Below are 72,089 nucleotides of genomic sequence, written 5' to 3' on the forward strand. Positions count from 1 at the left end.
TGGATTCATCTGTGATCTACGCACAAAGGAGTTCAATACTCAGTCGGGAATATCCAAAAGAAGAATGTCTTCAAATTTTTGGTTTAGGTCGTGATAGAATAATTCGTTATTGACATATTAAACAGTAGGGGGGAGAGAGAGTTTATTATTATTCAAATTATCTGACCGGCTAAACTGGCTTTAAGCGAAGAAATTATTTAATTATTTGGACTCCCAACGGTCATGTCGCTGACCCCCGGCTGTCCGCGGACCACAATTTGAGAACCACTGATTTCTAAGAATTTTTAAAATTTTCTTTTCTATAAATTATCCGGTGAAAGTTTTGTCTCTTCAGCTTCCGGCTTTGTAACCCCAGCTTCATGAGAACTGTTCTAGAAACTAGCTGCATGAGGCAATGGCCAGTCAAAGTAGGAATTCATTCGTTCATAATTACTTTGTAGGCAGTAAGAACCGACGGTATTAGACCTAGAATTAGATTTATCTAATCTTATAGCTTTTTTTCTTATTCCATATGCTTGGACAAATGTGTACAAATGTTACTTGTTCCCTAGGCTAGTGGGCCATAGCCATTAGACATTTACATTAGAGCAGGGAATGGGTTGTCTGAATCAGCTAGGACAACTTAGCAGAGCCTAAGTCTCTAATTAACATGCATGACACAAATACGCGTAATTATTTTATCTTTTGAAACAAAATCTGTTATTTATAAGATAAAATAAATACTAGAATCTCCATAGGCCAATGAAATGCATTTATTTATAGCCATATAATAAATAGTATAAGTGTTTACAAGAAACTCTCAGCCATTCCAATATAGATAACTAAGAGAAATAGGTTTCAAAGGCACAAGCAAAGAGTAATTAAAGTCAAAGTATCCATTTCAGACAAAGCAATTTATAAAGCATATAATGTAAAGGTCATCGAATTCTATGACCCACAACTATCGAGCGTGTCGTGTGTCGCCTTTACTTTCTCCAACTAATGTTAGGTATACGCAGACATAGATTATGTTGTGTTTAAATGGGGATTGCTCTAATCCCTACACAGGAGTCAGAAACATGGTAGTGGTCGTTAGTGTGGTCCTTGTACTGGTCGTTAGAGTGGTCATTCTGGTGGTCGTTGGAGCGGTCCTTGTAGTGAATTTTGAAGCACAAGCCAATCATCTACTGATTGTGTTAATTAGGTTACATTCGCTACTTAATCCGAAAGCAGATTCTTTGAAATGACGTGGATTTTTTTTAGCTAAAAATAGAACCAATGACATTTATTAACATCCGACCTTTAACCCCAATTTCATGTTTATATTAGTCAGAAATGAATCAGTTCCATTTTCATCGCTCGTTCTATCTTGAATCATTTTTTTTTTATAAAAAAACAAAAAATTTAAAAATTGATCCAATGAAAAAAAAAATACTGATTACACTGGCCCTAGGAACTTTGATGTCTGTTATAATCTGTTGCCTTTACACCATGACACTAAGAGTATTGATGTGTACGCTCAAGTTCCTGTTATTTCAATTGTGTTGTACTGACACAACCACTACGATTCTCAATCTGTTTATTTTGGTTTCCACTGCACCCATTCTCAATCTGTTTATTTTGGTTTCCACTGCACCCATTCTTAATGTAGCTTTTTTCCCTAGACTTTCTTAATTCTTTCTAACCATTACAACAATCAACATTCCAGCGTTCATACTAGAATCACAATGTGACAATATTTTCTGTGTCCAACCTTCGATAATGTGTACTGGACACTTGGTCCGGAGAGTAGAGGATCGCTCACTTGTGAAATTACAATACTCTCTTAGAAAATTGTCAAAGAAACAGAGAAAAAAAAGGCCAAAAAAACCCAGAGAAATTTTAGGTGGAAAAGTGATTTCTGACATTTCGTTGTCAGACTTGAGACCAGAGAGAGTAAACATCATACAGCTTTAAGTTGTCATTGAATCACTGAAGAGCAATTATTCCTTTCATCTAAGTTTTTTTTTTTGTATGTTCCATTTTTTTTATTGACGTATCCTAAATCTAGAAACTCCATTTCCAAGCTGTCTTATTGAATTGAATTACTTCTAAGAATTGTTTTCGTGGTGTAACAGTTGGCGAGCTGACTATAAATAGATCTAAGGAATGCATTTGTACAACGTCGAGTCTTACTGTCGTAGAAGTTACAAAAGCGAACAACAATCGTGTAAGTGTAGCCTACGTTAGAAACAACAATCGTGACAGTAGCCTACGTTAGAAACGACGCTCGTGACTGAAGCCTAAACTACAGACAAAAAATGTTTTGTGAAATTGTGTACAACTTTGTCTAGATAGTAAGCACGAAATGGAAATGTTTGTTCGAGTCCTAGAGGTCGATGGAGCCGGATGTTATGTGTCTAGATAGTAAGCACGAAATGGAAATGTTTGTTCGAGTCCTAGAGGTCGATGGAGCCGGATGTTATGTGGCTAGAGGAATGACTAATTCTCTCTTTGATATCAGTGTAACACGAAGGAAACGTCTGAAACTAACTCAACATGATGGTCATTGGGAATTGAACGGAACACGTTTGGTTTGTTAGTGGCTCATAATGACTGGGTAATTAGACACATGCAGGCCCATAATTAGACAAAACATATCAATGGAGGAAAACAAATGCATTTGATGACACGTCAACGCTTGTTGAGTACTGAGTATCACTTGTCCTTTGGGAGTTAACTCTTCCAGCTCATCATTAGCTTCATGCACATTTTCTTCAGATTAATCTTGGTAACAAAAATGTCTTTTTTATATAGATATGAAGGATTGAATTAGATTAAATCCAAAGATATAAAGGACTGAATTAGATTAAATCCAAAGATATAAAGGACAGAATTAGATTAAATCTAAAGATATAAAGGACTGAATTAGATTGAATCCAAAGATATAAAGGACAGAATTAGATTAAATCCGAAGATATAAAGGATTGAATCAGATTAAATCCAAAGATATAAAGGACAGAATTAGATTAAATCCAAAGGTATAAAGGACAGAATTAGATTAAATCCAAAGATATAAAGGACTGAATTAGATTTAATCCAAAAAGGATGAAAGGATGACTTCCTTTTCCCGGATGTCTGGGAAGTCAACACCTAGATCAATGTATTGTTACATTTTATTGTTGTCACTGATAAAAGGAAAATGTAAATCATGTTATATAAACAATGTTTACCCCAGTCAATGAAAAACTAAAATCAGTTGATTGTCTTGTCCAAGAATAAAGAAACAAACTTCAAAAGATTGTCTGACAAGAACAAAAGACGTCAGCTGTTGACCAGATCACGACTTCAGTATCACGTGATGTCTCTAGTTTCAATGATTCAAACCTACATCTAAATCTTTTTAGGGAAAAAACATGAAAACTAGTGTTGTTGTTTTTTTTACAAAATGTTTAAATTAACATTCAAAATATCTTGAAGACCTTCTGATTATCACTAAATAAAACAAAAGAGTTGCTACTGTTTCTAGCACTGATCTTGTTTGCTAAATGGTAGATTTTGTTTTTTTAGCATCAGAGAGGCTCGGGTGAGGAAACATTAACGTGCTTTTAAAAAATGCTACAGTCTACTAATGTACATTTAGTGAATACGCAAAATATAATCAATTCCACTTCAATTAGGAAATGTCCATTTCCCAGATCTTTGAGTGTCATTAAAACAATGTTGGCGATTCATGGGTTATATATTTTCCAATCTTCTGGATTGGTTAGTCCGACTGTCCTCCCATTGTTTTCTTATATCGGCCCCGATAGATCTCACAAATTAACAATGCCTCGTTTCCCCATTCCTTAGGAAACAAATGCAACATTTGCACATAACTTTGTAGAATGAAGAGATTATCTCCAGGAACCTAGAAATATTTCATGCTACAGTGTTAAGTGTAGACAGATCTCAACTGGGCCGAGACAACAGTAGATGGCAGTTTGGTCATTATGCTGACCACACACTAGCTAAGTCGAATACAGGTTACGAATACAAGTGACAGGTCGCGCTCATTTCACAGAGAGTTTGTGGCATAGTTACATCTTGGCTGGAGTTCCTATCTCGATGTAGACCAGGAATTGAAACGTGCTGAGTTGTGTTTAAAGTAAAGTTCCCAGTTCAGGCCGTGCGAACTATAGGGAAGATGATGTAAAGGTCATCTGTTTCTGTGGCCCACAGTTAACGAGGGTGCTATGAAGCCAGCACAACGACCAACTGCTTTTACTTTTCCCAACTAATGTTAGGTACCCTTTAAAGCTGGGTGAACGCAGAGGAGCCCAAAGATTCCGAAATTTAAAAATCCCAGTCTTTTCCAGGATTCGAACCCTGGACCTCCGGTTCGAAAGCCAAGCGTTTTACTACAACGCGCGTCTTTGAGCTGCATTTGCTGAGCTCCCAAAGTTAGCCTGGCAACCTTCTCCCCTGTGTCATGTCCACAAAAGAGTTAGCACCAGAGCACATTGAACATAATGTAGAGCACCAGAGCACATTGAACATAATGTAGAGCACCAGAGCACATTGAACATAATGTAGAGCAGCAGAGCACATTGAACATAATGTAGAGCACCAATGACGCGCTATCCTAAAACAAATTTAAAAGTTTGTCTCTCTTTGACTTCGTTTTGACAACGAGACTTCCGTCCAACTGATGCACATTTTAACCAAATGTATTATTGACTTCTTCTGTCGTGTCTAAATGGTTTGGTTCTTGTGTATGACGAGATAGTATCAGTACTACGACCCAGTGACTATACATTGTTCTTATGGTTTCTATTTCTGACCAGCACCGCCCCCACCTGTACATCTTGGGTTTGACTGTCTGCTGTTCTACTGGTACTTCTTGAGTCTCGTCATATTTGTGACGTACCGAGTGTTGCGCCGTGTGGTGACGTCATTTACTAACAACAGCTGACGTCATGGCGCCGTCCTGCAGGCAGGTCAGAGATGTATAGTTTAAGTTTTTAGTTTTTAGTGCAAGGCTGCTATGATGCCCTAACTAATCATATCACACCACAAGCACATATTACCACGCCTAGTGCACGGCAGATCTGTTCTTTGATTGTATAGTAAACTGATCTGTTATGTTCATCTCTTAGTTTAAATAACCTGACTATACACAGCATTAGTGCAACGTGTCATGGTCGCCAAGAATTAATTGGAAAATTTCTAAACATTTCTTATTTAGTATTCTTCAAATTTGAAATCACTTTGAGTTTGAAGAAGAGCGAAAAAACATCAGAAAATCCCAAGGGGTCTTAAAATAAACATCGCAGTATCGAGACTCCAGATACTGCCAGAAGTATTCGGAGATGTCAGAGTATAAAGGGGAGCTAAACTAAAACTTCGTTCCTCATGACAACATTATGAATGTGAATGTATTATCAACATTGATTTATAATGAGTCTATATTGATCTATTTATATCTGCTTCACGATTTCTCAGCTACGCTTGGTTCTTTGTCACTCTATTGACGTCTTGAAAAGCGAGTTAGTTTGAACCACTCTTTTCCAACCCTCACATTGCCTAGCACGCTGCAATTTTTAACAAACATGCGTTGTCTAATATACTTCACAATCCGGTAAAATCCGTATGAATCACTCACTGGATACGTGACTGGCCAACCCTTAGTTTAAAAACTAGAATTCAAATTTAATTTGTTTGGCCTGTGTGAGCAAAGGAAGCTGTCAACTGACGACTTTGATGTCCGGTGTTAACAATGGCATGCATTAGCTCAGGGGTGGGCAAATTACGACCCGCGGGCCACATGCGGCCCGCGAATACCTACAGAAATCATGTGTACCCACAGTATATACATATAAAAATGCTAAGCTATTAAAAATAATTCTAAATTTCCCTACAAATTATCGAAACTCTCTCATTATATAAAGTCAAAGACACAATCTCAGGCCAGTATTTCTTCAATGCTTTGAAGAACTGTGTTGAATGTTGGGTATGATTGGAACAAGATGGCAAGTGTAACAACTGATGGAGCTCGATCTTTGACTGAGAAAAACTTTTTTTTTAAGAATATCCCAACCATAAACTCCCCCTCAACAGAAAAGTTTGCACAAAGCTGCATGAATTCTCATCATATTATGCTAAAAAACAAACGTTAATAAAAACATCAGACTTACGGTCATAACCACAGGCAGTATAGAAAAGTACTTGTAGATATATAAACTAAATATTCCGATGCATCCGCTGGCTTAGCATGGGCAAGGTAATGAGAAGAATATAAATTCTCAAAGAAGTAATGACAATATTCTTAGACTGTGACTTTGAAACTAATATTTCTAATGAAGAGTGGAAGACATTTTATGTTTTTCATGGTAGCTATTGCAATGGGCTGCTTGCTTATGTTGCTTATGTAATGCATGTTAAATCTTTTCAAACAAGGCTTTCCAATTTCTCCAGGCCAGCAGGGGAAAATAGGTTTTGTCATTTTCCTTTGTTGAAAGGTGAAAATATTTCTAGTGAAATGGTTAATATTACCAGACTTATTTGGATTCCTTAATTATGAAATTTATGAAGGCAAATTTTAAGACGTCAAGAACCAGTTTTCAATACCATCAGCTCACCATTTAGTACAGAAGCTGATTCAGCTCCAGAGAACATAACGCCATGCAAATTATAACCTGTAAGAGAAGTTCAAGTCAGTACTTCCACGGTAGCTTAATGGGTGCCAGAAGCTGTATTTCCACACTTTAAAAAAACTTTGCAGCTAAGTTTTAACATTATTTTGGTACACATACATTTGTGAACAAGTATTTTTCTTGTGGAAAATAAACAAGTGTAATCACAGGTCGATGGTGAATGACTATAATTTGACAGCAGTCAGAAGTATAACAACTAGAAAGCTAGTTCCACAATTCAGGAACATTACGCACGAGTGTAAATAGTTAAATTCCTCACGTTAAGTACAACTGTACATTTGTGGTGAAATGTTGTAATATGAAAAGACAATAGCAAATTAAACAAAAATCGTTAAATTGGTTTCAGAAATTGCTAACTCTAGTGATTCCTCAATTTGGAATGTGAAAAAAAGGAAAATTGAATGTATAATACAGTATAAATATGAATTAAAAGACATTATACAGTTAACTAGCGTATTTTTCTAAGTTGTAAGTATATACACACACACACACACATATATATATATATATATATATATATATATATATATATATATATATATATATATATATATATATATATATACATATATGCGGCTCCCCATTCCCAAAATTTTGTTAATGCGGCCCTCGATACAAAAAGGTTGCCCATCCCTGCATTAGCTTTATACAATTTAAAATTCATTGAGATTCCTGTTAATGCTAACAACTATCCAAATGCTAAGTCTCAAAGTTTAAAATCATTAGTATTGTCTTAACAGCGTACTGTAGCACCAAACTGATCAACTTATGTACCGGCACATCTCTTTCTCTTGCGCACACATAGTGCTGAAATAAGAGAAGAACACACACTCTTTAAAAACAACTTGTCTCCGAGTTTAACAATAATAACAGACGTACGGTATAAGACGTGGCTAAGCAAAGACCCCTTTGTGACCTACACATTTTTCCATTCCTCACACTTTATGTGTACTACAATTCTGGTACGTGTAGGAAAATAAAATATGCACTAATACCAGAAGGCTGTAAGACACATTACATAGCGAAAGTATCTTACATAGCGAAAGTATCTTACATAGCGAAAGTATCTTATACAGCATAAGTATCTGAACTGCAGAGAGATTCTGAACTTGTCTATTCTAAATCTTGTACAACACGCTTCGGGTGTTCCTTTAGATTTGAAGAGATATCTATCCTAGTCTAAACCTCCCGCAGAACAGCGGGTTGATGGTGGCGGGAAGGGTTCAAACCCAGGACCATTGTATACTCTAGCTCTGAATGAGCTAATGATCTCCCTTCGCTCCTCCATCTGAACTCCAAATGTGAAAGTTCATGGACCTTAGGAAAGACTCAAAGAAAGCAACATGTAAGGGTATCTATTGCAGTTCCCCATAAACTTTTCTAGGTCAAGGATTTCGTTAGTTCAGTGCTAGGTCAGGTCAGAGGTGAAATCTAATTGAATGAGTATATTCTATTTCTCCCCAGTGCTGAAGTCACAGCGTCAGAGAGAAAAGATTACTTGGAATATCTCAAGATGGATGTAGACACTTCATGTGTGAAGTTTGTAATGTTGACATAGGCTCTTATTGTTAGCGGATGACTAATAGCTGCTGAATAGTTAGGAATGGTCAAATAGTATGAGGCAGATGGACTGTGATCGTTTGAAGGAATAACTGGGTGCGTGTATTTGTTAAAAGTACATCTATAGAAGTAAGTACATGCTGATTACAATTAAAAATAACTACTTCAAACTCAATGGTTGCATTATATTTATATAGTTAAGTGCTTGAAGTCAAGCATGCCTACGTGTGGAAATGTGTGAGTCTGTCTGGGACAAAGACTATGTGTCAATGTGAGTGTGAATGTGTGTGTCTTGACATAGACAATGAGTCCATTTGGGCGTGCATGTGTGTGTAAATAAAGAACGCCAAGATTCGTTAATGCTCTCTTATTTAGTCTTATCTTATATGTTACAGACGTTTCCTTCCAAAATAGACTGGCACTACGTCCTCCGGATGTGTCCACCTGGACGTGAATATTACTTAAAGACTTAAGTCGTTTCTGGGACCCGCAGTGGCAGAGTGGTAAAACGCTTGGCCTCCGAACCGGTTGGTCCCGGGTTTGAATCCTGGTGAAGACTGGTATTTTTAATTTGGGGATCTCTAGGGCGCCTTTGAGTTTACCCACCTCAAATGGGTACCTGATATTAGGTGAGGAAAGTAAAGCGTTTTGCCAATGTGCTGGCCACTTGACACCCTAGTTAACCGTAGGCCACAGAAATAATATTTAAATCGTCTGCCCCATAGAAAGCGGAACTTTACTTTTTCCTTTTCTTTGTCGTTACTGGACTGTAGGAGGGAATGATCAGCTCTACGAGGTAGTCCCAATGAAATCTTGAAGTTTGTGCAACAGTTCTACGAAGTAGTCCCAATGAAATCTTGAAGTTTGTGCAACAGTTCTACGAGGTAGTCCCAATGAAATCTTGTAGTTTGTGCAACAGTTCTTCGAGGTAGTCCCAATGAAATCTTGTAGTTTGTGCAACAGTTCTTCGAGGTAGTCCCAATGAAATCTTGTAGTTTGTGCAACAGTTCTTCGAGGTAGTCCCAATGAAATCTTGTAGTTTGTGCAACAGTTCTTCGAGGTAGTCCCAATGAAATCTTGTAGTTTGTGCAACAGTTCTTCGAGGTAGTCCCAATGAAATCTTGTAGTTTGTTCAAAAGGATCTTCGAGGTAGTCCCAATGAAATCTTGTAGTTTGTGCAAGAGTTCTTCGAGGTAGTCCCAATGAAATCTTGTAGTTTGTGCAACAGTTCTTCGAGGTAGTCCCAATGAAATCTTGTAGTTTGTGCAACAGTTCTTCGAGGTAGTCCCAATGAAATCTTGTAGTTTGTGCAACAGTTCTTCGAGGTAGTCCCAATGAAATCTTGAAGTTTGTGCAACAGTTCTACGAGGTAGTCCCAATGAAATCTTGTAGTTTGTGCAACAGTTCTTCGAGGTAGTCCCAATGAAATCTTGTAGTTTGTGCAACAGTTCTTCGAGGTAGTCCCAATGAAATCTTGTAGTTTGTGCAACAGTTCTTCGAGGTAGTCCCAATGAAATCTTGTAGTTTGTGCAACAGTTCAAGAATTTAGCAGATCTTATGGACACTTTGATCTAGTCAGGGACTATACAATGGGCAATGCACAATAGTATTGAAGTTGGTGAGAACAGTCGCGGATTTAAGTAAGTAGACCTCTGGCCAGGATTTTTGTGCAAGCCCTTACCCTTTTGAAGCTTTGATATAAATGCTTGTAATAATCTTAAAAACTTAAAAAGATGCCTTATTGTGACGAATTTAATATGATATTTGTTTTAAAAAAGTATCTTCTGACATTTTGAGGCATGGCCGTTTCTCACACTGTCGTTAAGTCTGGCCCTCAGGAAAGATATACAGTCACTACTTAGAGTATACACAATGAATAACGTGTTCAGAATTGTACCAGTTAGACAGACAGAGTGAGTTGATATAACCTTTGTGACAACAGCTTCTTCTCAAAACATAATATAAATATAGTTTGTTTTTGGTCGGAACCTGCCCTACTTTATTTATTTATTTTTCACTTTCACTAAACAGTTCACATTTTAAGATTTTAATTTTTAGGTATTTGTTTATCATCCTTTTATTGTATTGGTCTACCATATTAACATTCGACTTGAATAGGAACTGGCCACTTTATAGCGCCCCACCCCCCCACCCCACACACACACATACATGTCATTTTGGCCGGTAAATTCTAGTTATCCCCCCTCCCTCCCACGTCAGTCTTACATACAATCTTTGACTTTTCTTTGACTTTCGTCACTATCGAACTATTTCAAAGGCTCTATTCAGGTTATCGTCCCCACACCCACAAACCTAATCAACCAAAACACCTTCTCAAAACACAAACACACACTTTTGACTAGGCCTTCAAAGATTGTTGGAGTTTTCGAGATCAACAAATTTAAATATTAATTTGTTTTTTTTTTGTTAGTTGACTTTTTTTTTTAAAGTCTACATTGGCGAGCTGCGTCCCAAAGAATGATTGATTTCATTTTGTTCTTATTTACTTTGTACACATGCATGTACGCAGCTTTGTTCCTATTTTAGGAGAAGAGAACAAAAATATATGCTTAGAAATAAAAAATACGGAATTCTATCTTATGTTATTTAACATTTGTATTTATGCTTTGTATATAGAGTTCGACTTTTGGGAGAAATACCTCAAATTAAATCCAAAAGTTTAATTGAAACCTTACGATTTTTCACGAATATTGGCTTTCAGACTGCGAATCAATCAAAACAGTTTTTAGCGACCACCACCGTAATAGGAACATGTGTATAAAATTTCATGTAAATCTGTTATCTGTATCTCTTGATAGATGAATCAGTCAAACAAAACAGTAGGCTAGTGTTCTGCGAATAATTTTAATTTTTATTTAAGTCTTTCATTGAAGTGTATTAACTCACAACATTAATGGCCACTTGACAATCATTCTCTTAAAACCTTTTATGCTTATGTTGGTTTTAATAACATTTCATTTGTACAGAAGCTTGCTCCCACGTAAGTCTGTATGAGTCTATAGAGTCGGTTATTAATAGCACATTATCTGTGCTTTTGTTAAGGCGGCAAGAAACTGAAGTTGTCATTGAAGTATCCTAGTCTGCATCCATCAATTGGTGGACAAACAAAAAACAATGTGTTTACCTAAAAGTCACAAGGCAATGCCCATTAAAAAAATAATGTAGGTCAGTGCTTCAATGACACTCTCCTCAGAATAGGAAAAACATACGCAAGTCATTCAATGTAAACAGCTTCCCAATAGCCTTCATTCTAAGCAGTGACTGTGTTGCAATCTAGTTCAGCAGTTGTTTTGTTTGACCAACTCGGGGGATTGTTGACTACTTATAAACTAGATCATCCAGAAATTGGATTCAAAGAAGCCTGGCTCAATGAGACGACCAAAAGACGTTTTGATGAACACAGGTTGTTAGTTGTCTTTTCATCCTGTTGTTTATCTTTTTATTTCGATTCTAGTAATTTAGGTCAAATGAAGTGGTAAAAAACATTCATCTACTGGTTCAACATTGATTTTTGTTCTAATTAACAAACAAACATGAAACTGAAACTAGGCCAAGCAACATTCTGTTTTAAAGATTGACAAGAATTCAATAAGTTTACATTGTACACTGAAGTTCCCGAATATCACTTGTCTACACTGCAGTGAAGTTCTAGAGTCTCACTTGTCTACACTGCAGTGAATTTCTAGAGTATCACTTGTCTACACTGCAGTGAATTTCTAGAGTATCACTTGTCTACACTGCAGTGAAGTTCTAGAGTCTCACTTGTCTACACTACAGTGAAGTTCTAGAGTCTCACTTGTCTACACTACAGTGAAGTTCTAGAGTATCACTTGTCTACACTACAGTGAAGTTCTAGAGTCTCACTTGTGTACACTGCAGTGAAGTTCTAGAGTCTCACTTGTGTACACTGCAGTGAAGTTCTAGAGTCTCACTTGTGTACACTGCAGTGAAGTTCTAGAGTCTCACTTGTCTACATTGCAGTGAAATTCTCGAGACTGAGACTTAGGTCTGATACTACAATTCTCAAAGTGTATGTAAGATTCCATTCAAGCCCTTTCACTTTCAAACTTTTAAGTCAAAGAAAAACAAGAATACTTTCACTTTCAAACCTTAAAGTCAAGAAAACCAAAATCTTTTACTTTCAAACCTTCAAGTCAAAGAAAAACAAAAAAACTTTCACTTTCAAACCTTCAAGTCAAAGAAAAACAAAAAAACTTTCACTTTCAAACCTTCAAGAAAAACAAAAAAAAACTTTCACTTTCAAACCTTCAAGAAAAACAAAAAAAAAAACGTTCACTTTCAAACCTTCAAGAAAAAAAAATTCACTTTCAAACCTTCAAGAAAAACAAAACGTTCACTTTTAAACCTTCAAGAAAAACAAAAAACTTCACTTTCAAACCTTCAAGAAAAAAAAAACGTTCACTTTCAAACCTTCAAGAAAAACAAAAAAATTTCACTTTCAAACCTTCAAGAAAAACAAAAAAAAAACTTTCACTTTCAAACCTTCAAGAAAAACAAAAAAAAAACGTTCCTTTTCAAACCTTCAAGAAAAACAAAAAAAAACTTACACTTTCAAACCTTCAAGAACAACAAAAAAACTTTCACTTTCAAACCTTCAAGTCAAAGAAAAACAAAAAAAAAAACTTTCACTTTCAAACCTTCAAGTCAAAGAAAAACAAAAAAAAAACTTTCACTTTCAAACCTTCAAGTCAAAGAAAAACAAAAAAAAAATTTTCACATTCAAACCTTCAAGTCAAAGAAAAACAAAAAAAAAAAATTTCACTTTCAAACCATCAAGAACAACAAGACTGGGTTCATTACAACATGATGGGACGTGGAAGCTGAGTGGTTGAGCCCCTGGCTTCACAAACGAGGGGTCTCGTGTTCCAATCTGAGTGGTTGAGCCCCTGGCTTCACAAACGAGGGGTCTCGTGTTCCAATCTGAGTGGTAGAGCCCCTGGCTTCACAAACGTGGGGTCTCAAGTTACAATCTGAGTGGTAGAGCCCCTGGCTTCACAAACGAGGGGTCTCAAGTTACAATCTGAGTGGTTGAGCCCCTGGCTTCACAAACGAGGGGTCTCGTGTTCCAATCTGAGTGGTAGAGCCCCTGGCTTCACAAACGAGGGGTCTCGTGTTCCAATCTGAGTGGTAGAGCCCCTGGCTTCACAAACGAGGGGTCTCGTGTTCCAATCTGAGTGGTAGAGCCCCTGGCTTCACAAACAAGGGGTCTCATGTTCCAATCTGAGTGGTAGAGCCCCTGGCTTCACAAACGTGGGGTCTCAAGTTATAATCTGAGTGGTTGAGCCCCTGGCTTCACAAAAGAGGGGTCTCGTGTTCCAATCTGAGTGGTAGAGCCCCTGGCTTCACTAACGAGGGGTCTCGTGTTCCAATCTGAGTGGTAGAGCCCCTGGCTTCACAAACGAGGGGTCTCGTGTTCCAATCTGAGTGGTAGAGCCCCTGGCTTCACAAACGAGGGGTCTCGTGTTCCAATCTGAATGAAGACTGAGATTTTGAATTTTGGGATCCTTAGTACGCCCCTGAGTCAAACCCTGAGTCCACCCAACTCTAATGGGTTCCTGGCATAAGCTGGGAAAAGTAGAGGCGGTTGATCATTATGCTGGACACTTGACCTTTACAATATCTGCCCTATAGATCACAAGGTCTGAATAGGGTGACCATTTTTTTTTGTTATTTATATCTGTAACATATTTACATAATGACATAATAAATGCTACTCATGTGTATATAAAATACAGTAAACATTAAGTCCAGTTAGACCTAACCATTTATTGGCTCTACCTACTTACTAGAACGATTTAATGCGTTCTGATATCGCAATCGCCCCGCACCTGAAAAGGGCCCCGCGATGTGAAGATTCACTTGACACTATCAGCCCACTGTACATATCAGAGGCCCCGCTTGCTGGTAATGCAGCCCATTGTACATATCAGAGGCCACGCTTGCTGGTAATGCAGCCCATTGTACATATCAGAGGCCCCGCTTGCTGGTAATGCAGCCCATTTGTACATATCAGAGGCCCGCTTGCTGGTAATGCATCCCGTTATGACTATGTATAGAGCCAATTAAGTTAAAGAATAAAAAATGTTTGCAGCGGCGGCTTATATTCCGTGGCAGTAAATTGTGAGGGAACTAGCCACTTGATGACACAAATATTTTGTAAAAAGAAAACCTTGTTTGAAATAGATATATATGAATTAAACCGACCTGGTTAGTGTACAAACATATATTATCATAACAGATAGTATACACCTTAGATACAACCTTGTGGCGTCCACTTCCTGACGTTTTCAGAGAGTGAAGAAATGGATTTGTATGTACCGGTACTGTACAAAGGTCACGATGGACAGATCCTGTTCTAACTAAATAAATTTGGTTACATAAGAAGTTACATAAGTAACATTATTAAAAAAGTAACAGTTTTACAAAAGTAACATTTTTACATAAGTAACATTTTTACCTAAGTAACATTTGTCGCTTTTTAAACTCTTTGGGCAATATGTATAAAAACTGTGGTTAACTGTAGATCTAGTTATAACAACTTGATTGATTGCAGTTATAACAACGTAATTGACTAATTATAAAGCTCACTGGCCTAGATGTTACTTTTACTTTGGAATGCACCAAACAGTTTTCCCACAAACACATTCCTGCTCTTGTTTTGTAAGGCTAAAAAAATCTTCAAGGACAGATTTGAATTAAGACACGGCTAAGACAAATATCAAGGGATATAATCATTGCAAGTTGACCCGGAAGTACACATTTTTATAACTCACATATGACAAATATGAGGTCAACTCCAACAAGCAAATCTGAACATAAATATGCACTCTTCTGACGTCAGATAAGTTCTTTTATTTTAATTACAAGATGATTTTTTTTAAAGAAAGATTCTTCACATTTGAAAGTTTTGAATTACTCTGTTTGTTTACTATTTCCGACATTTCAATGAACGATCAGGACAAAAAGGTTTTCAAGCTAATGAAAATGCTGAACGATGACTTTCTCTTGTCACAAGTTTATTTATTTCCACGGACAAATTGTAAGAAGATTTATAACAAGAAATGAACACATCTACAATGTAGGCTAATTACAGAGGTCCACCTGCTTATTACAGAGGTCCACCTGCTTATTACAGAGGTCCACCTGCTTATTACAGAGGTCCACCTGCTTATTGACAAAGGTCCACCTGCTTATTGACAGAGATGTCTATCTGTTGTTCTTGTACCCGATACTTCGACAAAATATTTGTACTAAGAAGTGTATAAATGTTTTGTCGTCTGCAATTGAAAGCGTCCAGCAAGAACTTTGAATTATTTCCAGATAGTGTCGCGGGATTTTGTATAAATGACCTGTAGGGAGCGGATCTTTGAGCCCTGACCTAGGGCTCTGGTGTGGACGTTTAGTCTAAGTAAGGGAAGGTCCAGGGCAAACTGTCAATTGGTAAAAAGGGGGGGGGGTCCTTAAGTAGTGTGTTAAATAAGTCCAGTTACACAACAAGACATAAACCACCATTTCTGGCGCGACATGGAAGGGGGAGAAGCGGGGATGTCCTTTTTTTAGGAAGAAAAAATGTATATTTGCATAGTAGTAAAAAATCCGTATTTGAATATTAATGAAGTAAACGTCATTACGAATGGTTTTGTTTTTTAAAGTCACTATTATAACTAAGTTCTTTAATCTCCTAAGTAGGACCTAAGCAGGACCTAAGAAAGACCTATGTATCAACAGAATGAAATCAAAACATAATTTGAAGAGCATGTTTTCCTTTATGCCTTTATAAAGCTGACATTCCTTTCTTATGTCAGAATGGTCAAATGTCTTTTGAGTGATGTGCGAGCGTTCTGTTGATATCTTTTGCCTGAACAAAATAGATCCGCTTCAAGAAGTACGGCTGAACACTTTGAAGATCTCATGTCAATATACTCCACTATTGAATGTCACAGTAGCGACAGCTCCACTATTGAATGCCACAGTAGCGACAGCTCCATTATTGAATGCCACAGTATCGACAGCTCCACTATTGAATGCCTCAGTAGCGACAGCTCCACTATTAAATGCGTCAGTAGCGACAGCTCCACTATTGAATGCCTCAGTAGCGACAGCTCCACTATTGAATGCCACAGTATCGACAGCTCCACTATTGAATGTCACAGTAGCGACAGCTCCACTATTGAATGTCACAGTAGCGACAGCTCCACTATTGAATGTCACAGTAGCGACAGCTCCACTATTGAATGCCACAGTAGCGACAGCTCCACTATTGAATGCCACAGTAGCGACAGCTCCACTATTGAATGCCACAGTATCGACAGCTCCACTATTGAATGCCACAGTAGCGACAGCTCCACTATTGAATGCCACAGTAGCGACAGCTCCACTATTGAATGTCACAGTAGCGACAGCTCCACTATTGAATGCCACAGTAGCGACAGCTCCACTATTGAATGCCACAGTAGCGACAGCTCCACTATTGAATGCCACAGTAGCGACAGCTCCACTATTGAATGCCACAGTATCGACAGCTCCACTATTGAATGTCACAGTAGCGACAGCTCCACTATTGAATGCCACAGTAGCGACAGCTCCACTATTGAATGCCACAGTAGCGACAGCTCCACTATTGAATGCCACAGTATCGACAGCTCCACTATTGAATGCCACAGTAGCGACAGCTCCACTATTGAATGTCACAGTAGCGACAGCTCCACTATTGAATGCCACAGTAGCGACAGCTCCACTATTGAATGTCACAGTAGCGACAGCTCCACTATTGAATGCCACAGTATCGACAGCTCCACTATTGAATGCCACAGTAGCGACAGCTCCACTATTGAATGTCACAGTAGCGACAGCTCCACTATTGAATGCCACAGTATCGACAGCTCCACTATTGAATGTCACAGTAGCGACAGCTCCACTATTGAATGCCACAGTAGCGACAGCTCCACTATTGAATGTCACAGTAGCGACAGCTCCACTATTGAATGCCACAGTAGCGACAGCTCCACTATTGAATGCCACAGTAGCGACAGCTCCACTATTGAATGCCACAGTAGCGACAGCTCCACTATTGAATGCCACAGTATCGACAGCTCCACTATTGAATGCCACAGTAGCGACAGCTCCACTATTGAATGTCACAGTAGCGACAGCTCCACTATTGAATGCCACAGTAGCGACAGCTCCACTATTGAATGCCACAGTAGCGACAGCTCCACTATTGAATGCCACAGTAGCGACAGCTCCACTATTGAATGCCACAGTATCGACAGCTCCACTATTGAATGCCACAGTAGCGACAGCTCCACTATTGAATGCCACAGTAGCGACAGCTCCACTATTGAATGCCACAGTAGCGACAGCTCCACTATTGAATGCCACAGTAGCGACAGCTCCACTATTGAATGCCACAGTATCGACAGCTCCACTATTGAATGCCACAGTAGCGACAGCTCCACTATTGAATGTCACAGTAGCGACAGCTCCACTATTGAATGCCACAGTAGCGACAGCTCCACTATTGAATGTCACAGTAGCGACAGCTCCACTATTGAATGCCACAGTAGCGACAGCTCCACTATTGAATGCCACAGTATCGACAGCTCCACTATTGAATGCCACAGTAGCGACAGCTCCACTATTGAATGTCACAGTAGCGACAGCTCCACTATTGAATGTCACAGTATCGACAGTTCCACTATTGAATGCCACAGTAGCGACAGCTCCACTATTGAATGTCACAGTAGCGACAGCTCCACTATTGAATGCCACAGTATCGACAGCTCCACTATTGAATGTCACAGTAGCGACAGCTCCACTATTGAATGCCACAGTAGCGACAGCTCCACTATTGAATGCCACAGTATCGACAGCTCCACTATTGAATGCCACAGTAGCGACAGCTCCACTATTGAATGTCACAGTAGCGACAGCTCCACTATTGAATGCCACAGTAGCGACAGCTCCACTATTGAATGTCACAGTAGCGACAGCTCCACTATTGAATGCCACAGTAGCGACAGCTCCACTATTGAATGCCACAGTATCGACAGCTCCACTATTGAATGTCACAGTAGCGACAGCTCCACTATTGAATGTCACAGTATCGACAGCTCCACTATTGACAACATACACCCTTCTTGATATCGAGAAATAGAGTTGTGTACTGTTTGTAGACGCCAGGAAAATGAATTCCTAAAGCTCAAATTGTAGCAAAATGCTTTGCGACAGGGTAAAGCCACAAACTCCCCCCCCCCTAGATGGTTACAGGCGCAAACGTTGTTGTTTTTTTTACAAACATTCTATCAACTTCCTCTGTCTGTCTGTCTGTCTGGTCAAATGTTATATACGTTATTTCTCCGACACAGTATTATTAAAATTATTATTATAGCTTTTATAGCTTATAGCATGCTCAGAGCGCTTTGGTCCAATCTCATTTGTGGACCGGTGGGGGGGGGGGGGATCTAGGAGTTGGTTTTCCGTGCTGCCTTTAGGCGCTAAGTAAACCCTACTCTGCCCGAGTCGGGTGTCGAACCTCGAGCCCCCTTCTAGGTAGCCAAGACAAGCCAAGTTCAAGCGCACTTAGCCTCTCGACCACATACCAAGTTGAAAGAATTACTTCTTATTTCAATTTTCCTTCTACCTGACAACACAAGAATCAATATGTTCATGGAGACACATTTATAAATAGCGAGCTTTTTGGCGTATCCGATGTACATAATGAGGACGTATTGATAGTTCTCTATTTGACGTATCCGATGTACATAATGAGAGGACGTATTGATAGTTCTCTATTTGACGTATCCGATGTACATACTGAGGACGTATTGATAGTTCTCTATTTGACGTATCCGATGTACATAATGAGAGGACGTATTGATAGTTCTCTATTTGACGTATCCGATGTACATAATGAGGACGTATTGATAGTTCTCTATTTGACGTATCCGATGTACATAATGAGAGGACGTATTGATAGTTCTCTATTTGACGTATCCGATGTACATAATGAGGACGTATTGATAGTTCTCTATTTGACGTATCCGATGTACATAATGAGGACGTATTGATAGTTCTCTATTTGACGTATCCGATGTACATAATGAGGATGTATTGATAGTTCTCTATTTGACGTATCCGATGTACATAATGAGGACGTATTGATAGTTCTCTATTTGACGTATCCGATGTACATAATGAGGACGTATTGATAGTTCTCTATTTTAAAACACGTTTGGTGAATTTTGCATGCACAGTTTTGTAGTGCAGAGAATCAAACTTTGCGTTTTACTTTTCCGTGTGTAGTACAAAGTTGTTTTTATTCTTTAGTTGGCAACAGTTTTAGGTCAATACGACATCCTTGACTCGTTGGTCTATTCATTTCTAAATCTCCTTTCTTTTCCCTTTTCTCTTGTTTTGTTTTTCTTCTATTTCATTTGAACACTTTCTTGTTCTCCCCGTGTTGTATTGCGTCCAAAGTTGTTGTTCTTTGGAGTGTGTACCGGATCTACGAAATGAGAATGTTACATGGCGCACGAGCACCTTGTTGAAATACTTTGTTTTTAATGAAAATCTTTCGTAAATAATTGGGCTAAAGAAGAAAACACACACATAAATTTCTGATAATTTTTTTTTTCAAAAACACCACCTCTGACATCAACTTTTTTTTCCGTACGGTGTAGACTACTGATAAACCTCCACTAACAGAATGTCCCCTCAATATTTGTTCTGTTCTAGCAGGTCGATTCTAATGCAAAGGCTACGTCAAGAAACTAACAAAAGAGTTGTCTAACTTTGTAGGCTTCTTCACACGAACACTTGGACCTCAATTCTAACTTCCCATCAGCTTCTCACTGGCAAGGGCGGATCCAGAGATGCATTTTTTTTTAGGAAGACTAAAGTGGGGTTTAGGGTTCCATGGTATACATACACAATAGCCACACTCACGTGGACACAGGTCACTCCCTAGATCAGTTAAATGGAAACTGCCGTCCGCGGCACAAGTAAGCCCAATGAAAAGTACATTCCGGCCCGTCTCATAGTTTAAGATGATAATTGAAAATACTCTCACGATGTAAAAACTCGAATTGAAGTTGGTATAACCAAATGAAATGTTATATGATATGAACAAATTATATAACATGAATAAATTATGTCATATGAAGAAATGAAATGCAACATGAACAAATTATATGTTATATCAACAAATTTGTTAAACTTCATTATATCTAGATCTAGGTCATGTTAAATTTTATGACACAGCCGGCTTGTATCTGATTATCTGGGCTTGTATCTGATTATCTGGGCTTGTATCTGATTAACTGGGCTTGTTTCTGATCGACTAGTTAGGATATAGACTCGTGGGCTTTTTCTAATTACCTGGACTTGTATCTGATTAACTGGGCTTGTTTCTGATTATCTGGGCTTGTATCTGATTATCTGGGCTTGTATCTGATTATCTGGGCTTGTATCTGATTATCTGGGCTTGTATCTGATTAACTGGGCTTGTATCTGATCGACGAGTTAGGATATAGACTCGTGGGCTTTTTCTAATTACCTGGACTTGTATCTGATTAACTGGGCTTGTTTCTGATTATCTGGGCTTGTATCTGATTATCTGGGCTTGTATCTGATTAACTGGGCTTGTATCTGATCGACGAGTTAGGATATAGACTCGTGGGCTTTTTCTAATTATTGGGCTTGTATATGACTACCTGGGCTTGTATATGACTACCTGGGCTTGTCTATGACTACCTGGGCTTGTATATGACTACCTGGGCTTGTCTATGACTACCTGGGCTTGTCTATGACTACCTGGAATTGCATTTCATGACGTTGATCGGGGCTGGTTTGGTTCTTAAGTTAGGTAGGGCCATTATAATAAAAGCTGTTTAAACAAATATCATATTAATAATAATCTTACATCATTTAAATACTTAAAGTACGAACTTACCAGGAGAATCAAACTGCATTCGCCAAGAGTAACTTGTGAGCTTATACTAACTTAGAGCAAGCTTTTCTTGGCTGCTGCATACAAAATATGTTAAAATAGTCACGGTCCTGATGAGCGATGTTGAAATGTAAAAGACAGGTGGATATTATAACTAAACCTTTATTTTGATATTACAAATTACCGGTTTAAAAAGAGTAGTCTTGGTGGTGCGTGACACACAGCAATATGCCGTGACCAGGATTCGAACCTGGGTTGTCGCTGTAGGATGGTTTATTTATATAGCTTTGGAGTAATTGTGATACACATTTTGAAAAGTGAAATAGAATCTTTTACTTACCATGAGGTGTAACTTCTTGACAGGGGCGTCTCAACACGGGAGTTTACGCCTCGCCGCCATATTATGTCAAACAGAAGGCCTTTTAAGTGAAAGGTGGTCTCTCTCTTTCTCTCACTCTCTCTCTCTCTCTCTCTCTCTCTTGTACGTTAACCCTATGTCTAGAGTCTAGACATGACTATTTAGCATAAATATGACAAATATGCCTTATAATAATTTTAAGTTGCCAACTAAGCATATTTCGGACACCAAAAAAATAATACTTAGCACCAGTTAAAAGTCAATTAAGGACTCGAGGAATGAAGCTGTCCATCAACAAATTTCACTACAAAATGCGTCACCATTATGAAATATTTAAACTCTCATCAAAAGCGTGCATAATTAAAAAGTAAAAAAAAAAAAACCTAAACAAACTCTGACAAATGAACAGACAGCCATGCTTCATTTCCAGGCCCTCACCAGGCCGTCATGAAATACACCTAACCAGGTGTACAAGAGAGGTCACACAGCCCGTCATGAAATGCACATGACCAGGTGTACAAGACAGGTCACACTGGAGCGTGACAACTTGTTTGAATAGGAAGATTTCAGTTGTGAGTGCATGCCATTACTTAGACACAAGATCCGCGTATTTGTTGACTGTGGTGTCGAGGTTTGCTGTCTTTAAAATGTTCACTGCTGACCAGTGGTTCTCAGCCTTAAGTTTAAAAAGGGGGGAAGGTTATTGGGAGGACTTATGTGTGTGTGGAGGAGGGCTACTGGACCTTTATGGGCGGTATTTGAAAGACCATTGGTCACTGCGGAGAAAGCGAGTATAATTGTGTGTTTGATAATTTTGTGAAATGGTTGACATGTTTCGAATGTTCCTTTAGAGTCTAAAATAATTTACTTCCTAGTCCAAACCTCCCGCAAGACGACAGGGGATGGGAACGGGCAAGGTTTGAACCCCGGACCATCGATAAGTTTGAACGACAGTCCAGCGCCCAAACCGCACCAGCAGGCAGCCATCCAAACTTGGTACTAACTGAGAGAGGTGTCCCGAGGACCCACACTTACCAAAACATACCTATGTAATTAATGCAAGAACTTCACTGAGTTTCGAATGGGTTCACAATTCTACTTGTATGATGCCCCTGTCTATAGCGCTGGCACCAATGTGAGGTATAAGAATTGTACTTGGAAAATTGACAAATTACGCAACGCTTGTTAGGGAAATAACAGATCGAGAAACTTTGCTTGGGAAATGGTTTCTAGCCATGAGGTACTAATGTGTGTAGGTTAGGCCAAACTGGTGAGGACAATTTATAACAAAGAGAGAGAGAAGGGAGGAGACAGAGGAGCGAACTAGAGGGAGAGAGAGAAGGAGAGAGAGGGGCAAACTAGAGAGGGAGAGAGAAATATGTGTGAGAGAGAGAGAGAACGTATATTGAGAGATATCTGCATCCCATTTCAGGTACTTCCTTTTACAACTAATAGTTTCATGGCCATAGACTTCTATATACTACTCTGGTCATTCCATAGACTTATATATACTACTCTGGTCATGGCCATAGACTTATATATACTACTCTGGTCATGGCCATAGACTTATATATACTACCCTGGTCATGGCCATAGACTTATATATACTACTCTGGTCATGGCCATAGACTTATATATACTACTCTGGTCATGGCCATAGACTTCTATATTCTACTCTGGTCATTCCATAGACTTCTATATACTACTCTGGTCATTCCATAGACTTATATATACTACTCTGGTCATGGCCATAGACTTATATATACTACTCTGGTCATTCCATAGACTTATATATACTACTCTGGTCATTCCATAGACTTATATATACTACTCTGGTCATTCCATAGACTTAGGCTTTATATACTACTCTGGTCATTCCATAGACTTATATATACTACTCTGGTCATTCCATAGACTTATATATACTACTCTGGTCACAGCCATAGACTTATATATACTACTCTGGTCATTCCATAGACTTATATATACTACTCTGGTCATTCCATAGACTTATATATACTACTCTGGTCATTCCATAGACTTCTATATACTACTCTGGTCATTCCATAGACTTATATATACTACTCTGGTCATGGCCATAGACTTATATATACTACTCTGGTCATTCCATAGACTTATATATACTACTCTGGTCATTCCATAGACTTATATATACTACTCTGGTCATTCCATAGACTTAGGCTTTATATACTACTCTGGTCATTCCATAGACTTATATATACTACTCTGGTCATTCCATAGACTTATATATACTACTCTGGTCACAGCCATAGACTTATATATACTACTCTGGTCATTCCATAGACTTATATATACTACTCTGGTCATTCCATAGACTTATATATACTACTCTGGTCATTCCATAGACTTATATATACTACTCTGGTCATTCCATAGACTTATATATACTACTCTGGTCATTCCATAGACTTATATATACTACTCTGGTCATGACACTCAATTTAGTAGCGACTTCTTAAAAGTAGTACCCGATATGAATTTGATTCACTTGAATTCTGACAGTAAAAATATTGTTTTTTCTTTCAAAGGCCCCCGTGAGCCCCCAATGATCACATGCCGGGTGCAATAAACATTTTCGTGCCTTGGTTGCCACGCCACTGATACTAGAGCAATTGAAGAACGACTATGGCTTCATTGACTCAACATCACAGAATCAATACCTTGTTGCCATTGCTAATGAATCTTTAACGAGACTCTAATGACTGTAATATTTCCTTTTTTTTTTTTAATCACAGCCATTTCCTTATAAACTTTAAAGTGGATATTGCAAATATCAACGTACAACTTTTTGCTGTAATCAATGACCAGACAATTCATGCAATGCTAGGGTGTTTACGTTCCGTTACCATGACAATCACAGAATCGCGTACGCGCGTGCAACGCACGTGAGAGCGTAGACGGCGTGGCGGCTTATTCTGAACTACTATGAGCTATTTTGAGGATGGGTTGCAACAATCGATGGCTCGATCGATCAGCCCAGGACGTAAATGAACTATTCATTCATAAATCTTTCCTTTTTTTTTTCTCCTATGTAGCCATCGACGTCAATACATTTTTTTCCTCTCGTCCTTTCTATTGATTTTGTATCTTATAATAAATGTGCTACTCCCACACGTCCAATGTAGAAGAGTAGAAAGATGGTTGGTAAGACTGCCCACTTCTCCAGCCGATACCACACGTCCAATGTAGAAGAGTAGAAAGATGGTTGGCAAGACTGACCACTTCTCTAGCCGATACCACACTTCCGCTTGTCTTGACATTTTTTTTTCATGACTCTGGAATTTGGCTTTTCATTCATCTCATTAATGATTTAATTATCTGTGTTATTAAAAAAGATACCAACTGGCCATTACAGTGCTTCTCAGACCATGTGTTGTGACGACTGTCAGGATTCTCAACTATTTGACTTATTTACTTACAGCTAGAGTTACTAGACGCCTGCACACCCAAAAGAGAACAGGAAAAAACAAGGACAATGCCTTACAAAGGAGGACAAAATACAAAGGAGGACAAAATACACACACACACATACAAGTAGACGAATTAACTTTAAAAACTAGTGTAAAAGATTTAAAACTCTTTCTCTCCTAGTCCTAACTGACGATACCAGCGTTGATTCCACTAGAATGTAGTGAATAATTACGGAGAGAAAGAGTTAAATGAAACATATTAGTAAATATTACCATCAAATTTCTTTGCAGTGTTGTTTTTTTTTTGTGATGGTACGCACCGGTAAGGGTACCGGCAACTTTTTCAATGTGGGGGAAAAATTATTACTTTTCTTGTATTTTAACATTAACTATTAATTTATGTGTTGTTTAAAAATAGGCAATCCATCCCTGAGTACCGGCAGCGGCACGTATTTTGTTGCACTTGTTCTTTGTATGGAGAAGTGTTTGGAGCTAATGGAGTATGTCTGTCCCTCTTTGCATCACCGTGTAGACCAGAGCGTCCAGCAGCCAAAACTTGTTAGTGTTTCAAAAAAAAATAAATTTCAGAGCATTTTTTTAACCATACAAACACCACTGGTCTTGTTTTTATCTATACAAACACCACTGGTCTTGTTTTTATCTATACAAACACCACAGGTCATTTTGTTAACCATACAAACACCACTGGTCATTTTTTTAACCATACAAACACCACTGGTCATGTTTTTAACTATACAAACACCACTGGTCTTGTTTTTATCTATACAAACATGACTGGTCATTCTAAATATACAAACACCATTGGTCTTGTTTTTATCTATACAAACACCACAGGTCATTTTGTTAACCATACAAACACCACTGTCATGTTTTTACCATACAAACACCAAATGGTAATTTTTTTAACCATACAAACACCACTGGTCATGTTTTTAATATACAAACACACTTGGTCATGTTTTTAAATATACAAACACCACAGGTCATGTTTTTAACCATACTAACACCACAGGTCATTTTTTAACCATACAAACACCACAGGTCATGTTTTTAACTATACAAACACCACTGGTCATGTTTTTAACTAAACAAACACCATTGGTCTTGTTTTTAATTATACAAACACCACTGGTCATGTTTTTAACTATACAAACACCACTGGTCATGTTTTTAACTATACAAACACCACTGGTCATGTTTTTAATTATACAAACACCACTGGTCATGTTTTTAATTATACAAACACCACTGGTCATGTTTTTAACTATACAAACACCGTTGGTTTTGTTTTAAATATACAAACATCACCGTTCTTGAATGTGGTTGAAATGTCAATAAAAAAATATAATGTCATCTTTCTATAAGTGCTAATCATTTCAAGTTACAGAACTGGGCAAACAATACATCATTCCTTTAGGTACTCTATACATGGCAATACATCATTCCTTTAGGTACTCTATACATATCAATACATCATTCCTTTAGGTACTCTATACATATCAATACATCATCCTTTAGGTACTCTATACATATCAATACATCATTCCTTTAGGTACTCTATACATATCAATACATCATTCCTTTGGGCACTCTATACATATCAATACATCATTCCTTTGGGCTCTCTATACATATCAATACATCATTCCTTTAGGTACTCTATACATATCAATACATCATTCCTTTGGGCACTCTATACATATCAATACATCATCCTTTAGGTACTCTATACATATCAATACATCATTCCTTTAGGTACTCTATACATATCAATACATCATTCCTTTGGGCACTCTATACATATCAATACATCATTCCTTTAGGTACTCTATACATATCAATACATCATTCCTTTAGGTACTCTATACATATCAATACATCATTCCTTTAGGTACTCTATACATATCAATACATCATTCCTTTAGGTACTCTATACATATCAATACATCATCCTTTAGGTACTCTATACATATCAATACATCATTCCTTTAGGTACTCTATACATATCAATACATCATCCTTTAGGTACTCTATACATATCAATACATCATTCCTTTAGGTACTCTATACATATCAATACATCATTCCTTTAGGTACTCTATACATATCAATACATCATTCCTTTGGGCTCTCTATACATATCAATACATCATTCCTTTAGGTACTCTATACATATCAATACATCATTCCTTTAGGTACTCTATACATATCAATACATCATTCTTTAGGTACTCTATACATATCAATACATCATTCTTTAGGTACTCTATACATATCAATACATCATCCTTTAGGTACTCTATACATATCAATACATCATCCTTTAGGTACTCTATACATATCAATACATCATCCTTTAGGTACTCTATACATATCAATACATCATCCTTTAGGTACTCTATACATATCAATACATCATCCTTTAGGTACTCTATACATATCAATACATCATCCTTTAGGTACTCTATACATAGCAATACATCATTCCTTTGGGCTCTCTATACATATCAATACATCATTCCTTTAGGTACTCTATACATAACAATACATCATTCCTTTGAGCACTCTATACATATCAATACATCATTCCTTTAGGTACTCTATACATAACAATACATCATTCCTTTAGGTACTCTATACATAAGAATACATCATTCATTTAGGTACTCTATACATGGCAATACATCATCCTTTTAGGTACTCTATACATGTCAATACATCGTTCGTTTTGGTACTCTATACATAACACTATATCATTCCTTTAGGTACTCTATACATAGCAATACATCATTCCTTTAGGTACTCTATACGTGGCAATACATCATTCCTTTAGGTACTCTATACATAACACTACATCATTCCTTTAGGTATTCTTTACAAGGCAATACATCATTCCTTTAGGTACTCTATACGTGGTAATACATCATTCATTTAGGTACTCCATACATAACACTACATCATTCCTTTAGGTACTCTTTACAAGGCAATACATCATTCCTTTAGGTACTCTATACGTGGCAATACATCATTCCTTTAGGTACTCTTTACAAGGCAATATATCATTCCTTTAGGTACTCTATACGTGGCAATACATCATTCCTTTAGGTACTCTATACGTGGCAATACATCATTCCTTTAGGTACTCTATACGTGGCAATACATCATTCATTTAGGTACTCCATACATAACACTACATCATTCCTTTAGGTACTCTTTACAAGGCAATACATCATTCCTTTAGGTACTCTATACGTGGCAATACATGATTCCTTTAGGTACTCTATACGTGGCAATACATCATTCCTTTAGGTACTCTTTACAAGGCAATACATCATTCCTTTAGGTACTCTTTACAAGGCAATACATCATTCCTTTAGGTACTCTATACGTGGCAATACATCATTCCTTTAGGTACTCTATACGTGGCAATACATCATTCCTTTAGGTACTCTATACGTGGCAATACATCATTCATTTAGGTACTCCATACATAACACTACATCATTCCTTTAGGTACTCTATACGTGGCAATACATCATTCCTTTAGGTACTCTTTACAAGGCAATACATCATTCCTTTAGGTACTCTATACGTGGCAATACATCATTCCTTTAGGTACTCTTTACAAGGCAATACATCATTCCTTTAGGTACTCTTTACAAGGCAATACATCATTCCTTTAGGTACTCTATACGTGGCAATACATCATTCCTTTAGGTACTCTATACGTGGCAATACATCATTCCTTTAGGTACTCTATACGTGGCAATACATCATTCCTTTAGGTACTCTTTACAAGGCAATACATCATTCCTTTAGGTACTCTTTACAAGGCAATACATCATTCCTTTAGGTACTCTATACGTGGCAATACATCATTCCTTTAGGTACTCTATACGTGGCAATACATCATTCCTTTAGGTACTCTTTACAAGGCAATACATCATTCCTTTAGGTACTCTTTACAAGGCAATACATCATTCCTTTAGGTACTCTATACGTGGCAATACATCATTCCTTTAGGTACTCTTTACAAGGCAATACATCATTCCTTTAGGTACTCTATACGTGGCAATACATCATTCCTTTAGGTACTCTTTACAAGGCAATACATCATTCCTTTAGGTACTCTATACGTGGCAATACATCATTCCTTTAGGTACTCTATACGTGGCAATACATCATTCCTTTAGGTACTCTATACGTGGCAATACATCATTCATTTAGGTACTCCATACATAACACTACATCATTCCTTTAGGTACTCTTTACAAGGCAATACATCATTCCTTTAGGTACTCTATACGTGGCAATAAATCATTCCTTTTGGTACTCTATACGTGGCAATACATCATTCCTTTTGGTACTCTATACATGGCAATACATCATTCCTTTTGGTACTCTATACATGGCAATACATCATTCCTTTTGGTACTCTATACGTGGCAATACATCATTCCTTTAGGTACTCTATACGTGGCAATACATCATTCCTTTAGGTACTCTATACGTGGCAATACATCATTCCTTTTGGTACTCTATACATGGCAATACATTATTCCTTTAGGTACTCTATACATGGCAATACATCATTCCTTTAGGTACTCTATACGTGGCAATACATCATACAATACACGCTACCAAAACTGAGGACATGTCATCCAATTGCAGGACGTCTGCTGCTTTTCGATGCCCTCTTTCTGGTTCTTCTAGACAGGGACATAAACATTTGAACAATACATTTACACACACATTAAATTATTGGCTTTAGACTCTTAGAAAAGAAAAAAAACGGAGTTGCTTAACTTTGTTAGCGGGGGGGGGGGGGGGGGGGGGAGAGAACTTACTTTAGCTGTTGTTCTGTTACCACAGAGAAATTCATAAATTATTAAATGTCGACTAATAAATATACGAATGAATTAATAGAGACTTCATTTTTAATTAAAGTAAACATTAAAATCACGCCATTTATTACGTCACATCCTTTTAAATAGTTATCACAAAACAACCACATTTAACAATGACGTAATATATCACAGCAGTTTCAATCATAGAGAAAATTTAGGCAATTGTCAGGATCATAATGGTTTTAGGGTCGACTTATAGGGAACAGAGTAGATTAAAATGGTGGAGCTGGCTTCAATTTTGTCGGAATTTGTGGAGTGTGTCACTAGTGTCATAAAAGCGTTTCAGTCGTGTTAGGAAAAGGCGACCGCTGAATTTAAAATAAGCAACAAGCTCGTACTTGACAATACAATTAATTAATATAAGTCTCGTGGACTCTGTGAAGACTACGTCCCTTTCCACGCAGCATTAGTATGCACAGTTTATTTGTCTGTCGCAGCATTAGTAGGCACAGTTTGTTTGTCTGTCGCAGCATTAGTAGGCACAGTTTGTTTGTCTGTCGCAGCATTAGTAGGCACAGTTTATTTGTCTGTCGCAGCATTAGTAGGCACAGTTTATTTGTCTGTCGCAGCATTAGTATGCACAGTTTATTTGTTGCAGCATTAGTATGCACAGTTTATTTGTCTGTCGCAGCATTAGTAGGCACAGTTTATTTGTCTGTAAAGTAAATCTTTCATGTCTGCCAGTTCAGTTCAGGAACCATCCAAGCACATTCCTAAATGTAGTAGCAGACTTAGCCAAGGGGCATGCTTCGTCTTGTGACTTCATATTTGCTGAGTTGTCGAACGTCGATAACACTATAGGGCCTTGACGGGACATACATGCATTGCATCACGGCATGCAATCTGCCCCAGGTTAAGCCCTATGTAGGCAAGAACCAGATGACTAGAGTCACTAGATCTATACTATTTCATTATCTTCTGTCATCATTTATTAATTTGGTGAACACACGAGTTTCATAAGCTTATCTTTAGATTGCGACTCTCTAGATTGAAATGTGCCAAAAGTGTTGAGCGTGTTGCCAAATAAAACGTAAGGGAAACGACGAGTGACGAAAATAGAACGCAGTTCTCTCTCCACAAGCTGTGTCAAAAAGTAGTCCCGTACAGCTGTGACGTCATAGGGGTTGAACTAAACGTCTGCTGGGTGTCTTCCCGGAGACGATTTCCATTTATTATTTATCGCCCCTGTTCAGAACAAACACTTAAATCAATTGATAAGTTTAAACACTGAACAGGGCGGGGAGAAGGTTGAAAAGAAGTATTCACCAAAGTATTTAAATGTTATGGCAAAGTACGCACTTCTATGTAAATATTACCATTGTAACCTAGGCCCACTTGGCTCTATCGATGGACTAAAGGTAAGTGCAGTGGTGGAGCCTACTAGTCTAGGAATAGCCTTGACATCAGCTACCCATGTCAGCACGGAGCGCTCTCTCTCTCTCTCTCTCTCTCTCTCATGCTACTTCTTATGAGAATTGAAGGCTAATTTTGCTTGTAAGCTTCTATCTAGATCTATCAATTACTTCAACAGCAGACTATCCCTATTAAACATTTCCGTCGCCTTACACTACAAATGTTGACATCAATAACACCCAGTAAATCAATGTTGAAGTCATTTATCGCCAGGTGTTTTGGTTCTACCTATTAAATAATAGATACCGGTATTATTAAAAAAAACAAAAATCAATAGTCTAGCAGCTAGTTGAATCAGTTTTATTGATTATTATTAAAAAAGTTCTGGTTGAAATAGCTATGGGAGGGGGTGAGAAGCGGCCAGAAACGTCATTTTAAATTGTAGTACTGAAGTACTTGATGGGAACGTGTGCGAGAAGTTGTTTGATATATCTATAGTTAGACTATCAGTCCACTGACCTATGTAATAACAACCTTTCCCTCTCCTCCTTTCGTAGGAAAAAAATGAACACATTTCAGTAAGGTCTTGAAGGAGGGAAGAATGTCAAGATAGACGAGAGGAGAGAGAGAGAGAGAGAAAGAGAGAGAGGGGGAAGATGAAATATAGTCACGGATATCAAACAAGTTATCACTCACATACAAATCGTTCAGTAAACGTAGACACCGTTTTGAAATAGTGTTACGTAGACCCCGTCTTGAAATAGTATTACGTAGACACCGTCTTGAAATAGTGTTACGTAGACACCGTCTTGAAATAGTGTTACGTAGACCCCGTCTTGAAATAGTGTTACGTAGAACAGACACAACATCCCAGTCCTGAGCTGTCACCTATCAGTCATCCCCCCCCCCTCATCTGAGTTCTTTCCCTTTCACCTGATCGATTGGATTCTTTAGGAGCTACCCCGCCCCTCCCTCTTGATCCCATTTGATCTAAGATATACCTCCCCCCCCCCCTCCCATCTCCTAGGGCTCAATTGACGTCAATGTGAAAGCCTTGGTTACAATTTGACAGTGCGTCACGTGTCATTCATAAGATGATATTATCCCGTGCGTGACTCCAGGTGCGTCTTTGGGAATCAAAGTACAATGGACATATAAATTCCCTCACCTTTACATTAATTAATGTCTAATGAAGTCTTCTCACATCAAGAAGATAAATGGAAATTTATATACACTTTAAAGAAAATTATTTGAAGCTTGTAATAATTATGTCCAACTTATAGGCTTGAGCCATGATTGAACAAGCTTTTTTATGCATTTTAAAAGCAATCATGGTAACATTCACACAATGACCCCCCCCCTTAATCCCCCCCCACCAACCCTTTTTCCCAACTGGTCCTGACAAGTATTAAGAACATAGCGCATTGAGAAAGCTAAAAGCATGAAATTGCGCTTGATAAAAACAGTTGGTAAAAACATTCCTAATCTCGCAGATTTATTGGTGTTAGTTTATATCTACGCACAGATGTATTGGTGTTAATTTATATCTACGCACAAATTTATTGGTGTTAATTTATATCTACGCACAGATTTGTTGGTGTTAGTTTATATCTACGCACAGATTTATTGGTGTTAGTTTATATCTACGCACAGATTTATTGGTGTTAGTTTATATCTACGCACAGATTTATTGGTGTTAGTTTATATCTACGCACAGATTTATTGGTGTTAGTTTATATCTATGACAAATTTAATTTCATGACTGAGTGGAAGGGTGGAAGCCATTCTGTTCCAGCTGCTTGTTACCATGGTGATCAAAGCTCAACTCTATATATCTCTCTCTCTCTACTTATATAGGCAAAGTTTCTTGTGGGTCTAGTGAATTTCAGGCCTAGTGAAAAGGTAGACAAAGCAATACCCGGGCCTGCTACCTTGCCTCATAGTGGCGCCCGGGTGGAAACGATCGTAAGAGGAAACGATTAGGCCAAAGGGTAGCAAAACAAGACTCCCGTGGGGGGTCCCTTAGGGGGTGCCAGAGCATCCTCATTGCACTTGCGAAACAAAAAATTACCACAATCTTGTCACGATCCAGGCGCCGTTCCTCCAGGGGCCGTTACATAAATGGCATGTCCTGCACGGTTAACATGGTATAGAAAAGGAAAATGGCGGGGTTCCCCCGCCAGACAGAAGTGTCCACTGTTCTCATTCAGGCCGGTGAGAGGGAGCTCATGTTCACTTTTGCTGGCCTAGAGTTCCAAGAGGCGAAGGCTCAACTCTACCTGACAGTTTCAAGAAGACAAAAAGCAATTACTGAGATGCAATGGAAAGAAGAATAAAACAGTAGCTGAACTCATATCAACTTCATAGATGTTCAAGAAGAATTATCTCCATTTATGAGGATGTCTCGATGTCAATCCCCCCCCCCCCCCGCTTTTCTAAAGTAATCGTTAACCTTATATATATATATATATCAGGATAACGATTACTTTAGAAAAGCGGGGGCGGGGGGGGGGGAGTGACATCGAGACATATTATAAATATATATATATATATATATATATATATATATATATATTATATACTGGACAAATAGTATCAATATAATGGTTTAAATTTAATTCTAATCATCGGTCACACTCAACACAAAAGCCAGAATAACCTCACGGAATAGAATAAGCTTCTTTTTGGAGAAAATCAGTGATTGTCACTTGTTTTTTAGCGGCCCCCGAAAGGGGAAAAGACGCTATTAGTTTTGTGCGAAATGTCTGTCCGTCCGTCCCGTTTAGGTCTCGTAAACTAGAAAAGATATTGAAAATTCGACATCACAATATTTTAGACCATTCAAAGTTCTGATGCAACTGCTATTTTTCTTTTCTGAAAGCGAAAAATCTAATTTTTAAAATCAGTTATGCAAGCAGTTTTTTTTAAAGAGAAAAAGCTAATTAGTATGCATTATAAGTTAGACCTAAATTAAAACGAATAGTAATCTTGTAAACGTCATTTTCGTGAACAATTTTTTATAGTGAAAAGATTTTTTATTTTTTTGAGCATTTGAATAAGAGATTGAGCCTTCACAAAACAATTACATCAATTATAAGACTTCAGTTAGGGCAGGGGTCGTCAATCTGCGGATCGCGAGCCACATGCGGCTCTTTGGATGTATTGAATCGATGAACTAAAATTAGTCACAGATTCAATCTCTTAGCCACTTGTACTTGATTTTCACAGCACCCATACCCATGTCTTCAAATGTAACATATTTGCAGGTGGAAGAACTCAACCTTCTTCTGCCTTATCACTTGATATAGATAGATACGTCTTGCGACATAAAAGACACGGCACAAGTTGGCTTTCTGTCAGGTATATGTCTTCCCAAGGATTGCTAGCGCTCTCGTGACAAACTAGGGAGAATATTTAGCGAATGTCGTGCAAAAATGCCTTGAAGACAATAAGATCGATTTAAATAAACTCGTTTCAATAGCAACTGATGGAGCCAGAAGTATGACAAGAAAAAATAAAAGAGAATCTGCGAGTCACCACTCATTTCTTACGTATCAATGCATACTGCAGCAAGAGGTGCTGGTCGAAAGCACTCTACCATCGTCAGTTTAAAGAATTTTTAAACAAAATGGAGACAGTATTCCGACCTCCTTCCCAATAAAGTGCGATGGCTTTCTACAGATATGGTGTTGAAACTTCCAGATTTGTGCTTGATTAAATAAATACATTCCTAAATAGGATGGTATTAATCACCCTGAATTAGAGAACGACAAATGGTTGCTAAAATGTTACTTTATGATGGATGTATCAGGAAAAGTAAATAAAATGAATCTAAAACTACAAGAAAATAAAAACCCAGCCGATGTTTTGGTAGAAGATAAGAGCGATGGCTGAGCAGTAAAAAGATTGGCTTCGGAACCGGGGTCTCGAGTTAGAATCGTAATGAAGACTGGGATTTTTAATCTGTGGATATTTTTAGAGCTTCTAAACCCACCAGCTTTAATAATTACCCGACATTAGTTTGGGAAAGTAAATGTGGTTGGTCGTTGTGCTGACACCCTCGTTAACCGTGGTTCACATAAAGAGATGACCTCTACATCATCTGCCCTAAAGATCGCAAGGTCTGAAAGGGGAACATTACTTAATGAGAGCGATAAATGACTTCATTGTCAATTTCTTAAGCAATATCGTGATAAAACCAGTGCAACTGTTGACAGGAATTACTTCATCACAGTTATTTAAAAAAATTAAAGGTGAATTTGCTGAGAGATTTGAGCATTTCAAAACCATCAAAACCATTCTAGCATTCATAGTAAATATCCTTAACAGAAATAGTAACGAAATCCATATTTAGTCATTTGGAATTGATACTGGACTTTAAAAAGTAAAGCTTTCTGGAGTGGATAATTTACAGATTTGAAAAGCAAGTTGGAAGATTTGGAGGTCCAGAAATGCATGTACATAACGCAACAAAAGTGGACAGCTTTCAAAGAAATGCCGCTAGATGAGGCACTTATATTCGACACACGGCATAGTCTTCCAGTTTGCTACAATGAAGTGAAAATGTTGGCAATTGGAGTACTAACCATATTCGAATCGACTTATTCATGCGAGCAAGCGTTCTCTTGCTTGAATAGCCAACTAACAATGGAAAATTTAGAGCCGTGTTTGAAACTAAAAACAACAAGTTATGAGCCAAATGTATCCTAACTTTCTAAAACCAAAGCCATCGCCCCCATTGAATTTGTTGGTTCATTGTTTTGTTATTGAAGTACAAGTTAGTGTTGTATGTAAATGTTTAATTCTTTTAATTTATTTACATTCATAATAAGTAATTATCTAATAATCTCATATATATATAATCTAATTTATTGTGAAAAATGCTAGTCATATATAATTAAGTAGATTTTTGTTTCTTATGAATAAATAAATTCGTTTTTATTCATCAAAGAATTTTTTTTATCCAAGTACTTTTTATACTTGACAAGAAAAAACTTTGTGGCTCTTTAAAAACTTTGAAATTTAGTAAATTGTAATTTTTGGCTGCCGACCCCTGAGTTAGGCCAGGAGAGGCGCGGTAGCTGAGCGGTAAAGCGCTTGGCTTCCGAAGCGGGGTCCCGGGTTCGAATCCTGGTGAAGACTGGGATTTTCAACTTCGGAATCCTTAGGCGCCTCAGTCCACCCAGCTCTAAATGGGTACCTGATATTAGTTGGGGAAAAGTAAAGGCGGTTGGTCGTTGTGCTGGCTACATGACACCCTCGTTAACCGTAGGCCACAAAAACAGATGAATTTTACATCATCTGCCCTATAGACCACAAGGTCTGAAAGGGGAACTAGTTAGGCCAGGTTCACATCTAACTTTGCATTCACTTGCACCTATCCTTTGATTTGCTGCACCGTTGGGGCACTACACAAGATATGTCAACCTTCTTTCTCCATTCTTATCTCTCATTTGTCTTTGATATAATTTCATTTGGATGTTCTTTCTGAAAATATTGAAGCCTGCCTGGGTGGACCACTTCGGGGGCCGATTTTGAGTTTGTGTTTCCACACACACTGTCTTTGTAATCTTGTTTACTTATGGTGTCATACTAGCCATGTTCTTCAGTATTTAATACAAATCATTTTTTTTTAGCTTTCGATTCTTGCTGCTTAACGTGGGCGTATCAGAAACATTGTCTAGCGATTGCTAGTTACATGGGCTTATGAGCAATCTGTTGTTATGTGGGCTATCAGAAACATTGTCTAGCGATTGCTAGTTACATGGGCTTATGAGCAATCTGTTGTTCCGTGGGCGTATCAGAAACATTGTCTAGCGATTGCTAGTTACATGGGCTTATGAGCAATCTGTTGTTATGTGGGCGTATCAGAAACATTGTCTAGCGATTGCTAGTTACATGGGCTTATGAGCAATCTGTTGTTCCGTGGGCGTATCAGAAACATTGTCTAGAGATTGCTAGTTACATGGGCTTATGAGCAATCTGTTGTTATGTGGGCGTATCAGAAACATTGTCTAGCGATTGCTAGTTACATGGGCTTATGAGCAATCTGTTGTTCCGTGGGCGTATCAGAAACATTGTCTAGAGATTGCTAGTTACATGGGCTTATGAGCAATCTGTTGTTCCGTGGGCGTATCAGAAACATTGTCTAGCGATTGCTAGTTACATGGGCTTATGAGCAATCTGTTGTTATGTGGGCGTATCAGAAACATTGTCTAGCGATTGCTAGTTACATGGGCTTATGAGCAATCTGTTGTTCCATGGGCGTAGAGCCGCAAGAGAAGTGAATGGTAACATCGCTTTGAACATTTTGCAGATTTATATAAATAAAACAACAACAACAATAAAGAAATGCCTGATACTCTATAGACTTGTGTTACACTCACTTGTTTAATTACTATGGTTGTATGTCAGTTTATATACAGATATGGATGTAATTACTTTGATCCCTGTAATCCACTAAATCTACAGTTTTATAGGTCAGGATTATGGGGAATTCCCAGCAAGTCTGCAGTCAGAAAGAGAAAGAAAAAAAAAACTACAGATGCTTTGGGGTTGGAAGAGCGGCGGTAGAGTTACTGGAGGTCGATATTTCGCAACATCCACCTTTCTGCCAAGAATGTCGTGGGTGGTGAGTACACAATATAACAGAGGAGGGAAATCAATGAGGCTTCGAGCTGCCTCCCGACACAAACGCCTCTTATCCTTGTCATTAGTTTCATTCTGTAAGGGTTGTGATTAGACCGCGCGAACACACACACACACATACCGTCTGCATGGGTTGTGATTTTACTGAGCGCACCTAGATTATTTCTAGTGATTGTGTCAGTTTTGTTGGTTACATAAATGTAAGAAATGTTTCAGTAATAATGATTTGCTTCTATTCGATTTGTTTACATGTGAGAAAGTGAAAAAAGAACCAAAAACAAAGTATGTCTTTATTGACCTACAATACTACATGTTTTAAAAAAAAAACGGAATTTGATGATATTAATAAAAGAACTCACTGTTGATAAGTGAATGATTATTTCTTGCACTTTTCACATTACAGTACTTGAGTATTTGTTTAATCATGTCTAATCACAAGGGAGGTAATAATATGAAATACAGAGAGGATACGATGTTAAATACAGGGTGATAGTGATGTTACATACAGGAAGGTAATGATGCTAAAGACTGAAAGGTAATGATACAAAATACAGGAGGGTAATGATACAAAATACAGGACGGTAATGATACAAAATACAGGACGGTAATGATACAAAATATAGGAAGGTAATGATACAAAATACAGGAGGGTAATGATACAAAATACAGGACGGTAATGATACAAAATACAGGACGGTAATGATACAAAATATAGGAAGGTAATGATACAAAATACAGGAGGGTAATGATGCGATATACAGGAAGGTAATGATACAAAATAAAGGAAGGTAATGATACAAAATAAAGGAAGGTAATGATACTAAATACAGGACGGTAATGATACAAAATACAGGAGGGTAATGATACAAAATACAGGAGGGTAATGATGCGATATACAGGAAGGTAATGATACAAAATAAAGGAAGGTAATGATACAAAATAAAGGAAGGTAATGATACAAAATAAAGGAAGGTAATGATACAAAATAAAGGAAGGTAATGATACAAAATACAGGACGGTAATGATACAAAATATAGAAAGGTAATGATACAAAATACAGGAGGGTAATGATACAAAATAAAGAAAGGTAATGATACAAAATAAATTAAGGTAATTATACTAAATACAAGAGGGTAATGATACAAAAAAGGAAGGTAATGATACAAAATAAAGGAAGGTAATGATACAAAATACAGGAGGGTATTGATACAAAATACAGAAGGGTAACGATACAAAATACAGGACGGTAATTATATTAAACACAGGACGGTAATGATACAAAATATAGGAAGGTAATGATGCTAAAGACTGAAAGGTAATGATACAAGGAGGTAATGGTGTTAGATCCAGGAAGAAAATGTTGTCAAGTGGAAGGAGGTTAGAAATCTAACACACATGAATGTCAAACCCTAGTTCATTCTCTGATTGTCACCCCTCACATCCCACCCCAAGCATTAGACCAAATAATTGTCTCAAACTCGAGTCATCAAACCCACTTGTGACTTTGGCTGTCACATGACACTAAACTAATCGTCACTCTCGCTGTTACGCCAACATGACAGCCGACATCTACCAATTCAACTGTTATCTCAATGTAAGCGGGATACTGTCACGTCTAGAGTCACGCTGCTACTCAACAGCATAATGTTTGCATCCACAGAGGTCAAGCTGTTTCACTTACAGCTTAAGAGGGGTCAAAGGGGCACTCTTGAACTCCGCTTGGTAATAGTGCTCTCCAGACGCGGGGAAAGACTGTTCTATTCACCCACTTCCCATTTTGAAAGCAATGTTTTAAATCAGAGTCCATGCCATTAGTTAATGGCGCTAAACTCTGTGTTCATTTAAGTTAGTCCCAGTTAGTCCCAAGTTAGTCCCAGTGACTGATTTAGACTCCAAGGAGTCGAAGAGTCCCTAAATTTTCTGAAATTTTAGGCCCTTTTTAAGTCCAGATATTATATGTCAGAGCTAAATATCCTTGGGGGCCTTAACATATTTCTTGGGGGCCCTAAGGATATAGCTTGCGTTGTTTATAGGTAGATCCGGCCCACTGAAATATAATAAATGGACTTCAATAGAGCCACATATCTCATCGGGTCAATCAGGAAACAACCATCATATCAAGATCTACGTATTGAATCAACAAAATATATTCACATTGCTCTCATGTATAATCAATCGACAAGAAAAAAGTCTGTCCGGAAAGTTGGATGGAATCGTGTACATCTTGTATTCTAGGATCAAGTTGAAACTTTGCACAGTTATTCAAACAAAACATGAATCGATCGAAAAGTGACCAATTATTGTATCAATTAGTCATAATTAGTTTCTTTTTATTTAGAGAAATTATTAGCTAAGGGGACAGAAGCCTCGTGAAGACAATTAGGCCGTCGCCTAAAGATGTTAAACTAACAAAAGATAACAATAAATGCCTCTATTTTCATAAGCACTTGGCTGGCTCAGTGGCTAGCCCGTCGGTTTGAGAACTCTTGAACCTTCGGAGGATCGAGATCGAATTCGAGTCGAACATTTAAAAGAGAAAAGCTATCACGGAACCCTTCTTCCAGATATCTCTCCCTCCAACTGGTCCATACAAGTCTGGGATAATGGCGCTCTCGGCACCGCTTGCCTACTGGATTTTATCGAAGGACCATACAAGTTGATACTAGCCATTGCACCATCGCGCATTGAGGATGAAATTGCGCTATACAAAAACAATTTACCAATGTATATCCAAAAGCACAAATTTATTATTGTTTAAAACTATTACACGATTGATTTAAAATAGTTGATACAATTACACTTAATATAAGCACTGATTTTTTAAAAAGTATTTTTTATATTTTGCTTGCTTTTTGCTTCAACTGACCTCGCTACGTCACGAACTGCGTCGTTTGGTAACTTCTTTACCTCCGCCTCATTTTCTCATTATCCTAAATGCGAAGCTGTCATGAAGTCAAGAAGAATATATTAACCTCCCTCTTTTAATGGTGGATAAACTGAGTGTTGACATAATCAGGACAGCCCCAGAATGCAGTCAACTCTTCGTTCTAGAAGGAAACTGAAACACGCAAAGAGCCCTTAAAAAATGCAAATGTTTAATTTTAGAAGTATGTATATTTCCACAGATTTTTTTTAAAACCAAAAACGCAATATTCTCACATTTATTGTGTCTCTTGTCTTTACGTAAGATGTGTAAACTTACAGGGTCAAGGCTGTAATGTTTTGTTTTGTTTTTCAACGCAGCACTTTGATTGTCAACTTTGGAGTCATTGATGTCATTGTGGAAATAAAAGGGGGGGGGGTGGCAGTTCTTACGATTTCTCCTGTGTGTGTGGTGTGTGTGTTACTGAATGTTATCTTTACTGACTCTTGTACTGACTACCAATAGTACACCTGTGAAAGCTATATGCGTCTTTATTGAGTGAAATAACAATTTCCTTTTCTTTTAGTAAAATTGCTTCATAAAACTAACATACTGCATTTTTTTCCACGCAAAAAGGGGGGGGGGATACTGTTTCATAAACACTCCCATCTGATACATCCAGACACATTTCCTGACATAATTAGCTCTAGGGTCTGTACTAACTCTGTACGTCTATATTGAACTAAAGTCTTTATCATCATAGCGTACGTTGTGTAACAGCTGTTTTACACAGTCACGAAGCCCTGCTTCTTTGAACAGGAAGTGACGTTGTACGTCGCAAACGTTTAACTGAAACAATAGCATGCACCTGTAATACCTCGTCAGTCAAGGCAGACGACTTTGTTTGGTTCAACCGTGACCGTCCTTGAGCAGATGACGCAAGAGGCGCACCCATTGTGATAAGTATAAAAGAACTCTTTTGTTGATGATACATTTTCTTTGTGTTCATAAAACTATTAAAACTATTAAAAAGGGCAAAATTAATTAAAAGAGTCTTTAATGTTTTTTTTTTTGGTTGTTGTTGTTAATTTTACTTATATACTGTACCATTTGGAATTTAGACATATATTTATTAAGTACATTATCTCACGGCATGATGTCAAAATGCAGAGGCCCTTAAAAATGTCATGCCACCCCCCCCCACAAATCCCTAGCTACGCCCCTGTGTTTGGGAGGGGGAAGAGAGGGAAACATAAACGTAGTACGTAACATCCAGTGCTTGTGTGTTTGTGTGTGCGTTTTTCTCAAGTGATAATGAAGAGAGGGAGCATTAATTGTTCTATTGCAAAGTTCCCTGCTTATTTATAACTCCATTTGGCTATTTTTAGTTCTATTGGAAAGTTACTGTTGTTTTTAAGTAAGCTTGATGTTCATTGTTTACACAACTGAAATAATCTTGACCTTGACACTTATAATTACGTGACAATTTACTATCTTATACTACTACTACCTATAATAGATCTAATATGAGACCTAGAAAAGATTATGCAAGAACAGGTGTCTGAAAACTGATCCTCGTTTAGTGCGTCCTTCCACGGCCCCATCTCTCAAAGATGCAGACGCAAGAAGTTCCCACCCTCTTGCCACCGATGCCGTTTACCTTGAGTAAGGAGAGGCTCCACTTCTAATCATCACGACTTAGCACGAACTACTTTCTAGGTTGAGGTTGTTGTGTTTTTTTTTTTAAAAGCATGACATGAAATGTTGGCTGGGGGGGGGGGGGGGGGGGAGAGAGAGATAGCACACTAGATTTAAAGTCGGACACTGAGTTATCCCGCATGAACCTTCTCCCTCTTCTGTCCCGGAGACGTCGAAGTTTTGTGTTTGTTTGTTTCTACAACTTGCTACGAAGGTTAAACCCAAAAGTTTTGTGGATGCGGCAGAGTTCAGGGGGGTGGGGAGGTAAGAAGAAAAAAAAAAGAGGGGGGGGGGGCCGCAATGCCGCGCTTGTATGCATGTTAGAAGTCTGTGAGTGTGTGGTTGTGTCATTGTGTGCTTGTGGAATGTGTTGTTTCGAGACGAAGAGAGCTGTGTTACGTAATGGCTACGTTGAACTCAAACAAGTCCTGAGCACTAATGGTAATATTCAGTGAATTTAGTTGATAGTACATCCGTAGTATGCTATACACTAGCTGGAGCTTGATAGTACATCCGTAGTATGCTATACACTAGCTGGAGCTTGATAGTACATCCGTAGTATGCTATACACTAGCTGGAGCTTGATAGTACATCCGTAGTATGCTATACACTAGCTGGAGCTTGATAGTACATCCGTAGTATGCTATACACTAGCTGGAGCTTGATAGTACATCCGTAGTATGCTATACACTAGCTGGAGCTTGATAGTACATCCGTAGTATGCTATACACTAGCTGGAGCTTGATAGTACATCCGTAGTATGCTATACACTAGCTGGAGCTTGCAGCTCATGGAAACAACGTTTTTGAAATCTTCATGTTTGCATGTGGTCACTTGAGACATTGTTGGTCTCCCCTTTTTCGTTTTAACCCCAAAATCTTGCTTCCGAATCAACCGAGTCTCAAGTTGTTGTTTTTTTTTTAATTTATATTTTTGGAGAGTCGATAAGGTTAGACAAATAAAAAGGTTGAAAGTACTGATTACAACGTCATCTCCCCCCTCCCTCCTTATGGAGAGTGTTGGTTTCTATGGTGACGGTGGGGTGATAGGTTAGCGGTTGGGTGGGAATTATGCAAGATTAACGGCATTGTCGTCAGCGGTCTTAGTTAAGACAGACGACTCCAGAACGTGAGACTGAAAAGACGTGCTATTGTAGTGAGTTGGATTTTTGTTAAAAATACTATTTTATATTATGACTAATGTCTTCTCTATTTATTGCATTTCATCCCAAGTTGATTTTGTCTCTAGTTTAATCAAAGTTCTATTTAGTCTTGTTCACCAAAGAAGTGATTTCTAGTTGTACAACTTATACTACGCCTTCTGTGGTTGAGTTGTCTACCAGCAGTTTGGTGCTACAAGTCAACGACCAAACACCCCTCCCTTCCATTTGTTTCTCCCGTTAGAAAAGGTGGGGTATTGCTTCTCCCCATGGGGTACCAATACGCCCGTGATGCTCGGCGGACCGATTGGGGAGTACATTAGAGTAAGTACGTTTTTCAGTGTTGAAATTCATTTATATTAAGAAAATAAAATATGTATTTGCCAGGCAAATGTCACCCGTAAAATACGACCCACTATATTGTCATGAATAATGTTAGAGTTAAGAAAAAAAAAGTTCCTATAGAAAACATTAGCAAGAGGAAACACAGGTTCCGGAACTGGTGTCACAATGTATTCTAGCACTAGTAGAATTATGAGTCTAGACTCTAGACGATGCCAGACAATGTCTTCTGAATTCTTGTCTATGTATGCAGTTCTCAGACTTGAATCCTAGAAACTTAGCAGAAATGAGAACTGACCAAGTGGGACGTACTGATGCACAAACCATCGCTGAAATTCATGGCTGGAATTTTGTTTTTACTTGTTGGTCAAACCAAATGTAATTTTTGCTGGACTATTCTAAAGATTGAGTATGGAGTAAATCACCCTCCTCCTCTCTGATGGTAATGATAGTATTTGTTTAGTTGTTTACATTCCCATAAAAGGCAAGATTGCTTTGTCCTCATCCTCTGTATCATGGTGACCTTTCTGGAATCGGGCCTCATGCGAATAGATTATCGATTTCTTCGTCGACAGTGACGTACATAGCCACCCTCCTCCCACCCCGCCCCCACCCCTCTATCTCTTTTATGCCCCCCCCCCCCCCCCCATCTTTCTTTTATTACTTTTTTTTAATATATTTTTTTTCCAACTCCTCGTGTTATGAATGGAAGAAGTATCCATTCTATTTTTAGTCCCGTCCTAGCTATTTTCTCTCGAGTGCTTAGTTTTAAGGGCTCAGTTGGCACGCAGTCGACGAGCGAGTCGTTTGGTAGCTAAACTTGTGCTGCGTTTCCCCCACCTCAAAGAGCGTTTACTTGTCGGATTGTTTGGCTGTGTTAGTATCTTGCGAGGATCATTTTTATTCATTTTAAGAAAACCTTTATTTTCGTAGTAATTAAACAGTTGCATTACACGCGCTCAAGAAATCTCATATTTATAAATATATAGATAAAAAACTATGATATTTCGGTGTAATGTGTAAATATGTAATTCGAAAATTTTCTAAGTGCACTGTAACTTACAATTAATAGGCCAAGACTATCTTCAAGGCTTTTGTGAACCAGTAATATTAACTATAAAACAAACGTAAGTATATAGATCTAGTAAAACATTAGTTCTGTTTGTAGTGAAAAGTCCTTAGCATTTAAAAAAAAATATTGTATTCGATTCAAACGAAAAGACTTGACAAGCAGGATAAACTCCAGATGTGATGGGATAATTTTTGGCAGCACAAGAAAGGATAGATATAGAATAAGTCTAAAGCCAAATAACATTTATAGATGGGCGTATTTTAAAATTGTAGGCATACCACAAGGAAGAAAACATACGAAATGATTTTCAGAATTAGAAATCTAGATGTAGCCTAGACGTAGAGCCTAATTGTTTTGCTTGCGCCCGAATTTCAAAGATTTTTCTTTCTTTTTTTTTTTAAGAATTATTATAGTAGGAGCTAAATCTCGGCCATATGTTGGCCTATTTCTATTAAAACAAGCTAATTATTTCGTCTAAATCCGATTATCATGATTTTAATTTGTTGTGGATTGCTTCCTATAAAAGATTCAGAGCTATCAAAATTGATTTACATTTATTTAAATTTCATACTCTTTTTTTAAACAAGCAGGGAGTCTAGCTATAAATGTAAAGTAAAACGAGGCTCATTCCCAGCTGTTGGGGAAAATATTTTGGTTTTCTCTCTCTCTCTCTCTCTCTTCTCTCTCTCTCTCTCTCTTCTGTGCGCAACAACCTGACAGGCCAAGTAGGCTAGCCTATGTTATTCTTCTATCGACCAATCAGAATTCACTCTTCTTCTGTTTATGCGGAGTAAGATAGTGTCTTTAAATATCCAGAAAAGGTATAATATTTCAAAATAAAAAAAAGTATCTTTCAAAATATGAATAGAATATGCTTAAAATTATTGAAAAGAAACAATTGATTTTAAAAAGATATTTAGAAAACATTTTTAAAATGCTTGTTTTTGTTATTTTCATCGCGCATTGATTTTTCATGCTAGGGCTGTTAAAAGGTTAATAATTGAATGCGTAAGGAGTTGCCTAAACTGCACATTTCGCTCTGCCGGGTCTATGGCAGTAGGTGACAAGGTAGGGAAGCCGTTCGTAACATCAATTTTTTTCATCTTTCTTTGCAGACACGGCTAAACCTTCTACCGTACCCGGCATGGCTTCCGTTAACGGCAGCAATCGTTTTCAAGTTCTCTGTTACGAGCAAGTGGCAAGGCTACATGAAGTTATGGAAGATGTCATCCCTATTCATGGTCGAGGTAATTTTCCCACACTTGATGTTAAGCTGAAAGATCTCGTTCAGGCTGTTAAAGACAAACTAACAGCAGAAGGTGTTAGTGTTAGATCATTTCGCCTGAACGGAGGTGTCGCAAGCTACGTTCTTGGAACTACAAATGCTCAAGAGTTCAATGATGTGGATTTGATTTTTGGTGTTGACTTATCAAATCAGAATGAGCTTCAAAAGATTCGTAACTGTGTTCTTGGATGCCTTGTCAACTTTCTACCTGAAGGTATCAATAAAGACAAAATTAGCAGCTGTAGTCTTAAGGAAGCCTACGTTCAGAAAATGGTTAAAGTGTGCAATGAACATGGTGACAGGTGGAGTCTCATCTCCCTGTCCCATAACACTCGTAAAAATATTGAATTAAAATTTGTAGATAAAATGAAACGCCAGTTTGAATTCAGTGTAGACTCTTTTCAAATTATTCTAGATAGCCTATTGACTTTTTATGACATATCAGAAGCTCCAATGACAGAGCATTTCTACCCAACTATTGTTGCTGAGAGTCTCTATGGAGACTTTGCAGAAGCATGGTACCACCTAGACAACAAACTCATCGCCACTAGAAACCCTGAAGAAATCAGGGGTGGTGGATTGCTCAAATACTGCAACCTTCTTGTGCGAGGATACACACCTGCAAATGAAATAGACATAAGAACAATGGAAAGGTATATGTGTTCACGGTTTTTCATAGATTTCAGTGACATTAACCAGCAGCGTCAGAAGCTGGAAGCCTATCTAGTGAATCATTTCAATGGGGATGAGGATATGAAATATGAATACCTCACAACATTGTATCGGGTTGTGGATGAAAGCACCATTTGCCTTATGGGCCATGAGCGACGACAAACCCTCAACCTAATCCACCAGCTAGCTTACCAAGTGTACATGGCCCAGGAGCGCAAGGCCCAGATCAAATGCGTAGAACTGCATCAACTGGATCAGCTAAACAATCTTGTCATTGATCAGGTTTTCTACGGGCCCTTTGATACCAACGGCAGTAGTAACCAGTACTACAACTATCCAATGCCTTCCTCTTCTTACCACCAAATAAGCATTTCTTCTTCGTGTCCTTATTGCCCACCATTCCTGCATTGTTCATAGTGCAACAAAAGACAATACTGAATTTTCAAGAGCTTACTCTATACAAATTGTGCAAGCCATGCTCTTCTGAAGTCATTAAAATTTCAAACTGAAGAGGAATTGTTCAAATATGTTGGAGGAGGCTCTTAAGTAAGTTGAGGTATATGGATTATTATTGCAAACCATTTCTGTGAACATTTTGAAAAATATTACATGCCATGTTTAAAAAAATATATATATATTATAATTCTGCTGCTAACGGATATTTATTACAGTTCATATTTCTGCTGAACATTGATATCCTCAAACAAAAAAAAAAAAATTCAGTGTCTTCTAACATGTTGGTGATTATTATTTTCTTGATGTGTAAATATGCCAAGTTAATATCAAGTTTATTGTATTTTTGATCAAATCCATACATATATTGCTTTCTGGAAATTGTCTTTTGCAATACTTTGCCAGCTTTAGATTGACTTTCTGTGAATTATTTGCAATGAAAACGTAAAGTTTTACTTCCATCCAGCCAGAGATTTATTTCTCAGCATTTCGTTTAAGTATGAGACTAATTGGGATTTTATTTCTTCTGATCATCACAATCTCACATTCGCAGGGGTCTGGTACATTTTTTTCGCAGTATTTAATTACTAATTATTTCAAACAATTTGGATTATTAACAATGTAATGTCTGACTAGTTCAAATAATTTGCCTAGTAAGCAGCAATGTCATCATTATTTGAGTGATGAAAGATGTGAGCTTCTAACATTCGGCGCTGTTGATTACATGAACATGCTTTTATAAAATGTTTTTTCTGTGCTCATCTTGGTAAACAAAAATATTATTTATACACTTTATTTAATAAGAGCCCTTTTTCATTCACATTATATGAATTAGTGAAACTTTACATTGAATACTATAGAATATTATTAAAAGGTTACTTTTCTCAGAAACTGTCATTTTTTTTAGATTACTTATTAAATTATTAAATGTAAAAAAAAAATGTCTCTAAACTAGCATTCATAGATCTAACTTATAATAATGCTTACATTTGTTTTATTGCACATTGACATAGAATCTGTTACATTTGGCTTTGATAATTATCCATAGTTGTTTTGTTTTTTTTATGATTTATATTATCAAGTATTAGGTTTGTGTCTCTTAAATGGTTAAATAAAAATGAAAAGATATCAATATCAAAGTTAGGACTATATTATATTAAAACATTTTACTAGATTTAGATATTTAGCTTAATTGTAATTCTGGGATTGATAACTAAAATGGAATAAACAATTTCAATAGTGTTCATGCAGACTTTTTTGATCAATATTTATTTCTAATTTGAGATACTTGTATTTTATGATGTTAAGTGATTTTTTTTCATTAAAAAATTACACATTATTTGGCCTTTGTTTCACTAAAATGTAGGCTTAGCTACTTAAAAAAAAACAACCATAAAACTATTTTTTTAGAACAGTCATTTTGTTGTTATTGTTGGTAAAATAAATACTGCAAAAGTATTGTTACAAATATTTTATTTTTTTTGATGTTCAAATTGTCCAACTATATTATTATCTTTCAGTTGATTAGGATTGAAATTCAAACTTCAGTAGCTAGTTCATTAACATGGTGTCTTGTTCTTGAAAATACTTTCATTCATAGGTTTACCTTTTAAATTGCATAATAATAAATACCAAAAAAATTAATAATTTAGAGTGTATATGGTTAATTTAAAATCTTGTACTGAAATTTAATAGCTATTTGACAGGCATTGTAAATTATAATTTAAATATTTTCAGAGATCTTAATTTATTTTTACCAATATTACATATATAAAGCTAAATCACAAACAATCATATAATTCTAAAGATTTTTACCATGAACTTTCTTTTACAATTCTTTTAGTATTGGTCTCTGTGTATAAAAATCATTACTCTTAAGAATTTTTGTTTTTTAATAAACATTTTTTGTATTTCGAAGATTTTCTTAGTACTACCCGTTTATCTAAGACCTGATTATTTTTTCAAATGCTGTGTAATATTGAGAATTTGCAATAGAAAATTCCAGACAAATTTAAAATTCCTGTTTCTCTAGTAAGAAAAAAATCTTAGTTGACCTTGGCCAAAATCACACACTTAAAGAAAAGTGGCCACTGCTGACAAGGTCATGTTAACCCACTAGACATTTCATTGTGATTGATTTTAGGAGCAGATTGTTGTTACTACTCCCACTGATTCTCAAACTAGTTTCTGTGTGGATGATTATGTTTCTCAGAAAATCAAAGATTTTTTTCTCCCTCAAAAACTTTTTAAAAAATTTGTCTCATATTTTAGTGTGTTTTTTTTTTCTTCATCCATCACTTATCAAAACCTTTTAGTTTTATTTATATTTTATACATATAACGGCCTACATTCAAATCGTCTTCCATTCTACTTTATTACAAAATCATTTTTGAGTTGGGCAAACTAGAATATAGTTAAAAAGGAAGTCTTTATTGTAGCAATTTAGAAAAACTACTTTGTAAAAAGAGAACTCAATTGTTGTTTAAGATGTAATTGGTTTGGGTGAGAAACTGAGCTCAATTCATCTTGCGCCATAGTCAAATTGTGATATCACTGTACTGTGTCTCATTCTGCTTCATCTTGTTCTACACAAAGATGTATTTAATGATCAACTTTAAAAACATCTTCATTTGGGCAGTGGAGCTAATGCTCCCATGTTTAGCAGACTTCCAAAATAAATGCAAACTATTTCAGCAGGTGTGATCTATCATTTCAGCCCACTAGTAGAGTAAGGATTTTAAAAAAAATAATTAAATAAATCATTGTCATGTAACCCAAATAATTAAGTCTTTAATATCTGAGAATTATTATTTGAAACATATTTTTTTTCATTTTATTGAATCATTTTGTTGATATTTCAATAAATATTGTCAAATAGGGGAAAAAATGTGTGTATATATATATTAGCAAATTAGGTACTTTACCAAAAACATTTCTTCTAGAATTGTTTTGTTGAATCATTTACTTACATAAAAAAGGAAAAAAAATGTGATATATTGTTTATTTTACACCATAGGACTTTATTGCCATTGAAATGTACCCTAAGGTTTAACTAGAACTTTGGGTAGAAACTTGTGAATGCTAACCACCAAATTAAATTCTCTGCAATTTGACAGTCTTCTTGCATACATTATGTTTGTTTATTTCTTTACTGCTATATATTTAAATTTAACAAATTTTTTTTTTTTTTTTTGTTCAATTTAAAACAAAAAATTAAGATTTTTTTTTCCTTTTGGATTTCTCTGCAGAATATTTTTTTTTCCATGTTCAAATAGTTGTGAAATGGTTGAAAAATTATTTTTTTTTAACTAGTCATTTTCCAGATATTTTTCATTTTGTTTTGACTTTGTTGATTTACACTTGTTTTTGATAGGGAACTAGTCCTTAATGAAATGTCTTGGGCTCAACAGCACCTCCAAAGAAAATAGTTGGGCATCTTCTATTCTGTTAATGCATGATATACATTTCATGTTGGAGTCAAAGTGAGCCTGTTTCAAATCATGTATACTTTTAATCAGTAAAACAAAAAAACTTGAACTGTTGATGACATTGACAAAGGCTGATTCTCTGCCCATTCCGTGTGGCTCCTATGTGAAGTCCCACAGCATCTGTTAAAACCAAGTTCTTTCTCATCGGTAATTGTACAAGTGCTCTCATATATATTTTGTTTTGGCTACATTTTGTTTTCCCCTTTCTGTTCAAAGCTCCCTCTCAATGTTGGTCTACAAGAGATGTTCATTCATATAACCTATACTTATATTTACATACATAGTATATTATATCTCTCTATTTTTGAACCCCTTATTGTTGTGGACAGTTGGGTGTATACCTCGTCTGTGTGTTTCCACTCTGTGATTACTATCTATATATATATACATCTTACTGAACAATATATATTTCTGAAACAAGGTCACTAAGTGTTGTTTGAAGCAGCTTGTTGCTGTATGGACAGGGGGGAGGGGGCCCTATTTTCTTCCCCTTTTTTAATATATTCTTCTCCTAACCCACCCCTTATCTTGGTCTTGGTTGGTATTTAACTCATTGGTGTAGTATTGTGTCATTGTGATATTTATTGGTGAGTTGCCTTTTCTTTTTAAATCTTTTCTTCTATTGACTAATGCATTATCTTTGGAATGGATTCTAGACAGATTGTACATACAAGGTCATCCACATGATACTTTTTTTCTATTGTTAGTTGTATTGAACAATTTTGTTTACTATACTGTTGATGTTTTCTTCACTATGAGTAACTTCAGTTCTTTTTTTTTTTTGTGCAAACTCAAAATGATATATGCAGAAGTAGCTGTTGTTGTATGCTCAAGATTATTGGTGACAAAAAAAAATTGTCTAATTTCTATTTCTTTTTTTTTTATTCAAACAATGAAGTTATGAAAACTGATAACTCCAGTTAGTCAGTGGTGCTAAGCTCAATAACTTCTGGTATTTAGCACTATCTCTACATTAAGAAAATATAACAGGTGATTCATTCAACAGACAGTTCTGAAAGACAAACTGGACTTACTCAACAGATGGTTTAAAAGGGAGACACATTAGACTCATTAGTTTTCATTAGCTCAGCTACACTGGAAGTTATACTAAACCTACAAAAGATGTTTCAAGTATTTCTAACAGACAATTGATGAATGTTAAAATAGGGTGCTTGAATTACCACTGATTGTTTGAATAGTTGCTAGGAGCACAAAACTTGAAACATTGACACCAAAGTAATGTTTTGAAGAAAAAAAAATTTAGAAATGAATACTAAAGCACTGTTTTAATGTTAAATAGTCGTTTTGTTTTTGTGTGTGTATATATAAATATATGAACAAGAGAATGTTCTAAAAAAAATAATAAATATATGTTATAGATAATAAAAATATATTTTATCTTTTTATGCATGTACATATGATACTATAAAATTGTGCATCACTATTGTGCTGTTTTGTTTTTTTTCCCCAGCTCTGTGGAGTATGACATACCCTCCTTTAGTTTCAAATGACCTTCTGCTCAGTGACTTATACCATTCAAGTCTGTTGTACATTCTTTCTCTATTCTATTCCTAGAGGCATACCATAGCAGATGGTAGTTTTTAACTCACATTGATTTGTTCACTATAATGAATCTGATAAGTAGACATGTGTGTACATTTGATAGCTTGCTTTGGTTAGTGCTCAAGTCTTTGTCCAGTCTCTCCACAACAGTTTGCTCCATGGACATGTCTTTTGATTTTGTTTTCTTCTTGTAGTTGTGTTGGGCTAGAGAATGATTTAGTTGCCTATTTCAACTTGTAAAGATGTTATACCTTTTTGGGTGGCCTTTCCTAAGTTACAAGGTCCCCTATTTTGTCCATTAAGTTTTTAAAAGTCTTTTTTTTTCTTCCTTAGATTATTTTAATTTTGAGCTTGTAGTCCTTTCTTTGTATTGGTTTATAGTGTGTGTGTGTGGTTCTATTTGTAGACACAAGTTTCAAGTCTCTATCATTGTAATGTTATGACCATGTCATTTCTTAACTCTTCATTCTAGACATGTCTCCAGTGTGGTGTCTCATACATTTTAAGTGATATCTTTGTTTTGTTTTTTTTCATTTTAGAAAACCATCCAGTAAGGATACCAAAAAAAAATGTTTTAAAAAATCAATAAAAGTATAATGTAAAAAAAAATATTATAAAAATAATAAAATCTAAAATAAATATCTTCAACGAGTTACTTTGTACTTTTTTATGTGTGAGTGTGTAAGTACAAAACAGCATGTGTCTTCTAATTGTTGACTCGGTTGTTTGATACACCATCAATCATTTGTTTGACGTGACAACATACACATACTATTTAGTGAGTATAATTAACAGCACTAAAGAAATCTTATGATTGTCTTACTGCAGAAGTATAATTATTTAAAGTCTTTACGGCTTGTATACAGACAACAATCAGAAATGATCAGGACAGCCCCCAAAGTAAATGGCTTTTAAAATGTATTTGAGCTCAATGTTTAGGGGAGTCCAAATGAACTACTTTGTCCACACCTAGCTAATACCAATTGGCACTGTCAGACACATGAACTACTTTGTCCACACCTAGCTAATACCAAATGGCACTGTCAGACACATGAACTACTTTGTCCACACCTAGCTAATACCAAATGGCACTGTCAGACACATGAACTAACAAATGGAAGTGTCAGACACATGAACTACTTTGTCCACACCTAGCTAATACCAAATGGCACTGTCAGACACATGAACTACCAAATGGCAGTGTCAGACACATGAACTACTAAATGGCAGTGTCAGACACATGAACTACCAAATGGCAGTGTCAGACACATGAACTACCAAATCCTAATTCCCCCTATCAGTGTTTCTACTATCAATAGCACCCACTAGTCAGAAGGCAATTCTCTCCTACACATAGAGTCCAAATGCAGATATATTACTTAGTCAGCTGCTTTTTTTTGTTTTATGTAATAACCCTCTTCAATATTATATTGGTATTCATTTATTTACACATTCGCTCTGAAAAGTTTCAATATCGTGCGCAACCTTCACTAAAGGTGTTCAAAACATTGTCAATGGTAACATTGTGAAAATAGAAAAAATGTAGCAACTATCTCTACCTCACACACACAGACATATTTATATTCGGTATATCCACTGGTTCCCTGCATCTCATCATTCACCGTAACATTTCATCATAGCATAAAGTGCATTTTGCAAACATAAGTACATGTAGGTGTAATTAAGTCATTAACATACTGAGCAAGTTAACCTTAACCCTAAAGGATGAATGGCTGTAATGATGAAATGTCTCGTATGATGAGGTCTCTGGTCACCAAATCTACTAATGTCGTGTTGATGTACTGTCTAAGGGTTAGCACTTCTCAGACGTACACCGAAAACAAAACAAAAATATCCAAAGGTTTGAGGCTAAGTTCGCTAAAATTGCACTGACCCTCATCTCATCATCTCTGCCTGGCGTCACGCCTGTGCATCTCCTATCAAAAACTAGCTTGTTAGTCACGGGGATGTGTATTCACGGCATCTTTTATCCGGTTCAGCCTTATTCCTCGTAGTTGGTGCAGGAAAGTACGGTCGCCTTTCTTGGGGAGTTTGATGAGGTAGACCTCCTTCTACTCTGGTGCCATTCCTTTTTCCTTTATCTAGCAGAAGAGAGGCTAGAGTAGCTTCACGCTAGTATCACTTCCTGCAGATTTGCCATTCTTCAACTTCTTAATTGTTCTCTGAATTTCTCCTTCGGTGGGTGCACAGCACTTGATGGGCATGTCTCTTTCAGCAGGCGGTATGGGTTTGCAGGAGTAGGTCTGTTATGTAGCTCCTGGAAAGGCTCGACCCACATCTTCTGTCCTTCTTCGTCTGCTATTACTTCTCCATTTTTTGACTTTTATTGGTCTCTCTGGCTTGGACAATTTTCCTTTTTGATGACAGTCCTGTTCTGAAGGGCTGCTTCTATTGCCAATGCTTCTCTATAGTTCCGCCTGTCTGCTCTGACACTATGCCTGGCGTTTCTGTCTATTCTTGTTGTGCTTTTACTGTTCTTGTTTTACTGTTGTTCAAGCCTGCTTTCTTCTCTCTTCTTTCCTCAATCTTCTAAAGAGTTTCTGCTGAGAATCCACTTCTTGTGGATGTATGACTTGGGACCCAGGACTTTTTGGCATGTTGAGGTCACTGTTTCTTTCACTTACTGCCATGTCACCCCCACCTTTTCCCCATTTGCCAGTCCATTTATTATCTTCACTTGTGAGACGTACAAGAACTAAGGCCAAGAATTATATGTGCACGGCATGACTAAAGTTGCAGTCACGAGTGAAATGTTATAGTTCTGATTGCGATATCAACTTAAGGTCTACAGGCACTTGCATAGTTTTAGTACAAGGATTTAGATGTAGTCACTGGATGACAGACTACAGTATTGACAAAGATTAGCTTGAAAAGTATTGTAGTCAGGGACACAAGGCTATAACACTGTGGGCCAGCGTTTCTCAAACTGGGTGATGCGACATCCTGACAATAGGGAGAGGGTGGTCACTTGACTTTGCAAGGAACAAAATAAAATGTATTTTTATTGTTTGTTTGAGTATTAACCAAGTAAAATGACACTCCTTTCAAAAATGTGAAAAATATTTCTAGCAAAAGACTGTGTTTCATCTTCTGGCTTGTCACTTGTATGTTAGAGGGCTTAGATGACTAGTTTAAAATATGACATGTTTATGTTGAAATTTATTATCACATCATTCCACACATCTCTCCTCTCTCTCTCTCTCTCTCTCTCTCTCTCTCTCTCTCTCTCTCTCTCTCTCACGCACACACAAACACTCTGCTATCCTGTATCTATCTTTCAGGCTTTTCTTGATTTCATTTCGCTCCCACCTCCCCCCCCCCTTTTTTTTTTTTTTTTGCCCAGCTAGCTTTTTCCAAGATCAGTGAACTTTGCCCGAATGAAGGTCACGTGCTGTCTATGACCTTGCTCTCGATGCAGGTAGATAGCTGTTCATTCAATTACGTGTGATGTTCTTGAACAAAGCAAACAAATTGAATAGTCAACGACAAGGAAATGTGTTACTTTCGTTACGTGACCAGCTCAGCTACTTTCTGCAGTTACTTTGGCACAAACCATTTACAATAAAGACTGACACATAGTCCCTCCAACAGAGAGGACACTACAATTTAACATTCGATGTTCCATACCATTTAACATTCCATCGATGTGCTCAGCAACTTATCATTCAATTACCACTTGCAATCAAAATGTTTCTCCCTAAAGCCCAATGGATAACCAAACACCCAATTATCATTATGTATAATTAATCCTACATAGATAACACATTCACATCAAACACTTTACATACCAATTAATGACATACTTTAGAGACACATTAATAAAAGCTAGATTGTGTCTTGCCTTTTGCCTGGGGGTGGACATATGCAAAAGGGATATACTTGTTAGTTTCCCTGAGAAGCATGGCTTTAACAGTAAATAAAAAAATAATAATGTGATAATTAATAAAATGATATTTCTGAAATTTTCATAACATTTGTTGTCATACAGCAGGAGTGTATGTGCACAATTTCAGCTTCCTGTTGGTGGTCGGATAGAATGGATGTCGTAAAATAAATCTATACTATAAAGTAGAAAGTCAGGCGTATGTATTTATGTAGGCCTAGGTATGAACGAATAGACATCAAAACCGTTTGACCAATCTTGATAAAACTTGGCAGAAATGTTCCTTGGGTACTAACTTAGACCGTAGTGTATGTATTGTAGCCCTAAAACAAACTTAAAACCCTCAAAAAAGAAAAAAAAGACCAACTCTATGAAAACATCGATCTAGGCTATGTTTACCATATTTACATGAAAAGATCGAAAGGATATAGATCTAATTTTAGAAACTACACTTTGCGCAGATAGTTTTTTAGTTTTTTACTTTGACACATGAAAATACAAAATATAGTCTATTGATTTCATTATTTAATAAAATTAAGCTTCAAATGTGTTTTAAATGCATTTTTACATACATTCGTTTCTTAAATCTGCGAATTTATAATTCCTGACGAACATTCTTTCATTAGACATTACACGAAATGTTACACATCTCTCTATTCCTAGGTTTAAAACTCTAATTCCACTCTAAGATGAAACAACTTCTCTTCGCAAAGATAGTTTTATAATTAAACACATATATTAATTATAGTCCATTCATTTCATATTTTAATCAAATTAACATTCAAATTTGTTTTTCTAAACCATTTTTACATAGATCTACATTCATTTGACATTGTTTTCATACAAAATTGAATTCAGGTCAATTAACTTTTTTTTATTTTCCGCGGCCTGCTGATTTACCAGAAATTACAAAATATACGAAAAAGTCCTGGAAATCTCCAGAAATTAATAACATCTTTTGAAAATCTTTTGAAAACACATACAAATCTGAAATATATAGACAAATTTTCATTTTGGGGTGTCATTCAATATGGAAAACGCCAATCCCTACGCGCGATAAAAAAAACGCATTATGCAATACCCGTTATTGTGGAATATAGTGAAAGAAGCTTCTCGCGCCTCAAACTAATGAAGAATTACTTGAGGTCAACAATTCTCGTTGTTAGATTGAAACATTTGGTAATTCTTGCTATTGAGCGTGATCTATGAAAAAAATAACATTTTTAGGATATACTGTATGACTTCGCTACACGCAAGGCTCGTAAAGTAGTTCTGTACGTAGTAAAGAATGAATAAAATGCAAAGACGAATTTATTTTCTAATACAAACTCTTAATTTTCACTAATCATCCTTAGCCCTACCCAAACTTGGCCCCTCGAAATCCGTTTCGCAAGGGCCCCACAACGGTTGAGTCCGGCCCTGCTATTTAATGACGGTTGAATGCGGAGTAGATAACTTGTTCTCCTCCCCCCCCCCCCTCTTCTTTTCGCCTCTAAAACTACGTGGGGTAGAAATAAAAAAGAGTGATCTTTCCATGACTTCTTGGTCACAACGGTTAAGTCCGGCCCTGCTATTTTGTGACGGGTGAATACTACTTGTTCTCCCCCCCCTCTTTTTTTTTCTTAGGGTAACTCTAGTCCGTCCAACTTGCAGAAATAAAAGCGTGATCTTTCCATTACTTGGTGTCCACACTCTTGAGCCTAGAAGAGAATTATATATATATACCGGTATATAGATATTGAGATTCGCTAATTGTACAATGTTCTTCTTTTATGTCACTTAAATCATTTAACTGTACAGGACTAAGAAATCGGAAGCCTTAGTATAGCAAGCCTGGGATCAAGATCTCTTGTGTCCAGGAAGAATAGTACCGGTAACTTCCCCTTTCAGACCTTGCGATCAATAGGGCAGATGATGTAAAGGTAATCTGTTTCTGTGGCCCACGGTTAACGAGGGTGTCGTATGGCCAGCACCACGACCAACCGACTTTACTTTCCCCCAAGTAATGTCAGGTACATTAGCGCTGGGTGGACTCTGAGGCGCCCGAAGACCCGAAATTAAAAATCCCAGTCTTCACCAGGATTTGAAACCGGGACACTCGGTTCGGAAGCTAATCGCTTTACCGCCCAGCCACAGGAAGAATAGGCGAATACTATTTTAAAATACCCATCAATTAGGTCAAAGGTCAGATTAAACTACAACAAAAAATAATAATGAAAGTGTAGATAAGTAACAGCAACGACGAAGTCAAAAGAGGCATTTCAGGCGCCATCCTAGGTGCCGCCACTGACAGTGCAAGTCATGCCCTCTACTTGCTGACAAGTTGACTTACATCAGCAGTTCTTATACATTTCAATCAGCATGCTAATTTGAGGTGTGCTGTGACCTAGAACACAGCCTACTATTTGGTCATTAGTATCAAGCCTTGTCTAAGGCTATGACCTACAGGCCTATATTTCAAATGACATCTTCTTGATATGCGACAAACTGTAACTGCCTACTTCAGCTTTCCTTTCGTCTTTTTTTTCTCCATCTATCTCTAGAGTAATTTTTTATTCTCAAAAACCCCTCCATTTTTTTTCACACATTCCCACACATCGACAATGCCATCCTTACCCCCAAAGACACACACATCGACAATGCCATCCCTACCCCCAAAGATAAACACATCGACAATGCCATCCCTACCCCCAAGACACAGACATCGACAATGCCATATCTACCCCCAAAGACACACACATCGACAATGCCATCCCTACCCCCAAGACACAGACATCGACAATGCCATCCCTACCCCCAAAGACACACACATCGACAATGCCATCCCTACCCCCAAGACACAGACATCGACAATGCCATCCCTACCCCCAAAGACACACACATCGACAATGCCATCCCTACCCCCAAAGACACACACATCGACAATGCCATCCCTACCCCCAAGACACAGACATCGACAATGCCATCCCTACCCCAGAAACAAACACTACGACAATGCCATCCCTACCCCCAAAGATAAACACATCGACAATGCCATCCCTACCCCAAAGACACACACATCGACAATGCCATCCCTACCCCAAAGACACACACATCGACAATGCCATCCCTACCCCCAAAGATAAACACATCGACAATGCCATCCCTACCCCAAAGACACACACATCGACAATGCCATCCCTACCCCAAAGACACACACATCGACAATGCCATCCCTACCCCCAAAGATAAACACATCGACAATGCCATCCCTACCCCAAAGACACACACATCGACAATGCCCTCCCTACCCCCAAAGACACATCGAAAATGCCATCCCTACCCCCAAAGATAAACACATCGACAATGCCATCCCTACCCCAAAGACACACACATCGACAATGCCATCCCTACCCCAAAGACACACACATCGACAATGCCATCCCTACCCCAAAGACACACACATCCACAATGCCATCCCTACCCCAAAGACACACACATCGACAATGCCATCCCTACCCCCAAAGACACATCGACAATGCCATCCCTACCCCCAAAGATAAACACATCGACAATGCCATCCCTACCCCAAAGACACACACATCGACAATGCCATCCCTACCCCAAAGACACACACATCGACAATGCCATCCCTACCCCCAAAGATAAACACATCGACAATGCCATCCCTACCCCAAAGACACACACATCGACAATGCCCTCCCTACCCCCAAAGACACATCGAAAATGCCATCCCTACCCCGCAAGACACACATCGACAATGCCATCCCTACCCCCAAAGACACACACATCGACAATGCCATCCCTACCCCCAAAGACACATCGACAATGCCATCCCTACCCCAAAGACACACACATCCACAATGCCATTCCTACCCCCAAAGACACACACATCCACAATGCCATCCCTACCCCCAAAGACACACACATCCACAATGCCATCCCTACCCCCAAAGACACACACATCCACAATGCCATCCCTACCCCCAAAGACACACACATCCACAATGCCATCCCTACCCCCAAAGACACACACATCCACAATGCCATCCCTACCCCCAAAGACACACACATCCACAATGCCATCCCTACCCCCAAAGACACACACATCCACAATGCCATCCCTACCCCCAAAGACACACACATCCACAATGCCATCCCTACCCCCAAAGACACACACATCCACAATGCCATCCCTACCCCCAAAGACACACACATCCACAATGCCATCCCTACCCCCAAAGACACACACATCCACAATGCCATCCCTACCCCCAAAGACACACACATCCACAATGCCATCCCTACCCCCAAAGACACACACATCGACCATGCCATCCCTACCCCCAAAGACACACACATCCACAATGCCATCCCTACCCCCAAAGACACACACATCCACAATGCCATCCCTACCCCCAAAGACACACACATCCACCATGCCATCCCTACCCCCAAAGACACACACCAACTCTCTGATTTGTCCTCAACAAACTTTGTCTCGTGTACCCCAGCGTTATAAACCTTGCGCCAAACATTTGAAATAGAATCAGAGAACAGAAACATGTTTGATTTGAAAGTCAATTCCTCCTTCATGAAGGTGATGGTCAGGGCCGGCCTTAGGTCACTTCAACCTATGACCCCGCGATTATTCTAGGTGTAAATTATTAAACAACATTTGTTAGGGCCGGCCCTGGCTGATGATTTTCTCATTCTATTTACTTCTTGACATGCTTCTTTATTGCTAGTAGTTTTGCAAGTGAGCTTGCACAATCAGGTTGTTCTATTCCAGCCCAGCTCAATTCTATAGAAGACGGTGCACAAAATGTTTCTACGTCTATTTCAACTCTTTACTGAATAGAAAGAAACATTGGAGTCGAGTGAGAATACCTGTTGAGTCGAAAGTGTGTTCAAAATAGACAAATTTAATTTTGAAAAATTATAACGGTCAAACCAGAATTTTCACTGTGTGGCCAATTATTGTTACCCCCAAAGATATACATTTAATTGCTAAATAGGCCTACAAGTTGTTTGAAAACTTTAAAGTGCTTCGAGATATCGGCAATACTTTGTTTCCATTTAACTTAGCATTGAATTTGGCCACGTGACATTGTGAGTATACGTGTTAGTTTTAATCATTATTAGAAAATATACTTGGCTAGATGAATTAGTAAATAATTAAGCCGGTGTTTCTTTTTTTTTTTTGACTAGCGCTTTTATCCATCAATACTTCGCCCTAGTTTGTACAGCGCTTACATCAACTCACTGTCTGTCTGGTGATACGTTTGTATGCGTGATTTCTCTCACACCCAATTTTGGATCAAGTTGAAATTATGTACAATTATTTCTTGTATCTGACAAAATAAGAATCAATAAAAAGAAAATAACTAATAAACTATTGGCAATTAATTAAATATTTTGTTATCAAACAAGGGCAAAGAAATCGTACTTGACAGATATAGTGGTATAAGTAGAATAAGTTTCTTGAAGAGGCTTGAGCCATGAGTGAACACGTTTTTTTTTAAATCGATTTATAAAGCGATCACGGTAATATTGACACAGATCCACAATATTGACACAGATACCCCCTTCATCCACAACATTGACACAGATACCCCCTTCATCCACAACATTGACACAGATACCCCCTTCATCCACAATATTGACACAGATACCCCCTTCATCCACAATATTGACACAGATACCCCCTTCATCCACAATATTGACACATATACCCCCTTCATCCACAATATTGACACAGATACCCCCTTCATCCACAATATTGACACAGATACCCCCTTCATCCACAACATTGACAGATACCCCCTTCATCCACAACATTGACACAGATACCCCCTTCATCCACAATATTGACACAGATACCCCCCTTCATCCACAGCATTGACACAGATACCCCCTTCATCCACAACATTGACACAGATACCCCCTTCATCCACAATATTGACACAGATACCCCCTTCATCCACAACATTGACACAGATACCCCCTTCATCCACAGCATTGACACAGATAGCCCCTTCATCCACAACATTGACACAGATACCCCCTTCATCCCCAACATTGACACAGATACCCCCTTCATCCACAACATTGACACAGATACCCCCTTCATCCACAACATTGACATAGATACCCCCTTCATCCACAACATTGACACAGATACCCCCTTCATCCACAGCATTGACACAGATACCCCCTTCATCCACAACATTGACGCAGATACCCCCTTCATCCACAACATTGACACAGATACCCCCTTCATCCACAACATTGACACAGATACCCCCTTCATCCACAACATTGACATAGATACCCCCTTCATCCACAATATTGACACAGATACCCCCTTCATCCACAACATTGACACAGATACCCCCTTCATCCACAATATTGACACAGATACCCCCTTCATCCACAACATTGACACAGATACCCCTTTCATCCACAATATTGACACAGATACCCCCTTCATCCACAATATTGACACAGATACCCCCTTCATCCACAACATTGACACAGATACCCCTTTCATCCACAATATTGACACAGATACCCCCCTTCATCCACAGCATTGACACAGATACCCCCTTCATCCACAACATTGACACAGATACCCCCTTCATCCACAATATTGACACAGATACCCCCTTCATCCACAACATTGACACAGATACCCCCTTCATCCACAGCATTGACACAGATAGCCCCTTCATCCACAACATTGACACAGATACCCCCCTTCATCCCCAACATTGACACAGATACCCCCTTCATCCACAACATTGACACAGATACCCCCTTCATCCACAACATTGACATAGATACCCCCTTCATCCACAACATTGACACAGATACCCCCTTCATCCACAGCATTGACACAGATACCCCCTTCATCCACAACATTGACACAGATACCCCCTTCATCCACAACATTGACACAGATACCCCCTTCATCCACAACATTGACACAGATACCCCCTTCATCCACAACATTGACATAGATACCCCCTTCATCCACAATATTGACACAGATACCCCCTTCATCCACAACATTGACACAGATACCCCCTTCATCCACAATATTGACACAGATACCCCCTTCATCCACAACATTGACACAGATACCCCCTTCATCCACAACATTGACACAGATACCCCCTTCATCCACAACATTGACACAGATACCCCTTTCATCCATAATATTGACACAGATACCCCCTTCATCCACAATATTGACACAGATACCCCCTTCATCCACAACATTGACACAGATACCCCCTTCATCCACAATATTGACACAAATACCCCCTTCATCCACAACATTGACACAGATGTGACAAGTCAAAAACTCGCTGTCAGAGTCACTCAAATTTATCACAGCATTAATTATTATTTTTCATTATTTATTTATTTTATTTTAATTATTTCCCCATCCTACCCCTAAATTCTCCACCCGCACCACCTTTTCCGCTCCAGGCTAGACTTAGTTGACCACAGTGGAGATAGCTAAGGCGCGTCCTTTCATTTATCTGCCCTTGATCGGGGAAAGGTAAACACACAATCTCTTTTGTCTTGCCCGTCGGATGTCTGAAGGACGGTCGCGGTTGACACCACCTTGGGTTGAATGCAAGCTAATCCTTCTCCCCCCCCCCTTCTCTCACGTCTCTCTTTGATCTAAGAGATTACCCTGGTCAACACACCGCGTGATATTCCAAGGTGCGGCTCCCACCTCGAGTCAAATCCACCCACGTGTAAGATAAATCTTAGCCTAGGGCATTTCCTGTGTCCGCCCGCACTTTCCAGGCTTATATAAAGTAAACCAACTCAAATCAGACTCTCCTTCATTCTCATTCGAGCTGAGCTATCGAGTCTGGACTATATCATTTATTCTCACTCCTAGAGGAATACCTGGTGGTAAGCCGAACTTAATCACAAGTTCAATCTTAGTTACTTTGTGCTATTTCCATTGGATATTATCATGTGTATTTTGCTTAGTTCATTTATATTTAATTAGTGCATTGTGTATTTCTCACTGTCGTAAGTAGAAAACATGAACATGGCTAATGTATATTTTATGTATTGCATTAATCTATTAATGCTACGTTGCTCAATTGATCATTGATGCAACCATGTATATATTTGTACACCTCATTTTATTTCCTTTATCTCGGTTGATCGCCTTGATGATTTTACTATCGCACTAATACTGCGCTTAGAAAGGATATATGAGTTATCTCCCCTGTATTGAATTATCTCCCCTTTACTCATTTTACTCTAATGAGAGTTGCGCCGCTTGAACGGACACTCCATTCAAGCGCGCCCCATTGTTCTCGACCCACGGTCATATGTAAACAAATCGTCTGGGTCGCTGACCACCGCCCATTTCCCCCCCCTTCTCTTTCTCTATCCACCTGTGTTGTTCATTTGAGATTATTATTTCCCCTTCTATGTACATTTTATGTTATTATTTCCCCTTTTATGTACATTTCTATATTGCTACTATCTGCCATCTATTTTCCAAATCCCATTTGTCATCATCTCCCCTTTGTGCTCTAAAGCAATTTTACCAATCTGACGAATGCACCTCAGTCGAGGGCATCGATAAGATGCATGAGAGACATGTCCTAACTTGTCTTTATTTATCCGCAGCCTCCCTCAGGTGTCTGCATATTTATTTGGTATTTGCTGTTCAGAGTCTACTCGACGCCACTCAACTATTGCCTATTTATTTATTGGATCAACTAACTGTTTGATATCAAGAATCACCCACTATCTTTGTGCTTAGTGCTATTCAGCACTGCACTAGCTCACTGACCTGCCTACCTATTTATTTATTGGATCAACGATCTATTTACCTGCATCTGTGCTTAGTGCTATTCAGCGCTGCACTTGCCTACTGAGATCTACTCAACTCTACCACTTGGCGCTATCGGCATTGCCCGCCTATTCGACAGCCCACCTGTCAAGCTGTTAGGTGCGACGTCCCTATAGATTCAGATCTGTGTGAGACGTCATAGCTACGCCAACCCTCTGCAACTCACTGGACATATCCTGTCAACTACGCTGCCCACGGCAGATCAGCTCTGCCCGCAGTAACCTTGTGCCCACGGTAGCCGGCCACCCGCCCTACTGTGCCCACTACAGATATTAGATTTTGGGGATTGAGACTCCACAAGAACTATATTACCGGCGTCCCTCTATCCGCTAGAGCGCCACCTCCAGCTGCAGAACCTCAAGCCAGGACACAGCCAGCTGCGACATCAACAGGACAACCAGCTAAGTCAGAGGACAAAGTGACATACTCTCTTATTAGGTGCAAGAGTGATGATTAAACATAGAATATACTAGAGATAGATGCAAACCCTCCCCCTTTTTATTCTTATATGTATATTTATGTAAATAAATATTCTTCATTTTTAACTTTTGTATCTATCTTTCATTGATTTGTCTCGTTGCGTGTCTGCTCCCGATTCATATGCTGATAAGTGGGGGTGTGATAGCTTTAAAAATAATCATCCCCTAGACAATAAACGCGCCAAACACACATCACATTTCCCCACCTGTCACAACAGATACCCCCTTCATCCAAAATATTGACACAGATACCCCCTTCATCCACAACATTGACACAGATACCCCATTCATCCACAACATTGACACAGATACCCCCTTCATCCAAAATATTGACACAGATACCCCCTTCATCCACAACATTGACACAGATACCCCCTTCATCCACAACATTGACACTAAATGCATGACGCGTAGGACGTAATCATCTTCTTTTTTGAAGTAACGTCTGTATTATATAAGATAAGATAAGATACCCCCTTCATCCACAACATTGACACAGATACCCCCTTCATCCACAATATTGACACAGATACCCCCTTCATCCACAACATTGACACAGATACCCCTTTCATCCACACAGTCCTTTTTTTCCAACTGGTCCAGACAAGCGATAGGATCCTAGGGGCCTAGAACTCATTGAGAAAGTTAAAAGCACGAAATAGTGCTAAACAAGACAAAAATAAAATTGGTTAAACTATTTCTAATCCCATAGATTTATTTATAGTTTGTCTAGATCTATTACAGATTTAATTACATGACTGATCCGTTTCAAGTAACGTCTGTATTTTATAAGATAACATAAGAATTGATATAATTAATAAAAGCTTTTTTTTTTAATAATGTTTTGTACTATAACAATTTCTTAACTTTTTTTTCTTCTGAATCTGCATATGCTAATTAGATCTAGTATGATATCTCTTAAGGTAATAGACTGACAACATACAGTAAGACTCAATTGCATACATTAAAAAAAAGAAAGATTCTTAGTAAAAAGTTATCAGAGTCTGCAGCAACTGAGCAATAACGTAATACCGTATGGCCTATTTTTAGAGGCCATGTTTTAGATCTGGACCAAAACTCGGTAAACTGTCGAGATGATCAGCACGGATTTGATGACGTCATTACAGACTTCCACCTTTGGAATGCAAGATGTAATAGCAAGGGGAATGTATTTGTAGAAATCTGCCGTAGGCGTTGGCTGATGTATCTTGTCGAATGTAAGTTAGGCAGTTGTCTTTCTTTGGAACGCCACTGGTTGAAATCTGAACCAAAAAAAAGTTTACGCTTGGAGATCTCAATAGCTCGCTGTCATGCTGTGGTACATATATCTCTACAAAGTGCTGATAAGCTAGGTATTTGATAAGAACGTGCACTTTGTTTGTGGAAGGAAAGGGTTTTATCTTATAAATTATAGACGTTCCTTTAAGAACATACTAATTAGGCCTACGTCCTACGCTGGCGGTGGCTGAGTGGTAAAGCGTTTGGCTTCCGAATATGTGCTCCCGAGTTCGAATCCTGATGAAGACTGGGATTTTTAATTTCGGGAACTTTGAGCGCTTAGGAGTCCACCCAGCTCTAACGGGTCTAATGGTCTAAGCAAATGACGTCATAGCTTATATAAGCTTAGAGAGTCCTACGAGTTCTTCACTTTATTGACCAGGGAAAAAAAGAATTGCAAATGACGTCATACTCAAGCAGGTATTGACTCATACAGCACTTATCTTATTTTGTTAAAATAGCTAGACTATACAACACTGAGGGATGAGCTTTATTCTATGCACTTGTTTAGTTCACCTTGGAGAACTTAAAGGCACTGCTGTATTTACCCATAGGCAATAGAACTTAAAGGCACTGCCGTATTTACCTATAGGCAATAGAACTTAAAGGCACTGCCGTATTTACCTATAGGCAATAGAACTTAAAGGCACTGCTGTATTTACCTATAGGCAATAGAACTTAAAGGCACTGCCGTATTTACCTATAGGCAATAGAACTTAAAGGCAGTGCTGTATTTGCCTATAGGCAATAGAACTTAAAGGCAGTGCTGTATTTACCTATAGGCAATAGAACTTAAAGGCACTGCCGTATTTACCTATAGGCAATAGTACTTAAAGGCACTGCTGTATTTACCTATAAGCAATAGAACTTAAAGGCACTGCTGTATTTACCTATAGGCAATAGAACTTAAAGGCACTGCTGTATTTACCTATAGGTAATTAAGGTAATAGTACTTAAAGGCACTGCTGTATTTACCTATAGGCAATAGAACTTAAAGGCACTGCCGTATTTACCTATAGGCAATAGAACTTTAAGGCACTGCTGTATTTACCTATAGGCAATAGAACTTAAAGGCAGTGCTGTATTTGCCTATAGGCAATAGTACTTAAAGGCACTGCTGTATTTACCTATAGGCAATAGTACTTTAAGGCACTGCTGTATTTACCTATAGGCAATAGAACTTAAAGGCAGTACTGTATTTACCTATAGACAATAGTACTTTAAGGCAGTGCTGTATTTACCTATAGGCAATAGAACTTAAAGGCAGTGCTGTATTTGCCTATAGGCAATAGTACTTAAAGGCACTGCTGTATTTACCTATAGGCCATAGTACTTAAAGGCACTGCTGTATTTACCTATAGGCAATAGTACTTTAAGGCAGTGCTGTATTTACCTATAGGCAATAGTACTTAAAGGCACTGCTGTATTTACCTATAGGCAATAGAACTTAAAGGCACTGCTGTATTTACCTATAGGCTACTACGCTCTTGCACACGCTCCGTTGGCTTCCCGTGAAAGCGAGAATCGATTACAAGGTCGCCACACTTTGTCATCAGTTTATACATAACAACGAGATGCCCTTGCACCTTAGCGAACTGATTACTCCATATGTCCCCCAGAGAGCCCTGCGCTCAATGCTTTTAGTGGTGCCACGTTTCTCCCTCAAAAGCTACGGTCTGCGGGCTTTTTCAGTTTACGGACCAAAGGTTTGGAACTCTCTCCCCATTTATCTCAGACAGACAACATGCTACACCACTTTTAAGAAGAACATTAAGACCTATCTGTTTAAAACTTTTTTAGATTAACTGTCGTTCCAACTGTCGTGTTTGTGTTTGTAATGTTATTACAGCGCCTTGAGCCTACATTTTGTTTGTTAACAGCGCTTTATAAATAAAATTATTATTATAGAATATAGGCAATAGAACTTAAAGGCAGTGCTGTATTTACCTATAGACAACTTAAGCTATAGCTCAATCATTTTGAAGGTAGAGCTAAGGACAAATTGAGTTTTGTTGATTACTAGGGGCCCTATTCTCAAATACGTTAGGGCCTTGTCAGATCTTATTCCGGCCCTGGTCAAGGACCAGATGTGTAGCCTTACTTCCTCAAGTTTAAAAGGTTATCAATAGGTAGATCTATAACGTAGTACAGCAGACCTCAGGCCCCTTCAGGGCTTGTGTAAGTTAACTTACTGAGTGACCTTGAGTATGACTCATTCTGTCCCTAAAGTAATATTGATTTTACCTTTGAAAAAAGAAATTATACTGAACTTTGGACCGAATTTGATCTAGTTTTCTGTCTTTATTGATATGCATAAAGCCGCTACAGTCTCCTCGGCATGGCTCTTAGAGTGTGTCTAGAATAGTCTAGATTTAGTTCAAACCTGACTGTGTGATGATTTAGTGCAAGAACAAACATTGAAGCCAAAAAAAAAATTCTCTCGTTTTTTTTTGTTTGATATAAATCAATATTTGAAGATGACGTCACAGGGTCATGATGTTCTATTGAAGTCACGTGAAATAATGTGTACATAAAAATGTTAGAATTTATAGAAAGAACACATTTTCCAGGAATTGGTGGGTTAAAAAACACACACACTCTTTAGGTTAGGATTGTAAGATTTTATCATCGCATAGAAAATACAAGACACCGGTCAGACATAAAAACAGACAGAAGAACTCTTTTGTTTCCTGAGCATTGAATCCAGTCCAAGTTTTTGATGTAAACTTGAGATATCATGTTTGAGTGAAGTCAGTACAAATGTTGAGTGAAGTCAGTACAAATGTTGAGTGAAGTCAGTACAAATGTATATTTCTTTTTATTAACTTCTTAATGTTTTATTCTGTGTACTTCATAGTTGTAATACACATCGTTTCCTCAAGGATAATGGACATTTAATTCTTCTTCTTATTTTTATCATCATTATAAAATACACAATAAAACTTAAAGACTTAAAAAGAGTCATTATTGAGATCTTATCGTACCTAATGAATTAAGACGTCACTTTGAAATAAATGACAAAAATTTCTTGTTGACATTTACAGACATTTGTGAAACTCTTACAAAGACATGAATTCTCTTCAATAGGCAAGCTCAAATTGTTTTATGTTAGTTTTCTTCACTTGTATGTGCTAGAAGGCGTATGGCATAGTTTATTTCAATTTAGTAATGCTGGCCTATGTTTATATTGTTAATGTGAATCATCTTGTATGCTTCTTTTTCTGTTTTGTATTTAAGTATACATCATTTTAAAACTTTGATTTGAAGCTTAAAACAACATCAAAAAACAACAAAAAACATTATTTCGCGGCAATGTTTTTTCTACTGTGTTGTTTTGTCATTGTCTTGTAACATGTTCTAGATGTCCTAGATGTTCTACATGTTCTAGATATTCTACATGTTCTAGATGTTCTAGATGTTCTAGATGTTCTACATGTTGTAGATGTTCTAGATGTCCTAGATGTTCTACATGTTCTACATGTTCTACATGTTCTAGATGTCCTAGATGTTCTACATGTTCTAGATGTCCTAGATGTTCTACATGTTCTAGATGTTCTAGATGTTCTACATGTTCTAGATGTTCTACATGTTCTAGATGTTCTACATGTTTTAGATGTCCTAGATGTTCTACATGTTCTAGATGTTCTACATGTTCTAGATGTTCTACATGTTCGAGATGTTCTACATGTTCGAGATGGCCTAGATGTTCTACATGTCCTAGATGTTCTACATGTCCTAGAGGTTCTACATGTTCGAGATGTCCTAGATGTTCTACATGTCCTAGATGTTCTACATGTTCTAGATGTTCTAGATGTTCTACATGTTCTAGATGTTCTAGATGTTCTACATGTTCGAGATGTCCTAGATGTTCTAGATGTTCTACATGCTCGAGATGTCCTAGATGTTCTAGATGTTCTACATGTTCTAGATGTTCCTAGATGTTCTAGATGTTCTACATGTTCTAGATGTTCCTAGATGTTCTAGATCTAGATGTTCTACATGTTCGAGATGTTCTAGATGTTCTACATGTTCTAGATATTCTACAACGGTCCAACAGACTAAAGGGTTGGTGAAGGTGAAGACATTAATTCAAAGCTAGACTAATTCTATTTTAGATTGCATCACATGTTCTACATGTCCTAGATGTTCTACATGTTCTAGATGTCCTAGATGTTCTACATGTTATACATGTCCTAGATGTTCTAGATGTTCTACATGTTCTAGATGTTCCTAGATGTTCTACATGTTCTACATGTCCTAGATGTTCTAGATGTTCTACATGTTCTAGATGTTCCTAGATGTTCTACATGTTCTAGATGTTCCTAGATGTTCTAGATCTAGATGTTCTAGATGTTCTACATGTCCTAGATATTCTACATGTCCTAGATGTTCTACATGTTCGAGATGTTCTACATGTTCGAGATGTCCTAGATGTTCTACATGTCCTAGATGTTCTACATGTTCTAATTGTTCTACATGTTCGAGATGGCCTAGATGTTCTACATGTCCTAGATGTTCTACATGTCCTAGATGTTCTACATGTTCGAGATGTCCTAGATGTTCTACATGTCCTAGATGTTCTAGATGTTCTACATGCTCGAGATGTCCTAGATGTTCTAGATGTTCTACATGTTCTAGATGTTCCTAGATGTTCTAGATCTAGATGTCCTAGATGTTCGAGATGTTCTAGATGTCCTAGATGTTCTACATGTTCTAGATATTCTACATGTTCTAGATGTTCTAGATGTTCTAGATGTTCTACATGTTCTAGATGTTCTAGATGTCCTAGATGTTCTACATGTTCTACATGTTCTACATGTTCTAGATGTCCTAGATGTTCTACATGTTCTAGATGTTCTAGATGTCCTAGATGTTCTACATGTTCTAGATGTTCTAGATGTTCTACATGTTCTAGATGTTCTACATGTTCTAGATGTTCTACATGTTCTAGATGTCCTAGATGTTCTACATGTTCTAAATGTGCTAAATGTTCT

General features: G+C 37.8%; 1 protein-coding gene and 1 long non-coding RNA gene across 5 annotated transcripts; both read left to right on the top strand.

Annotated features, from left to right (window-relative positions):
- The first annotated feature begins 315 nt into the window (after positions 1-315).
- On the top strand, positions 316-25,597 carry LOC106066850 (uncharacterized). 2 transcript variants are annotated; one of them, XR_001217636.2, is made up of 4 exons: positions 316-407; positions 4,785-4,937; positions 8,118-8,342; positions 25,433-25,597. It is a non-coding gene; the product is annotated as an uncharacterized LOC106066850 (long non-coding RNA). The 2 variants fall into 2 exon arrangements; XR_001217635.2 differs by lacking the exon at positions 25,433-25,597 and having other exon boundaries at positions 8,118-8,383.
- A 17,257-nt stretch (positions 25,598-42,854) lies between these two features.
- Positions 42,855-53,181, top strand: LOC106066851 (terminal nucleotidyltransferase 5C-like). 3 transcript variants are annotated; one of them, XM_056031998.1, is made up of 2 exons: positions 42,855-42,945; positions 46,193-53,181. In XM_056031998.1, exons 1-2 carry the CDS (start codon positions 42,870-42,872, stop codon positions 47,449-47,451), a joined length of 1,335 nt encoding a protein of 444 aa, XP_055887973.1. In that variant the 5' UTR covers positions 42,855-42,869; the 3' UTR covers positions 47,452-53,181. The 3 variants fall into 3 exon arrangements, with proteins under 3 accessions (XP_055887973.1, XP_013081396.1, XP_055887974.1); XM_013225942.2 differs by lacking the exon at positions 42,855-42,945 and adding an exon at positions 44,780-45,132; XM_056031999.1 differs by lacking the exon at positions 42,855-42,945 and adding an exon at positions 45,572-45,898.
- Positions 53,182-72,089: the final 18,908 nt, after the last annotated feature.

This window comes from Biomphalaria glabrata, chromosome 6 (assembly GCF_947242115.1).
Source record: "Biomphalaria glabrata chromosome 6, xgBioGlab47.1, whole genome shotgun sequence".
NCBI lineage: Eukaryota > Metazoa > Mollusca > Gastropoda > Planorbidae > Biomphalaria > Biomphalaria glabrata.

Coding starts and splice junctions, on each gene's coding strand:
- LOC106066851 (XM_056031998.1), top strand. CDS start 42,870: ATGTGTTGTTTCGAGACGAAGAGAGCTGTGTTACGTAATGGCTACGTT. Junction 42,946..46,192: donor ACAAGTCCTGAGCACTAATG/GTAATATTCAGT, acceptor CTTTCTTTGCAG/ACACGGCTAAACCTTCTACC.